The sequence below is a fragment of the Arachis stenosperma genome, chromosome 8 (genome assembly GCF_014773155.1).
Source record: "Arachis stenosperma cultivar V10309 chromosome 8, arast.V10309.gnm1.PFL2, whole genome shotgun sequence".
In the NCBI taxonomy this organism is placed as follows: domain Eukaryota; kingdom Viridiplantae; phylum Streptophyta; class Magnoliopsida; order Fabales; family Fabaceae; genus Arachis; species Arachis stenosperma.
Genome location: NC_080384.1, coordinates 44,567,100 through 44,639,188, shown reverse-complemented (window position 1 = coordinate 44,639,188; position 72,089 = coordinate 44,567,100). Strand labels below are relative to the sequence as shown.

General features: G+C 32.4%; 4 protein-coding genes across 7 annotated transcripts in view; 3 read left to right on the top strand and 1 right to left on the bottom strand.

Annotated features, from left to right (window-relative positions):
• Nucleotides 1–12,127: 12,127 nt before the first annotated feature.
• On the top strand, nt 12,128–39,390 carry LOC130944645 (DNA-directed RNA polymerase V subunit 1). 2 transcript variants are annotated; one of them, XM_057873069.1, is made up of 20 exons: nt 12,128–12,313; nt 12,499–12,557; nt 13,218–13,331; nt 13,916–14,042; nt 14,111–14,226; nt 14,866–14,922; nt 16,801–16,968; nt 17,589–17,747; nt 17,833–19,725; nt 19,824–19,999; nt 25,745–25,820; nt 28,158–28,282; nt 30,265–30,404; nt 32,044–32,318; nt 33,419–33,592; nt 33,676–33,816; nt 33,919–36,158; nt 36,609–36,723; nt 36,928–38,185; nt 38,981–39,390. In XM_057873069.1, exons 3-19 carry the CDS (start codon nt 13,242–13,244, stop codon nt 37,246–37,248), a joined length of 6,393 nt encoding a protein of 2,130 aa, XP_057729052.1. In that variant the 5' UTR covers nt 12,128–12,313; nt 12,499–12,557; nt 13,218–13,241; the 3' UTR covers nt 37,249–38,185; nt 38,981–39,390. The 2 variants fall into 2 exon arrangements, with proteins under 2 accessions (XP_057729052.1, XP_057729050.1); XM_057873067.1 differs by having other exon boundaries at nt 30,262–30,404.
• Nucleotides 39,391–43,331: 3,941 nt separating this feature from the next.
• LOC130943547 (SAC3 family protein C) lies at nt 43,332–48,218 on the top strand. 2 transcript variants are annotated; one of them, XM_057871468.1, is made up of 9 exons: nt 43,332–43,417; nt 43,519–43,867; nt 43,940–44,040; nt 44,889–45,110; nt 45,888–46,109; nt 46,217–46,302; nt 46,487–46,583; nt 47,149–47,241; nt 47,917–48,218. In XM_057871468.1, the coding sequence occupies exons 2-9, from the start codon at nt 43,618–43,620 to the stop codon at nt 48,079–48,081; spliced, it is 1,236 nt and encodes a 411-aa protein (XP_057727451.1). In that variant the 5' UTR covers nt 43,332–43,417; nt 43,519–43,617; the 3' UTR covers nt 48,082–48,218. The 2 variants fall into 2 exon arrangements, with proteins under 2 accessions (XP_057727451.1, XP_057727450.1); XM_057871467.1 differs by lacking the exon at nt 43,332–43,417 and having other exon boundaries at nt 43,441–43,867.
• Nucleotides 48,219–52,094: 3,876 nt separating this feature from the next.
• Nucleotides 52,095–57,264, bottom strand: LOC130943516 (transcription factor MYB33-like). 2 transcript variants are annotated; one of them, XM_057871423.1, is made up of 6 exons: nt 56,968–57,264; nt 56,729–56,863; nt 55,564–55,785; nt 55,042–55,412; nt 53,342–54,335; nt 52,095–52,915 (listed from the first exon to the last, which is right to left on the bottom strand). In XM_057871423.1, the coding sequence occupies exons 4-6, from the start codon at nt 55,393–55,395 to the stop codon at nt 52,608–52,610; spliced, it is 1,656 nt and encodes a 551-aa protein (XP_057727406.1). In that variant the 5' UTR covers nt 55,396–55,412; nt 55,564–55,785; nt 56,729–56,863; nt 56,968–57,264; the 3' UTR covers nt 52,095–52,607. The 2 variants fall into 2 exon arrangements, with proteins under 2 accessions (XP_057727406.1, XP_057727405.1); XM_057871422.1 differs by lacking the exon at nt 55,564–55,785.
• An 11,950-nt stretch (nt 57,265–69,214) lies between these two features.
• LOC130946679 (CO(2)-response secreted protease-like) overlaps nt 69,215–72,089 on the top strand; it is a 20,908-nt gene continuing 18,033 nt past the window's right edge. The window contains exons 1-3 of the mRNA XM_057875516.1: nt 69,215–69,233; nt 69,325–69,431; nt 69,621–69,718. Coding sequence (XP_057731499.1) covers nt 69,340–69,431; nt 69,621–69,718 — 190 coding nt within the window. The 5' untranslated portion in view covers nt 69,215–69,233; nt 69,325–69,339. The remainder of the gene's footprint in view (nt 69,234–69,324; nt 69,432–69,620; nt 69,719–72,089) is intronic.

Below are 72,089 nucleotides of genomic sequence, written 5' to 3'. Positions count from 1 at the left end.
TCTAAGCTGGAATGTATGTAATCTCATTAAAAATTTATGTATTTTTTGTATTATTGACAAGTATCCTAATTAATTGTGGTCAATACTTAACAAACATACTTAAGAAAATCTGAATACTAGTTTTAAGTTCAATTTCATTTCAGTGCCACAAAATTATTTATCAATATTAATAAAATTATATGTCATGAATAGTAATTTAAAAGTAAAAATAAAATTTATTACTCTAATATTTGATCTCAATTCAATTTTAAATTTAATATTATTTTTATTTAATCTGTTAAGACAGTTATATAAGTGATAAAATTTTATTGATTTTTTTTAAAATTTAGTTTTGATATACTATCATTGTAAAATAATGTTATACGTGTTTCCAACTACATAATACCACATCAGCCTATGTTCTATGTCCCAAATCTCAACCTTCTGTCGCTCTGACTTTTAGCTTTACCTTTTTCTTTGTGAACTAGCTTATTTACCCTCGTCCGTTCACGAAAACGCGGGAACCCTTACTCATTTAACACTACATTCGGGTTTTTGACACTATATGTGAGCTATACAGTAATACAGCACATTGCTTCCGGCCAATGATCTAACTTTAGCGCAATAACGTCTTTGATCCATGTCATAAAAATTTGACTAAATTTTTACGTTGGCTGTTGAAGGTCTTACATAACCCTCCTCCTTTATTTGGGCTCGGGACCGGCTACGTACTGCAGGTGTAGTATAAGCGGGGCTTCTTCGCATTTACTATTATCCTATGAAAAAAGTACCATCATTACCCCTTCTCTCTTCTCTCTCTTTTCCAGCGTTTTCGTCCTCATCGTCATCTCCTCTTCATTTTTCTTCAACAATGATGCTCGCAGGTGAAGACATGGAGTCATGAGCGTTGCTCGGAACATAGAAGTAAGGGAACCATCCTCCAATCAAAAGAACAAGTTGTATGAGTTGCAGAGCTGCCTTTGCCTTCCACTGTCGTACTCACACCTACTCCTTCTTCCACACCGACGATGAAGTGCCCTCCATAGAAAATGGCCTTCGTATGTTACAGTCAACGCTACTACCTCCGACGACACCCATCCCAAACCCGCGTACAAATTTGAGAAGAAATTTAAGAGAGGAGCGCTCTTGGTGTGGACTTCAGGAGAGTAACGACGGGGCTGGAAAGGGGTGTGGACCTCTGCCTCTTCTCCACCACCCTCTCTCTCTCTCTTTCTCTCTCTCTCTCTCTCTCTATGCTTTAGTTTTGTTTTTTTCTTCCCCTTTTTCTTTCAGAAAATTTAAATGTTTTTTTTTGTTGTTGACTGTGAAAGAGACTATTGTTGGTGGCGGTAAAAGAAATTGTTTTGGACATCATCCATGGAGGGCAAAGTGGCTGCAGTAGATGACACTATTGAGTGGTGGGATTTGTACAATGCTAACGATGGAAATTATGAGAAAAATAATTTTTTTTAAATTTGAACTTGTTATTTTTTTAGGGGTAAAATTCCGCAAAAGTTAACATTGTTTTGAAAAAGATGATATTAAAATCAAAATTAATCTTAGGGACGAAATCAATTGCAAAAACTCTTTGGAATGATTTCAGTTTTCTAGTTAAACCTTCGAAACCAAAATCGTACTTATCACAAAAAAATTGTTAAGTTAGTCATTATGTATCTATACATATTTATACATCTTTTACATGTTTCTCTAATATAATAATCAACCATTAAAATAAACAAGCATTTTAAAAATACTATGCGCAAAAAAAAAAACAGCTTCTAAATCAATTACTATATATTTATATATAAATACATGTACTATTTAACTCACTTTTAATATGTGTTTTATATTTCAACATATATTATATATGAGTTACTATTATCTGACTAAAGCATGTGGAGTTAGTTATGATAGGAAACAGTTAGCTAGAGTGTAATTGTTGTAGAAACTGATTAGGAAGTTTGTTATGAGCGTTTACTTACAAAATAGGTAAATTAGTTTGTGAATATAGGAGATATATATATATATAAGAGTTTGCTAGCTGTAATTAACTCTATTTTTCAGTTATGTGAATAAGAAATAACACGATCTATCTCTTTTATTTCCATTTCAAGAACTTGCATCTCTTTTACTCTACTTATCTTCTCTTCTTCATCTTCCTCATCTTTTCTCATCTAGTTTTTTTCTCTTTACATCTAAACTCATTTCATAGAGTTGATGAGAGTGGCTTTGCCTCAGCTATTGCTATTTCATCAATCACTGATTTGATGGATGATTTTTAATACAACGTTGTTTGATTGCAAACTTTTTATGTGAAAAAATCAAATCTTTTCTACTAGAATAATCAATTTTTTTTAACAAATAACAAACTCTAACTACCCCTATATTTTAGTATTTTTATGATAAATATAAAACTAGGTTGATTGGTAGCTAATTTTTGGTATCCATATAATATATAACATGAATAATAATTAGATAATTGTTAAGAATATTAAAGAAAATTTCTTAAAATGCATTTTGCACACAACAGAATTGAAATTGATTTGATTTTAAAATCAAATTCCTTATTTGAAAAGGATAAATAATAGGAATTAAATTGATTTGTAATTATAATTAAACTCAAATTCCTTCATTTTAGATATAATTTGGTTGACAATAAAATAATTTGGTGTATAAAAATATAAATAATTTTACCCTTTTAGAGAAGGAAGGATGTGGTATAACTTTGGTGGCGGTTAGTGATGATTCGATGAGGTTTAGCTGCAGCCCGATGGAAGTTTGATGGTGGTCAGTGGCAATTTGACGGGGTCTATGGCGATTGGTAATGGTGTGACGATTGTTATTAGTGGTGATAAAAAATTTTATGGTAAATAAACGATAAGAATGTAAAATAAAATTATTATATCAATTTTTAAACGAAATCAAGTTTTATTTTACATAATTAATTTCAAACTCAATAGAATATTTCCAATTTAATTTATTTCAGGTAAAAACACTTCAATTGCATAAATATTTTAATCCAAATGCATTGAAATAATAAGTTTGAAGGGTAAATTATTAAAATTGTACTAGATTTTTTAAAATACTAACAAAATAATCCACATTTTTTTATAATGATAAAAATATTCTAAAAATATTATAAAATTTGGCAAAAATAACAAAAAATAATATTATTTGTTTGAAAACTGAGAAACAACTTTTGTATTTAGTAAACTATTTATACATTTGATCTAAAATTTTGTAAAAATATTTAGATAACTATTTATAAAATATATGCAAAAAACCAGATAAAAATTTGATTTTAGATAAATTTTTTTAAAGTATTCTTGCAATTGGTAAAAAAATTTACTTACCATTAAATCACCAAATTTTAAGTATGATTTTTTTTCTCTAATAATGCTTGCAAAAATTCAATAAAATTCTATTTTTAAAGATTGGATATTTTTATACATTTTAAAATATTATAAATATATATATTTTTGTCGTTAATAAAAACTGAGGTCTTTTTATCAATGTTTTGATAATTAGAGTGTGAAATGAGTGATTTACTCTAAGTTGGAATGTATTTAATCTCATTAAAAATTTATGTCTTGTTTGTATTATTGACAAGTATCCTAATTAATTGTGGTCAATACTTAACAAACATACTTAAGAAAATTCGAATACTAGTTTTAAGTTCAATTTCATTTCAGTGCCACAAAATGACTTATCAGTATTAATAAAATCATATGTCATAAATAGTATTTTAAAACTAAAAAAAAATTATTACTCTAATATTTGATCTCAATTCAATTTTAAATTTAATATTATTTTTATTTTTTCTGTTAAGATAGTTATATAAGTGATAAAATTTTATTAATTTTTTATTAAAATTTAGTTTTGATGTACTATCAGTGTAAAATAATTTTATATGTGTATCCAACTACATAATACCACATCAGCCTATGTTCCATGTCCCAAATCTCAACCTTTCTATCGCTCTAACTTATAGCTTTACCTTTTTCTTTGTGAATTAGCTTATTTACTCTCGTCCGTTCACGACAACGTCGGAACCCTTTCTCATTTAATATTACACTCGGGTTTTTGACACTATACGTGAGCTATACAGCACATTGCTACCGGGCAATGATCTAACTTTAGCGCAATAACGTCTTTGATCCATGTCATAAAAATTTGACTAAGTTTTTATGTTGGCTGTCGAAGGTCTTACACAATCCTCCTCCTTTATTTGGGCTTGCGACCGGCTACATACCGCGGGTGTAGCATACGCGGAGTTTCTTCGCATTCACTATTATCCTATGAAAAAAGCTCCATCATTACCCCTTCTCTCTTCTCTCTCTTTTCCAGCATTTTCGTCTTCATCGTCATCTCCTCTTCATTTTTCTTCAGCAATGATGCTCGCAGGCGAAGATATGGGGTCACTAGCGTTGCTTGGAACTTAGAAGTAAGGGAACCATCCTCCAATCGAAAGAACAAGTTGTATGAGTTGCAGAGCTGCCTTTGCCTTCCACTGTCGTACTTACACTTACTCCTTCTTCCATACCGACGATGAAGAGCCCTCCATAGAAGATGGCCTTCGTATGTTACACTCAACGCTATTACCTCTGACGACACCCATCCCAAACCCGCGTTCAAATTTGAAAAGAAATTTAAGAGAGGAGCGCTCTTGGTATGGACTGCATGAGAGTAACGACGGGGCTGAAAATGGGCGTGGACCTCTGCCTCTTCTCCACCACCCTCAATCCCACAATCCTAATCTATCATCATCTCTCTCTCTCTCTATGTTTTTGTTTTGTTTTTTTCTTCTCCTTTTTCCTTCAAAAAATTTAAATGTTTTTTTTGTTGACTATGAAAGAGACTATTGTTGGTGTTGGTGAAAGAAATTGTGTTGGAGATCATCCATGGAGAGCGAAGTGGCGGTAGTAGACGACACTATTGAGTGGTGGAGTTTGTACAATGCAAACGATGGAAATTATGAGATAAGGGATTTTTTTAAATTTGAAATTGTTATTTTTTTAGGGGTAAAATTGCACAAAAGTTAACATTGTTTTGTGAAAGGATGATTTTAAAATAAAAATTAATCTTAGGGATGAAATCAAACGCAAAAAGTCTTTGGGATGATTTCAGTTTTCTAGTTAAATCTTAGAAACTAAAATCATACTTATCTCAAAAAGATTGTTAAGTTAGTCATTATATATCTGTATATATTTATACATCTTTTACATGTTTTTCTAATATAATAATCAACCATTAAAATAAACAAACCTCAATCTAAATCAATTACAATATATTTGTATATAAATACATATACTGTTTAATTTATTTTCAATATGTGTTTTATATTTCAACATATATTGTATATGAGTTACTATTATCTGACTAGAGCACGTAGAGTTAGTTATGATAGAAAACAATTAGCTAGAGTGTAATTGTTGTAGAAACTGATTAGAAAGTTTGTTATGAGCAGTTACTTACAAAATAGGTAAATTAGTTTGTGAATATAGGAGATATATATAAGAGTTTGCTAGCTATAATTTACTCCTTTTTTCAGTTATGTGAATAAGAAATAACACATTCTCTCTCTTTTATTTCCATTTCAAGAACTTGTATCTCTTTTATTCTACTTATCTTCTCTTTTTCATCTTCTTCATCTTTTCTCATCTAGTTTCTTTCTCATCACATTTAAACTCATTTCATAGAGCTGATGAGAGTGACTTTGCCTCAGCTATTGCTTTTTCATCAATCACTTATTTGATGGATGATTTTTAATACAACGCTGTTTGATTACAAACCTTTTATGTAAAAAAATCAAATCTTTTCTACTAGAATAATCAATTTTTTTTACGAATAACAAACTCTAACTACCCCTATATTTTAGTATTTTTATGATAAATATAAAACTAGATTGATTGGTAGCTAATTTTTGGTATCCATATAATATATAACATGAATAATAATTAGGCAATTGTTAAGAATATTAAATAAAATTTCTTAAAATGCATTTTGCACACAACAGAATTGAAATTGATTTGATTTTAAAATCAAATTCCTAATTAAAAAGGATAAATACATGGAATTAAATTGATTTTTTATTATAATTAAACTCAAATTCCTTCATTTTAGTTATAATTTGGTTGACATTAAAATGATTGGACGTGTAAAAATATAAATAATTTTACCCTTTTGGAGAAGGAAGGATGTGGTATAAGTTTGGTGGCGGTTAGTGATGGTTCGATGAGGTTTAGCAGCAGCCCGATGAAAGTTCGATGGTGGTCAGTGGCAATTTGACAGGAGTCGGTGGTAATTGGTAATGGTGTGACGATTGTTATTAGTAGTGATAAAAAATTTTATGGTGAATAAATGATAAGAATGTAAAATAAAATTATTATATCACTTTTTAAACAAAATCAAGTTTTATTTTACATAATTAATTTCAAGCCCAATAATATATTTCCAATTTAATTTATTTCAGGTAAAAACAATTCAATTGCATAAATATTTTAATCCAAATGCATTGAAATAATAAGTTTGAAGGGTAAATTATTAAAATTGTACTAGATTTTTTAAAATACTAACAAAAATAATCCACATTTTTTATAATGATAAAAATATTCTCAAAATATTATAAAATTTGGCAAAAATAACAAAAAATAATATTATTTGTTTGAAAAGTGAGAAACAAGTTTTGTATTTAGTAAACTATTTATGCATTTGATCTAAAATTTTGTAAAAATATTTAAACTATTTATAAAATATATACAAAAAACCAGATAGAAATTCGATCTTTAGAAATTTTTTTTAAAGTATTCTTGCTATTGGTAAAAAAAATTACTTAGCATTAAATCACCAAATTTTAAGTATGATTTTTTTTCCTGATAATGCTCGCAAAAATTCAATAAAATTCAATTTTTAAAGATTGGATATTTTTATACATTTTAAAATATTATAAACATATTTTTATCGTTAATAAAAATTGAAGTCTTTTTGTCAATGTTTTGATAATTAGAATGTGAAAATAGTGATTTACTCTAAGATGGAATGTATTTAATCTCATTAAAAATTTATGTCTTTTTTTGTATTATTGACAAGTATCCTAATTAATTGTGGTCAATACTTAACAAACATTTGAATACTAGTTTTTAAGTTAAATTTCATTTCAGTGCCACAAAATGATTTATCAGTATTAATAAAATTATATGTCATAAATAGTAATTTAAAACTAAAAATATAATTTATTACTCTAATATTTGATCTCAATTTAATTTTAAATTTAATATTATTTTTATTTAATCTGTTAAGATAGTTATATAAGTGATAAAATTTTATTGATTTTTTATTAAAATTTAGCTTTGAAGTACTATCAGTGTAAAATAATTTTATACGTGTATCCAACTACATAATACCACATCAGCCTATGTTTCATGTCCCAAATCTCAACCTTCTGTTGCTCCGACTTTTAACTTTACATTTTTCTTTATGAACTAACTTATTTACCCTCGTCCGTTTCACGACAACGCGGGAACCCTTACTCATTTAACATTACACTCGGGTTTTTGACACTATACGCGAGCTATACAGCACATTGCTACCGGGCAATGATCTAGCTTTAGTGCAATAACGTCTTTGATCCATGTTATAAAAATTTGACTAAGTTTTTATGTTGGCTGTCGAAGGTCTTAAACAATCTTCCTCCTTTATTTGGGCTTGGGACCGGCTACGTACCGTAGGTGTAGCATAGGGGGAGTTTCTTCGCATTCACTATTATCCTATGAAAAAAGCTCCATCATTACCCCTTCTGTCTTCTCTCTCTTTTCCAGCATTTTTGTCCTTATTGTCATCTCCTCTTCATTTTTCTTCAGCAATAATGCTCGTAGGTGAAGATATGGGGTCACTAGTGTTGCTCGGAACTTAGAAGGAAGGGAACCATTCTCCAATCGAAAGAACAAGTTGTATGAGTTGCAAAGCTTCCTTTGCCTTCCACCGTCGTACTCACACCTACTCCTTCTTTCACACTGACGATGAAGAGCCCTCCATACAAGATGGCCTTCGTATGTTACACTCAACGCTACTACCTCCGACGACATCCATCCCAAACCTACGTACAAATTTGAGAAGAAATTTAAGAGAGGAGCGCTCTTGGTGTGGACTTCATGAGAGTAATGACGGGGCTGGAAAGGGGTGTGGACCTCTGCCTCTTCTCCACCACCCTCAGTCCCACTATCCTAAACTATCGTCATCTCTCTCTTTATGTCTATGCTTTAGTTTTGTTTTTTTCTTCTCCTTTTTTCTTTCAAAATATTTAAATATTTTTTTGTTGTTGACTATGAAAGAGACTATTGTTGGTGGCGATGAAAGAAATTGTTTTGGAGATCATCCATGGAGAGTGAAGTGGCTGTAGTAGACGACACTATTGAGTGGTGAGGTTTGTACAATGTTAACGATGAAAATTATGAGAGAAGGAATTTTTCTTTTAAATTTGAAATTGTTATTTTTTTAGGGGTAAAATTGCGCAAAAGTTAACATTGTTTTGTGAAAGGATGATTCTAAAATTAAAATTAATCTTAGGGACGAAATCAAACGCAAAAACCGTGGGATGATTTCAATTTTCTAGTTAAACTTTAGAAACCAAAATCGTACTTATCACAAAAAATTGTTAAGTTAGTCATTATGTATCTGTATATATTTATACATCTTTTACATGTTTTTCTAATATAATAATCAACCATTAAAATAAACAAACCTTTTAAAAATACTATGCGCAAAAAAAAAAATCAGCCTCTAAAATCAATTACTATATATTTGTATAAAAATACATGTACTGTTTAATTCATTTTTAATATGTTTTATATTTCAACATATATTATATATGAGTTACTATTATCTGACTAAAGCGCGTGGAGTTAGTTATAGAAAACAGTTATCTAGAGTGTAATTGTTATAGAAACTGATTAGGAAGTTTGTTATGAGCGGTTACTTACAAAATAGGTAAATTAGTTTCTGAATATAGGAGATATATATAAGAGTTTGTTAGCTGTAATTAACTCCGTTTTTCAATTATGTGAATAAGAAATAACACATTCTCTCTCTTTTATTTCCATTTCAAGAACTTACATCTCTTTTACTCTACTCATCTTCTCTTCTTCATCTTCTTCATCTTTTCTCATCTAATTTCTTTTTCTTCACATCTAAACTCATTTTATAGAGCTGATGAGAATGGCTTTGCTTCAGCTATTGCTTTTTCATTAATCACTGATTTGATGGATGATTTTTAATACAACTCTCTTTGATTGCAAACCTTTTATGTGAAAAAATCCAAATCTTTTCTGTTAGGATAATCATTTTTTTTACGAATAACAAACTCTAACTATCCCTATATTTTAGTATTTTTATGATAAATATAAAACTAGGTTGATTGGTAGCTAATTTTTGGTATTCATATAATATGTAACATGAATAATAATTAGACAATTGTTAAGAATATTAAAGAAAATTTCTTAAAATGCATTTTGCACACGACAGAATTGAAATTGATTTGATTTTAAAATCAAATTCCTTATTTGAAAAGGACAAACAATAGGAATTAAATTGATTTGTAATTATAATGAAATTCAAATTCCTTCATTGTAGATATAGTTTGGTTGATATTAAAATGGTTTGTTGTGTAAAAATATAAATAATTTTACCTTTTGGAGAAGGAAAGATGTGGTATAAGTTTGGTGGCAATTAGTGATGGTTCGATGAGATTTAGCAGCAATCCGATAAAAATTCAATGGTGGTCAGTGGCGATTTGACGGTGGGCAATGGCGATTGGTAATGGTCTGACGATTATTGTTAGTGGTGATAAAAAATTTTTATGATAAATAAATGATAAAAATATAAAATAAAATTATTACATCAATTTTTAAATTAAATTAAGTTTTATTTTATGTAATTAATTTCAAACCCAATAGTATATTTTCAATTTAATTTATTTCAGGTAAAATCAATTCAATTGCAAAATATTTTGATCTAAATGCATTGAAATAATAAATTTGAAGGGTAAGCTATTAAAATTATACTCAATTTTTTAAAATGCTGATAAAAATAATCCACACTTTTGATAATGAGAAAAATACTCTCAAAATATTATAAAATGTAACAAAAGTAACAAAAAAAATTATTTATTTAAAAAGTGAGAAATAACTTTTGTATTTAATAAATTATTTATGCATTTGATCTAAAATTTTATAGAAATATTTAGATAATTATTATAAAGTATATACAAAAAATTAGATGAAAAATCGTTCTTTAGAAAATTTTTTAAAAATATTTTTGTTATTGATTAAAAAAATCTACTTAATGTTAAATCACCAAAATTTAGGGCAAATGACATATTTAAATAAAATCAATGAATTCCTTACCCAAATGTGCAAAATAGAAATATGTTACGTAGTTGTGCAAATTCTAATATTATATAAACCGTGGGAGCCAACCACGGTTTACAATTTAAACATAAACCGTGGCTGGCAGGGACGGTTTCTGGAAGAAACAAAATGAGCATAAACCGTGGCTACCAACCACGGATTACCAAGGGAAAATTTAAGGCATAAACCGTGGGTAGCTACCACGGTTTATATGGATATTGGCTTTGAACGTAAAACCCTGTAGGCTCCCACGGTTTACGTTTATAATACTATATATATACATAATCCGTACTCATCTTCAGCGGGGATTATGTATATATAGTATTATAAACGTAAACCGTGGGAGCCTACAGGGTTTTACGTTCAAAGCCAATATCCATATAAACCGTGGTAGCTACCCACGGTTTATGCCTTAAATTTTCCCTTGGTAATCCGTGGTTGGTAGCCACGGTTTATGCTCATTTTGTTTCTTCCAGAAACCGTTCCTGCCAGCCACGGTTTATGTTCAAATTGTAAACCGTGGTTGGCTCCCACGGTTTATAATATTAGAATTTGCACAACCACGTAACATATTTCTGTTTTGCACATTTGGGTAAGAGATTCATTGAATTTATTTAAATATGTCATTTGCCCCAAATTTTAATATAAATTTTTTTTCTAATAATGCTTGCAAAAAAATCAATAAATCTTAAATTTTAAATATTTTTTGAAAATATATATTTAACATTAGGTATTTTATGCGTTTTAAAATATTATGAAAATATTTTTGTCGTTAATAAAAATGAGGTCTTTTTGTCAACGTTTTGATAATTGGAGTGTGGAATTAATGATTTACTCTAAGTTTGAATGCATTTAATCCCATTAAAAATTTATATTTTTTTTGTATTATTAATAAGTATCCTAATTAATTGTGGTCAATACTTAACAAACATACTTAAAAAAATATGAATACTAGTTTTAAGTTCAATTTTATTTGAGTGCCACAAAATAATTTATTAGTATTAATAAAATCATATGTTATAAATAGTAATTTAAAACTAAAAATAAAATTTATTACTCTAATATTTGATGTCAATTTAATTTTAAATGTAATATTATTTTTATTTATTCTATTAAGATAGTTATATAAGTGATAAAATTTTATTAATTTTTTATTAGAATTTAATTTTGATGTACTATCAATACAAAATAATTTTACATGTGTATCCAATTACTTAATACCATATCAGTAAAAATAATTCCTTTTGCATTAACAGTGTAAAATAATCATAAAAAAATTAGATATAATTGTATTTTTTGTATTTAAAAATATTTTTTTATTAAAGTGTTATTTTTTGAAAAAGAGACCAATTTTATTTTATCAATCAATTCTAATATAAATTTTAATTTTATATCGATTTATTTTTTAAAAATATTAAAAGTAATAATTCAAAAACATTTTATTGGAGTTGTTCTAACTGTGGTAAAAAATTACTATAAGTCTATAACCACGGTTAAGTTCATTCACGCGAAACAATATTCGATTTCGCATGGCACAAAGGAGGAAACGAGAATGCAAGGCGTTTCTCTAATTCTCTTTGGGCTCTTACCCAGCAGAACGAAATGCCACTTTTACCCAGCATGAAACGGCAGCAGAGGACGTGGAGTTGAGAGTCAACAAGGACATTATCGTCATTTACTCATTTCGCTAAAGAAAATAAACGTCCCACCTTCGCCTAATCGGTGCCAACGCAAAACAAAACAAATTTTCCAATTTTTGTTGCCAACGGCAAACAAAACTGAATACATTTCTAATTCTTTTTCACTCTCACTCCTCACTTTCATACTCAGTCTCACTCACTCGCTCTCTCGCTCTCTCGCTCTTTTCTTCTTTCAAACCCTTTTTTCAGTTTCACGCGCTGCGAGAGGGAGAGAACCGAAGCTGAAATTCGGTACTTCGATATTTTTCCTTCTTTCTTCTCTTGAAGCTTGTGTTGGAGCTGCATTTTCGTTTCATGCAACAAAAAAGAAAAAAAAATTATATGTATATAAAACGATAATCGTTCGCATTTCAGTACCGGTTTTTTTGGTGACACCAGTTTTTTTGGCTTTTTTTTTTAATCTGTCGTTTCGTTAGGGTTTTGCGTTCAGAGTTCAGTGAGGCGCTAACAGCGCACACTCTTCTTTCCTTCTGAGGTGAGAGTTTTTAAAACCTGAATTCCTTTTTCTTTTTTTAATTTTGTGAACTTTATTTTTGGTAGAGTTTTGATTTGACTAGCTCCATTTTCTCTGAAGGTCCACATTCTGGGGGGACCTTTTAAGTCACCGTGATTTTCTTTTCCCCCTCTTGACTTTGTTTTTCTGGTTTATACAACGCCAACCAGCCTAAACATTTTCATTTTTCTTAGTTTTTTTTCTTCAACTGTTAATTTTGCAAGGTTTTGTGTTTTCCAGTGTATTTCATCCATCTCGTTAAAATGCAGAAAGAAGTGTTAACTTTTTTATTTATTCTTTTCAAAAACGTTTTTGGCAGCAAGGGTTTTAATCTAAAATTTTGTCAAACAGAGGGTTCTTTATGTACTAATTTAAGCAGTTGGGTTAGATAATGATAAACTTGCAATTGCATGTTTATTATTATTTTTTTATTTTTTTTTTATAGGAATTGAGACCCAGGATAAGTAGACTTGTGGATTTTATGTGTTTATATTTGTAAACCCAGTTAGTGTTCTGTGCCCAATTAATTAAGGTTTATCTTCAGAAAATAAGCACTGTTTGTGATTCTGGTTGTGAGTAATTAATGTTGTTGAGGACAGTGTGAAATTATTGATTGGCTTTTTTGTGTTTATCTGTATGCAGGGACTGTGGATATACCATAGAGCCATGGAAGCAGTAGAGGATGCTCCTCCTTCAAATGTTTCAGAGGGAGAGATTGCTGGGATCCGATTCGCAATGGCTTCACGCAAGGAGATTGTAAGAACATAATGGATGTGTTTATTTTTGAAGTAGATATATTTGACTAGTCTCAGAGCAGTGGAGCTCTTTGTGGTGTTCACCTGAATAAATGCATCATCTGTTTTCAGTGTTATGGGGATCAGCGGAGAAAAGAAAACGAAAAACTATTGATTGCATGCTTCGGATACAGGAAATCCGCCATAATTTCTTTGCATTTTCTGCTGGGTTCATTTGAGGACTTCTTTTTACATTTGTTTTGTTTTTGACGTTTTCTGAAATTTGTTACTGTCGTTTTAATGTGTTGTGGTCTGATTTCCATTTTCATTTTGGTTTTAAAAAAAAAATTATGGGCATGAACACAAGCCCATATGACATAGAACCTTCTGGTGTATACATGTAGGGTTGCATGCACTCTTCCCCCACCCCACCCATTGTGCTCTCATTGTTGAAAACTCTAAGCATGTTGCATAGAGAAGAAGAAGTTTTTGAGACTCTGCCTAAGAATTTGTTACTAAGCATTTTTAATTTTTAATTATTTCATTTCATGTTTGTATTTGACTTGTTTCTATTCGTTGGGTAATTTGCTGTTCTTGTTTCGATAGTGTACAGCATCCATTAGTGACTCTTCAATTAGTCATGCTAGTCAGTTGTCAAATCCATTCCTTGGGCTACCCCTTGAATTTGGCAGATGTGAATCTTGTGGTACTTCTGAAGCAGGAAAATGTGAAGGTATATATTCTGTTTGCTAATTTCCTGGGTTTTCATTTTTAATGAACTTAGCATTCATCTATGTTTAGGTCACTTTGGATATATTGAGCTACCAGTTCCAATATTCCATCCCAGTCATGTCATTGAATTGAAACGGATGCTGAGCTTGATCTGCTTAAACTGCTTAAAACTGAAGAAAACTAAGGTATTAACCAAATGGAGTAATATATTGCTATGCTTTTTTACTTTTCTATATCTTCCAATGGTTGGAGGGGTTTTATTGATTTGTTTGTTTTTGAAAATTAAAAATTACGTCCTATCCATGTATATTCTCCGTTCATGGCTGTAAGTAGCATTTTGAATGCGGGTAACTCTAATGAAGTGTCAGACGCATGTTTATAATTGCAATTAACGTCATCTATTAGTTCTTTTTTGTTACTTTTATTATTATTATTATTATTATTATTATTATTATTATTATTATCATCATCATCTGTTAGTAAAAAGTTCATGCATAAGTAGTAGATAATTGTTGTAGTAGTTTATCATTTGGTTCTAGCAGGTGGTTAAGTGTGACCATTTATTATTAGGGATTAGCTCTCACAAAGAGGCTATGATCTTGTGGCAGTCTTCAGTTTTTGCTGTACTTTAGTTTCACGTATTTAATAAGAATGGAATGGTATAATTTTAATCATTTGTTTTCAACTGTTGACTATATTTTGTATACAATAATATTTTTATATTTCCTTATACTGCTGTCATGCACCCTGTGATAGACACGAGGATACAATCTTCTTCTTATTCCATTTTATGTGCTTAATCTTACTGGCTCACAATCTTTCAGTTTCCAGGTTCAAGCAGTGTGTTGGCGCAGAGATTGTTATCATCTTCATGTTGTCCGGTAAGTAAGAAGTAATATATTTGTCTACTGATTCATTAATCATCTTAGTTTCTATTTGACTTGTTAAAAATAAGATTCTTTAAAACTCTGATAGGTCAAGAGTGTTTGAGTTGCATCTGAGCAGTGTAAAATTAATATATTGATATACATGTATTATTGATTTGAAAACGGTTCCAGTTGCTAGTGCTCCAACGTTTTGTCTAGTTGATTTGTCCCCAAGGCAAATTGTACTACCTTGGAGTGTATTTATTTATTTATATGGAAATTATTTAAAATATACACAAATATATGTGCTGACCAAAAAGCAAAAACGACTTTACTGCTTTTGATCATGTTAACCATAATAGTGAATCCCAAATAGCAAAGTGGAGTCAGCAGCCAACTCAATGCTACAGCAGAATAGGGGATATCAGGATGGCCTCCATTGGGGAAAATACATATAACATAATGCTGCTTCTATGGCATATATAAATGTAAAAAATAAGAAATCAGAGACAATTAAACTCATTCATTATCAATAACTAGATGTCCTAATCATTTGCTTTCATTTGGGGGTTTTAAAAGGGGCCTTTTTGGCCTTTTCAGCATTCTGATAAACTTCTTATCTTTGTTCCATATTTGAGTGGGAGTGGCCAATCGAAAAGATTACGAGGGCTTTTCCTTGGTGCCTTATTTAGGATACAAATAGGGATCATTTGTTGTCGTCCTAAAAAGGAGGCTGGGGTCTCGGTAATGTTGGCTATGGCATCAAGTTATCAAGAGTAAGCATGGCTTTGACAGGAATGGTCATGCTAATGCTGCTACCTGCGCTACTCATTCTAGGCCTTGGAAGTTCATTTCTCAAGGCTATAATACTTTTAAACTGTTGCTTTCTTTGGAAAGTTAGGTTGTGTTAGTGTGTTGTATGTGCCACAATTTGGAGTATTTGGTTGGAGCACAATACATGGACCTTGAATGACATTACTTATAGGCAAGTTTTATGGGGTAGGACTAGACGATTGGGAATTATTTGGTGTAAGGCTCATGATATTTATAAAGGACTCTTCTTAGACGTATTTAGAGATTGGAAAGCTATTCTCCATAGATAGAAATGCTAGATGAACAAGTAAAAGGAGGAGGAGGAGGGAGAAAATGAAACACAGAATAGCGGAGAAGGCAAAAGAAGAATTTTGTTGTTTTAAATAATTTGCTTTGTCTTTGATGGAAGAGAAGGTTATTTCCGTTGATGTGTGTTATGGGCGGGGGCAAATTCAGAATCAAATTCACATGTCTTTCTATACTGTCTTCTGGCTGTGTTTTTATGGAACAATTTGTTTGGTATCTCTGATGAATGCTTGGTGTGGCCTGCAACCTTACATCAATTTCTATTGACTAGATTTGTTGATTTTGGAGGTTGGAAAGAGGAAAAATCTTTATGGCACTATGTAGTCTACGCCACTATTTGGAGTATTTGGTTGTAGTGCAATGTTGTGCACCTTCAATGTCAAATTTTATGGCAAACATGTTCTATGGGATAGGAATAGAAGTTTGGCTTGTATTTGGTTTAAAGTTGATGATCTTTATAGAGGACTCTCTCGCACATGTTGAGATTCGAAAGCATGCTATATGGATAATCTTTTGGTTGTTTTCCTCCTGTATAAAAGAATTCTTATCCTCTATTTTGTATTATTATTCTGTTAGTCTTAATGTAATTCTTCGTTTATAATAATAATAAAAAGAAAATCTGGTTTAATTTTTTGTATAAAGAATTTAAGCTTGAGCTTGTTCTTTCTTATTGGATTTGGCTGAATTTGGTTTTGCATTTGTGTTTACTTTTTATACATAAGAATATGATGTTTCCATCAATAGTCATTCCAAATTTGTATTCTCCCCTTTTAGGATGTGAATGCTGCTCAAGTTTCTATTCGGGAGATCAAAACAGATGGGGCTTACGTCTTGGTGCTGAAGGTACCTAAGAATAAGATGCGTACTGGATTTTGGAGCTTTTTACATAAATATGGCTATCGCTATGAGATTGATAATACTCGAGCTTTGCTTCCTTGTGAGGTTTGGTTTCTACTACCTTCCGTTTTTATTACGCTGCTTAGATTGACTTGTTCCTTTACTTGTCTGTATTTTGTCATTGCCTGTTTTGAATTCCTTTTCTTAGGTGCATCATTTTATGCTGGTTCATATGTGCTTAATTTCATGTGCATATGTTCCTCCCCGCTCCTTATTTCTTGGTTTGCGACTATATTTGCTCTTGAATATTGTGATGCATGAGTATAGGTTTCCTTCAAAGCCCAAAGAGAAGTATTTTCATAGTTTTTATTCCTGGCTTTGGCATTTCATTGCTTTCTACATCCTTTTCCCGCCCTTCATTTTGAGGATAGTGATTAGTATTAGTTGTATCTTCTAAAGATGAACAAGTCCCCCTTTCAAAAATCTCCAAGCTTGTAGTAGCATATTTTTCTATAGTGACAATTGTAGCATCTGATTTCATTACAGAGCTGGAATGGGCATTTGTATGTTCCCTATGTATGGAATTTCTACTTAAATGTTATTTGGTTGACTCTTGGAGAGGTCTGTAATTGAGAGTCTAGGCTAATTGTGGTTTATATATTTTAGTTGAAATATCAGTGTGTTTTAGTTTATATTTGACTGATCAAGCTTTAATATCTAAATAGGTGATGGAAATGATTAAGAGGTTTTCTCCAGAGACCAAAAAGAAGCTTGCTGGTAAAGGATATTTTCCCCAGGATGGATATGTTTTGAAGTATCTTCCTGTACCACCAAACTGCTTGTCTGTGCCAGTAGTTTCTGATGGAGTCAGTGTCATGTCTTCGGTGAGCAAATGATAATGCAATTGGTGGTTGATGCTAATGTTCTTTTATATTTCATTGCTAAGTTACATTCTTTATCATTTTTTAGGATCCTTCTATTACTATTCTTAGAAAATTGCTCAGGAAGGTGGAAATCATCAGAGGGTCTAGATCTGGTGAACCAAACTTTGAGTCTCATTTGGTGGAAGCAAATGAGTTGCAGTCACTGTTTGATCAGTACCTTCAAGTTAGGGGTACTTCTAAGCCAGCACGTGATATTGAAACCCATTATGGTGTCAATAAAGAACTCAATGATTCTTCTACAAAAGCGTGGCTTGAAAAAATGAGGACCTTATTTATAAGGAAGGGTTCTGGCTTTTCTTCACGCAATGTGATAACTGGAGATGGTTATAAGAGGATAAATGAAATAGGGATTCCTCTTGAGGTAGCACAAAGGATAACATTTGAGGAGAGAGTTAGCATGCATAACATGAGGTACTTACAGAAGTTAGTTGATGAAAATTTGTGCCTAACCTACAAGGAAGGTATGTCTACATATTCACTAAGGGAGGGCTCAAAGGGGCACATATATCTCAAACCAGGCCAAATAGTGCATAGAAGGATTATGGATGGTGATATTGTCTTCATCAACAGACCACCTACAACACACAAACATTCATTACAAGCACTTGCTGTGTACATCCACAATGACCACACTGTTAAGATAAATCCTCTCATTTGTGGGCCCCTAGGAGCTGATTTTGATGGTGACTGTGTCCATCTATTTTATCCACAGTCTCTTGCTGCTAAAGCTGAGGTACTGGAGCTATTCTCTGTGGAGAAACAGCTTCTTAGTTCACACAGTGGTAATCTAAACCTCCAGTTGACCTCTGATTCGTTGCTATCACTGAAGACTTTGATGAAGAAATGCTTTTTGAATAGAGCGACAGCACATCAATTAGCAATGTTTCTTTCCGTACCTCTGCCACCACCTGCTTTACTCGAACGCAGATCTCGTAATTCATACTGGTCTGCCATGCAATTATTACAATGTGCGTTGCCCCCATCTTTTGATTGCACTGGCGGTAGATACTTAATCAGGCAGAGCGAGATCTTAGAATTTGATCTCAGTAGGGACATTTTGCCAACAACAATAAATGAAATAGCTGCTTCAATTTTCTTCGGAAAGGGCCCTAAGGAAGCACTCAGTTTCTTTGATTTGATACAGCCCCTTTTAATGGAAAGCATATTTGCTGAAGGCTTTAGCTTTGGCTTACAAGATTTTTCAGTATCCAGGGCAGCAAAGCGAGGAATAAATAGAAACATTGGGAAAGTTTCTTCATTGTTGGGTCAACTCAGGTCAATATACAATGAGCTGGTTGCACAGCAAGTGGAAAGACACATTCAAGATCTTGAACGACCAGTTATTAATTCTGCTCTAAAGTCGAGCAAACTTGGGGATTTGATTGACTCAAAGAGTAGGGGGGCTATTGACAAGGTGGTTCAACAAATTGGTTTCTTAGGCCAGCAGCTTTTTGAGAGAGGGAGATTCTATTCCAAGGGCTTAATTGAGGATATAGCTGTTCATTTTCGTTTAAAGTGTTGTTATGATGAGGATAGCTACCCTTCTGCTGAATATGGCTTACTCAAAGGGTGCTTTTTTCATGGTTTGGATCCATATGAAGAGTTGGTGCATTCAGTTTCTACAAGGGAAATAATTGTGCGTTCCTCAAGAGGATTATCTGAACCCGGAACACTGTTCAAGAACTTAATGGCCATCCTCCGTGACGTCATGATTTGCTATGATGGGACTGTTAGAAATGTTTGTAGCAATTCCATCATTCAGTTTGATTATGGGAAGCAAGCTGGAGATGTGACCCAACATTTATTCCCTGCTGGTGAGCCTGTAGGTGTCTTAGCCGCAACTTCTATGTCAAATCCTGCTTATAAGGCAGTCCTTGATGCCAGTCCTAGCAGCAATTCTTCATGGGAATTGATGAAGGTAATTATTTCTGTGTAGCAAATATTGTCCATCTATGTTTGATATCTTAAAAATGATTTCTTCCCCATGTAATTTATTGGTATGGGTTTGATCTTCAGGAGATACTGCTCTGCAAGGTCAATTTTAGGAATGAACCAAATGATCGTCGTGTAATTTTGTACTTGAATGATTGTGGCTGTGGGAAGACTTATTGCCGAGAAAATGCTGCTTATTCGGTAAAAAACCAATTGGGAAAAGTCAGTCTCAAGGATGCAGCAGTAGAGTTCATTATTGAGTAAGTTTCATCCTTTGGTTATTTGTTGCTAAATTTGCTTTATTCTGCATATATATGTCTTTGTTAAGGAAGTTTTATGTTGCTTGTAAGACATGCATTAAGCATGGGTTGCTTGAGTTGTCTTAGTCAATGCTTATTCTTCCAGTTTGTGCTTATCTGCTTCCAATATAGTTAATGTACCAGCAGATGCTAATATTATTTTTTGGGTTTTGGAGTGGTAACTGGTTTATTTGTTGCCTTCTCCTTGGAGTTGTCTAAGTTGTACACATGGAAGAGCTAGAAACTGATCTGTGATGCTAATATTATCTATATCTAAGGAGTAAGGACCAATTATGAGTTGTGGTCAAATTCTTAAATTTATGCTTATAATGGCTTTGATACCATCTATTTGATGTTTTACCTCTCTTTCTGCACTTTCTTTTTGTGCCTACAGCACAAAGATAGACAGAATTGGTTTTTTTGCTGAGAGAAACCAGATGAAAGAGTCTATCTTGGAGGCATGTTTGATATGGAGTTTGACATTATTGTTCATGTTCCTCTTGGATAGTTTTGGCCATAAAAATCATAACACAACTTTTTGAGAATTCAAATGTCTGCATACATTTTTTTTTTCTAATAAACAAATTGAAGTTATTTAAGTAACCTTATTTCTGTTCTTACAGTGATTCTTTTGACCATAATCAGTAGTTTATTTTGTGAGATTTTGCTTGTCCTCTGGATCTTATGGTGCTTGTGATGATCTTATTATTATCTATGGAACTGTTAAAAAGTTCTCTATATCTTTTCATTGACTTTATCTTGCCAATAAAATCTTGAAATCTGTTCTAAAGTGGAAGTACTGTAGTATGGGTCTTGAATTGTTTGTTTGTTTTTAGTTTGTTATTCCATCATTTTTAACTTGTTGCTTTTGAAAAGTTGCAGTTTGAAGTCTTTTAACAAGTGACTGCCGTTATATTATTTACTAGCTTTGGTGTCTTTTGGCCTATGGCTTCAACTATGTTGAAGTATGGGGTTGCATTCAAATAGGTGGGACACCAATTCTGAAAGTAGAGTAGAGTAACTTAGAATAATCCTTTATAAATCTGTCAGAGTATGCCTTCTGCTAGTTCTCTGTTGTCCTTCTATGTGGGTGATGACTCCTTTATTAGATTAAAGGAGGATATTTGAATTCTTGGGTTTTTTGCCTATTGCCTATTTTCTCTACATATTACCTTGGTTTCTTTAATTTTTTTATACTCAGGATGACCTGTCTTGGAACTTTATCGGGGAGGTTAATAAATTAGAGTCCTTTCTGTTTCTTCTTTTCGTCAACTCTTTTCTTCTTTCCAATACAACTGAGATGAGAAATTGGACTCTATTACATTTACCTCTCACTTTCCTACAACTTGTATTTCTTCTTTTCTTGAAAGATTTCTCCTGCATAAATACACTTCAGATTTGGACTTGGCTTAACATTCACAACCATGAAACTTAACATAATATGGGGATCAATGTCCATCCTTAGGGTTTTTAGAGTCTACCTTGGCCATAGGCAATGGGTGGTATTGTGGGACTCAACAAAATCAAATGACAAGCTCTATATGCATAAGCCTCTCACCAGTTTGTCCCCAGTATGTGTTTACTGTTAGGTTTAGACTCAAGGGCTCATGTTGTTTTGCATTGTTCTATGGTGTTTGATGTACGCTTTCTAAAATCTTTGCCTTGTCTATGTCATCAGTTTCTACTTTCTAAATTGGGATGCCTTTGATATTTTACCTATACGTTTCTTAATGGTGCCACCATTGCTAATGTTTGTGGGGATTGACATCCATTGGTGCATGGTTTATCCGTATACAGTTTATTAGTTTTTTGTACTTTATTGCACAGTATGCAAAATCTCTTGTACACAGTATGTAATAGAGTATGCTGACTAAAGGATCTAGAAGAGCCTACAGCCTAGTAGCCGCTAGAAACTAGAAACTGTTAGAGCAGTTATAAGAGCTTCCAACTAGGATAAATTTCCCCTAACAGTCCCTAACTAACTAATGTTTGTAAAGATCTTTCCACACCTTTGGTCTAGAGTGCTGAACACTAATTATATACGTATAAATACTGACTCATGACTCACCACTCTAATGCGAATGTACTCTAATTTTCTACATTTCTCAGTTTCTTCATCTTCTCTTTGTTCTCTCTCTCTCTCTCTCTCTCTCTCTCTCTCTCTCTCTCTCTCTCTCTCTCCTGAAACACTACCATGGTATCAAGAGCTTCAAACTGTGAAAGCAGTGATCCTCCGTCACCTCCACGGGAAAGCCGCCGATGCCCGAGTCTTTTCACCCTGTTGCATCCACTTCCAAATCTCTCACTTCGACTCGATGATGGGAATTACCTTTTCTGGTGGCGCCAAATGCTGTTGACAATTAAGAGTAATTGCCTCTTCAATCTCATCGACTGATGTGCTATTCAGCCTCCAAAGTTCGATTCGTTGAATACACTCTCAATAATCATGTGTCGAGGCGAGTATGAACTTTGGGATGAGAAAGATCAAATGCTCCTGACTTGGATAATTTCGACGATGATGGAGTCGGTTCTCACTCTGGTGGTCGTCTGTGATTTTTCTTGGCAATTGTCAGAGAACTTGGACTGCTACTTCGCATTGCAGACAAGATCGAGCGTCCAGCAGCTGAAAACCGAGCTGAGCACTGTTGCAATTTGCAAAGATGTCGCAACTTGTTGAACTAGTACCTTTTGCGGATTTGTTCACTCGTAAATGCTTGGAGCTCCATGGGAAGCCCTGTATCTAAACAGGAACACAGCTGCAATCCTTCCTGGACTTGGCTTGGAATATGACATGTTTGTCACATCCATCGACACAAGATTTGAACCGTGTTCTGTTCTACTGTTTAGAGGAGTGCGTGGTAATCGTCGTGGTGGTCGCTTTGATTGTTGAGATGGCAGGGGATGCAGTGGCAGATGAACTGGTTGGAGTTCCACTGTTTGTCAGCTCTGCAACAAGCCGAGCCACTCCAGCTTTAACTGTTGGTACAGGTTTGATTAAGACTTCCAACCTTCTCCCCTTCCACCTCCACCCTATGCAAACTTCATCTCAACCAATCTGCTCACACCAAACCATACTACTCATAACACCAATTATCCATCACATCTTAACCTTGCATTATACATTAACAATGCATTTGCATCAAATCTCAATCTCCAAGTCATTTTTCCACCAATACTCCTTCTAGGGCTCCTGATTACTCCTCTGCCATAAGAACACTTGAATCAGTTGCTGATTTGGCCTGGTATCTTCTTCCTCCTAACTGAATGGCTATTAGGTGCAAGTGGGTGTTCCAAGTAAAACAGAAACTAGATGGCAGGATCAACAAGCTTAGGGCACATCTTGTTGCCAAGGGCTTTCTACAAAAAGTAGGCCTTGATTACTTGGAAAACATTTTCCCCGGGGGGTGAAACCTGCCATAATTTGGCAGTGCACACTATTGCTGTAACAAGTGGCTGGACTCTAAGGCAGTTGGATGTAAATAATGCCTTCTTAAATGGCGTACTCACTGAAGAAATGTATATGAAACAGCCAGAGGGATTCTCAGATGGTTCAAGGCTGGTTTGTAAGGGCATGGTTTGAAACACTTTAAAGCCTTGTTCAATGATTTTGGGTCAGCAGTGAACCATGTGATCCCTCTTTATTCATCAAAACGCACCAAGCTCATCTTACTTATGCACTTGTGTAAGTTGATGTTATTATCATCCGTTCATCACTGTCCTCTCCCTCCCACATTCAAGAACTCATCGGCTGTCTCAGTGGCAAGTTTCAAGGATCTAGGGGATCTCCACTATTTTCTAGGAATTGAAGTTCAAAGAAGACCAGATGGCTCCTTGTTTCTCTCCCAGCAGAAATATATGCGGGATCTTCTCCAGAAGTGTAAAATGGACAAGGGCAAAGCTCTTGACACTCCAATAATTTCTGGACTAAAATTGTCACATAGTAGTGGCAGTGACATGGACAATCCTACACTCTACTGATTAGTTGTGGGAGCTCTCCTGAAGCAGTAACAAGGGCCGAAATCTCATATATTGTCAATAAAGCCTGCCAATTTATGTCCTCTGTTCAACAGAGTCAATGTAAGGCAATTAAAAGAATTCTTTGTTACCTAGTTGGCACCCAAGAGTTTGGAATTCTGCTCAGACCAGCAACTAACCCTCTGAGTTTGAATCTGCGACGGTACTGTGATGCTGACTGGGCTGCTGATTTGGATGATTGAAGATCCACCTCGGGGCTTGTGTCTACCTGTGACCTAATTTCATTTTCTGGTGTTCAAAGAACAGCCCACTGTTGCTTGATCAAGCCCAGAGGCAGAATATAGGTGCATGGTTGATTTCACTGCTGAGCTTATATGGATCCAAACTCTGCTCACTGCACTAAAAGTACCTACCTCAGCACCCATCGTGTACTGTGACAATGTCATTGCCATCATGCTAGCCAAAAAGCTGGTTCTACATAATAGAACTAAACACATGGAGCTGAATCTCGTCTTTGTGAGAAAGAGTTACGGAAGGAAAATTACTTGTTGCTCACATGTTTAACACTGAGCAACCAGCTGATGTGCTGACCACTTATTTGAGAGAAAAGCTTTTTGTAACAGATTTTCAAAGTTATGAAGAGCCCAGTTTCAAGGGACATAAGAGAGTAAGCTGAGTAAAGGACCTAGAAGAGCCTAGAATCTAGAAACTGTTAAAGCAGTTATAAGAGCTGCTAGATAGGATAGATTCCCCCTAACAGTCCCTAACTAACTAAAGTTGGTAAAGAGCTTTCTACCCCTTTGGTCTAGAGTGCTGAACACTCTACTTATCTATGTATATATATTGAGTCACCACTCTAATGTTATTTTTAACCCTTCTTTCTAGTAGCAGGCAAAGCTTCCTTTGTCCTCGGTTGTCACTGTCTGCCACTTCCTCTCTCGTAAATCACTAATTCCTTAAATTTTTCCTTGAATTTTCAGTCATTTCTCATATTACATCATTTCTATTTTCCATGTCTGCCAATTCTCTGCATCTTTTCGGAGTTGTTCTCTTTCTTGGACCGAGCAGCTCTTCAGATTGTGAAAGAACCACAATAGTATAGTATGGAAGGGGATGAGCAAAATGAAAAATGGACTTAATTTCGGCTGAATTATTCAGGTGTTCTTGTCCAATTTGAAGAGTTCAAAGTGATCTGTATATTGTAGAAGTTTGTGACTGTGTTATTCTGGTTTTAGAAAAAGGGGAAATGTACCTTGCCCTCATGAATTTTGTGCCATCGACAGCAATGTGTTGTTGTTGTTGTTGACAGCAATGTGTGGGATGCTATTGTTGCTGTACCTGCTACACATTCTAGCCCTTGGAAGTTCATTTTTGAGGGTTACACTGCTTCCAGAACCTTGCTCTCCTTTATAGTAGGTGATCAGTCTCATTTTAACTTTTGGAAAGACCGTTGGATATGAGATACCTCTCTTCAACCTAGCCCGCCCTTGTCTTCATAATCTATTTTTCTTGCATCATCTCCTATTTGGTCCTTTTTGTGGTTTATGTTTTCGTCTTTCAAAATAGTGTATATTAAATCGTTTTGTGCAGCTTTCTAATCTCCGTTATATGACTCCTCATTTGTTGGGTGTAAAAGATAATTTTTGAATTAATTGAGCAAACTGATATTTGTAATCTGTATTGTTAAAAAAGCTGTTAATATATTTTAGGAACATGTTTTCTCATATGCAGATATCAGCAACAGCGGCGTCACAGGGAAAGCTCAGAAATTGGTGCAGGCCTTATTGGTCATATTCATTTGAATGAGGTAGTTAGAATGTTACATGTCTTTCATTTCGAATTTGAGCCTACTTATATGTTGCTACCAACCTGACGCCGGACTTATCTTTGGTTGGTGGCAACTATACTGTAAAATTTTATGGTGCTGTCTATACTACAATGTGCAAACATGACCAGAGCGTTCTTTCTAGGGGGTTTCTTCTTTTGCTTTCTTTATCAGATATGTAGTGGGGTTGCCAAGCACTTATTCTGCAGCATGAGCTTTTCATAAACTTGTATAAAACCATAATTAGCTGAATCTGGTCAAATTAGTGCCTCTTTTATCTAGATGCACTTGTTTTTGAAAAGTTGTTCACTCTATTTAAATATAATATTCTGTGAATTTTTTTTAATATATTTTTTAAATGTTACAATAATAGAGTTAGCTGAGTAAAGAGAGGTAGAATGAGTTAAGAGATCAAGAAGAGTCTAGAAGCTACTAGATGCTACTAGCTGTTAGAGTAGTTAAGATATAACTGTTAGAACTTTTACAATGGCAGCCAGGATAACAGTCTGTAACTAACTAAAGCTTGTAAATACCTTTTTGCCCTTTTAGTCTAGAGTGCTGAATACTCTTCCTATCTATGTATAAATACTCTAATGAGAACTCAACACTGACTTTCTACATTTCTCTCCTTCTGCTTCTCTCTTTGTTCTCTCTTCCTCTCCCCTTCTCTCTACACTGTAACACGATCATATATGTTTACTCATATTTGAATTTGAATGCATATACTGCAACTTTTGTTTCCTTCCACTGCATGCATACATATACTTGCGTGTAACTATAAATTCTACAATTTTAGATCAGCTAATTTATACAATTTTTACACAAGTAATACCTTTATCCAGTAGCTTAAGGAAGGAATGGTAACAAAACTAATGATCTTCTCTACTAGTAGGGCTGCCATAAGCTTGTCAAATCAGAACAAATGTCTACTAAACTAAATTGAAAGATCACTAATGTGAAACAGGGTTTGATAGCTTGCTAGTGAAAGAGTTTTTTTTTTTTTCCCCCCATTAAGTTTATTCGTGATTCATTCAGTCTGTTACCAAGTCCTGCTGGTCTTAATGATTAGTCTGTTTTTAATTCTGAATTGCTGGGTTTTGGCAATGATTATTTCATGTCTGTTAACTTTTTCTTTTTGGTTTGAATGTTAGTTTTATTATTGCTCCATTATTACAGTATAATGGTGGATGAGTGGACATATATATTATTCAGAACAAATAATGTTGGTGGAAAATTGGAGGATCTGTACAGCTGAGGAGATATTGAAAGAATTTTTTTCCCTTCATATGAGAACACTACAAAACCAATTATAAAATTGGATGCATGGAAGATTGTTTGTTAGAGAGACTTGTGTAGACTGAAGATAAGGTTTTTGGTCGAACCCCTAGATAAGAACTTGTTTTTTGATTGAGCCCAGTGGTCTTTGACCTTTGTTGCCAATCCTATTGAATGGAATAAGCTTGGTTGTTGTTAACTAGGCCTCATTATTATTAGGTTTAAATACTTTGTTAGTCTTTATAGTTTTACCAAATTTTTATTAGGTTTGTGTTTGTATCGTTTAAAAGTTCGTAATTGGCCCTCTATTAGATAAAATTTTTAATCAAGTCGTCCTTACTAGTAATTATCTTTTAGGAAAAGACGCATTAATCTTGGATTATTTTCTTCTAGAATATTTCACAATCCATCTTACATATTTCATACTTTTTAGCAAAAAACAGTTAGCAAGGATAAATTGAAAACTTTATCTAATATAGGAATTCAATTATAAGCTTTTAAATTATAAGGACTTACTATAGGAATTCACAGAGTAAATACCCATAACTGCCTTATTATTATTATTATTATTATTATTATTATTATTATTATTATTTGGCTTGTATGAATTTTGGATCCTTGTAAAATATATGCCTTTTGGTTTTGGTCCATATAAATTTCTTATTTTTTTTATTTCATTTCTCTTGTTGAATAATTGTCCTAGTAAAATTTTAAACCCTTAGTTTTGTCCATTTAATGCTGACATGGTAGGATAATGCTAAGGCCTCAAGGTTGGATGCAGAGATGGTTTATCTTCCCAAGCTAGTACTTAGTATTTAACCTGTCCTATTAGCATTTAATTGGCCATGTCAATGTTTACTAAGGGCAACCAAGACCAAACATTTTAACTTTTACAAGGACCAAAAGAAAAGGAAAAAAAGAAAGAAAAATAATGGGACTAAAATTTAAAAACATGTATTTTACAAGGACCAAAGACTCATTTAAGTCTTACTACTGTTATTATTATTATTATTGATAAAAAATAACTATTAACTTTTTGAACAGATAATGTTAAAGAAGCTGAAGATCAATTCGGAGGAAATTTTTCAAAGATGCCAAGATAGAGTTATGTCCTTTTACAAGAAGAAGAAAGTCAGTAGTATTTTCAAGAGGATTGCACTGGATGTCAGGTGAATCTGCAGTTCTCTCATAATGCATTTGGATGACATGCTACACTTTTCATGTTTGTCTGATTTACTTAGTTGTTGACTATAAGTTCTCTACTTTGTCTATTTAATTGAAAACCAAAAAGAAATGAAAGTGTCCACTAGACGGAGGATCAGAACTACTTTTTGTTTTTAAAAAGCATTTTAGCTTGAATAAGAGACCAAATTTCCAGTTCAAGTTTAATTAAATTTTATTCTTCCTCTAATCTGAACCATGCTAAGCCTTAATTAGCAGAATGGCAATCCCCACAAATGACCATATGGTTTTTTGGCAATCCTAACCCATGATAAGTTAATAGGCAATGTGCTGAACCATTTTATTTGTTGTACTAAAAAGAGATGTTTACTGATGAAATATATTTGTTCAGTACATCCTGTCACTTTTCCACTCAATAGGCTTTATTGAGGAGCCTGAGAATAATTACACTACCACGTTGGATATTGACATTTTATACATCAAACTACTATCTATATGAATTGGCAACAGTGGCTAAGAGACAAATAGATACAGACATCATGAATGTATGTTACTAACCTACACACTACTAGTGTTTGGAAACAAAGGGTAAATGTTGAAATATACATTCAGAGACAATTAGGGACTAACGGGGGGCATCAACTGTAATCAGTTCTGCTGAATTGGCATAGGAAGTGAAGTGACGATATTTGTATGTGAGGGGGCTGATAAGAGGGCAAGTATCCATTTTGGGAGTAGACGTAGGAGAGTGAGAGCTGCTATAGTGCACTAATTTGGGATTTTGTCAGTTTTGCAATACCTATATTGTTATCTTTTTCCTCCTACACTGATATCAGTCTTGGGAGTGTTATTAATACACTTCATTATTTTGCTTATAATTTGTGGGTTCTGACATTATTTCTAACACTTCCCATCAAGTTGGAGCATATAAATCTAATGCTCCAAGCTTGTATCAAACATGTTGAATACAAGTTCCTTGACTCCTTGTTGGAATTTGTGAAGGTATCTACTATTTCAATCTTGAAACTTGCATTTTCAGTGGTAGTTACCTTAGAAAGGTCTTTTTCTTAAAGTGATAATTAATTAGATTAGAAGCAATACAACTTACCGCATGATTATCAAAATGTAGCCTAAAAAAAAAAACAAAAAATAATTAAAAAAATGCAAACTTCAAGTTGATCCAGTTACATGCTCTCATCTGGCTGTATCTATTGCACTATAATCTGCTTTTGTAGTTGACTGAGCAACCACATTTTGCAATGCATTCAATAGAGGGAAACAATTGTTTGGGTATTTCTACAATTCGAGTCCTTCAATATGATTTGTAGGTGAAACATCTGTTGTCCCTCAAAGTGAGTGAAAAAATGATGATTCCAGATACTATTAAATTAAGCACTGCTTATTCAATTCAGATTTTTAGTATTGAACTACATATTGAAATTGACAAGTGTTAAGTGCTTTCTTGTGCACTGCAATGCTACTTTGAGCAAGATGCCTAAGCCAATGCACAGAGCTTACTTGTGGAAAATGCTTGTTGCTAGAGATTCAAAAGTTACCCTCCTGCCAAATATCCCAAATGCTATGAATTGGAGAGTTTTTGCCGTGGTTTTGTCTATCGAAGTCAAGAATTAGAGTGTATTCCTACTGTTTTAAGCTATCAGCACATTCAATGGAATCATTGCATCATAATGTACTAAAAAAATCAACTCTATTTTCTGTTGCTTATGTCAATTCGATAATGGTTTCTATTTGACTCTAGATTTTTGCCTCATAAAAGTCTTGATGGGGATTCAAATATCTGTTTCCTTACCCGCTTCCCCAAGAAATAACCCCAACTATTAAAGAGATAATATATTCTATACTCTCTAATTTCGTGCTTTTTTCTTCTAATCATTGCTCGACATTGAAACGTCAAGTTATTGAAAATTCTTGGGACTTAAGAATATAACGTCTCTGTTATTTTTAGCAGTGAGTGTTGCTCTTGCTCGCATTCTTCAGCACCGTGTGTAATGTTCCTTTGGCAAGATGATGATATGAATGAGTTAAATGTAACTGCAAACATTCTGTCTGACACAGTCTATCCGGCTCTGCTTGAAACAATAATCAAAGGTATTTTCATCTGGTTTTAGTTTAAAGAAGTCCTATGTTTCTTTTATCTTTTATTATTTATTTCTTGGAATAATTTGTTTTAGTTAGGAAACATGAAAAATATGAGAACGATTTTTGACTATTTTAGGATTTTGTTCTTGATTTCATCTGATATTATACACTAACCAAATGCACCTATTGTTTTTTATTTTTGGTCACTTGTATTAACTGTGAATTCCACCCTATCTCAGTGACAACCCTGACCCAATGTGCATGCTCCATGAAAAAAAGCCTTGTTGCTATCAAATATTTGATGACTTTTAGAAGTCTCTGGCCTTTTCCCTTGGCACTGAATTTACCACTTGTTAGCACAAGTTCAGCCTTTGCAGATGGTGTAAACAAGTTGCATCAAGCTTTCATGCTCGCTAATGAAAGTTCATGTCTATTTCATGTGCCTAAGAACAAAGGCAACAATTGTAGCAAACATTGCCATGCCCCCAAATCGTATCTTCAATCAAATGGCCAGAGAGCAGCCTATATATAAAAGCCTCATATGAAACACCATGTGAGGTATTCGAGTTGCACCCAAACAACTTATTAAGGAGCTGTGGAACGTGCTTGCTCCTCCTCCTGCTGCTTCTGGATTGCTCCAAATTTGGCCTTAAGATTCTCAAACTTTTGTTAGTATTTATCTTTTCCATTCCAGTATGCACAATTGAAGCTCCACCCAGAACAAGTTCAAAGCTCTGATACCAGTGATAGAACTAGTAGCAGTTCCATAGAGAAAGGGAGAATAGTTTGGATTGAACTGGGAATCGTTGATAATGTCTAAAGAACCCTAAATTGATACGATTGGGAAGCTGTCTTACTTTACCTGTTAGCTACTAATCCAAACTGATTCCTAACTCTCCCATAACGAGAATAAATATGTAAAAGGAGGAAGGAGGATGTGCTAACATGGAAATTTTAATTCATGCTTTGGTTCCATAAAATGCTCTAACACTACTTTTTTCATTAATTGTTTGCCTAGTACTAGTATTACCATTTTTTTATGTTTAGCAGTTCTATCATCCAGCTAGAATTCCCCATTCTCTAGGTTGGCAATCATATCCATTATTTTGGAATCTTGGAAAAGAAAATAATTTGAGTTTTTACCTTATCTTTTGTGCAGAATTTGTTTCCAGCTTTTCTTGACAGATCTCTTATAATAAAAACTACCGCTTAAGCTAAAAAAAAAAATCTTTTGTAGGGAATTTGTAAGACTGAGATTAAATGTTGGATAGTCAAAAGCCAACAAGAAAATGGGCTTAATGTTGTTGAGTACAGGATGTTGCTTTCAATGAGTGGAGGCACTAAAGAAGGATTAGGACTTATTGCGTTGTATAGAGAAATCATGATAGTGGTTATTGTGTTTTGGGGGGGAAGAATTGGAAGAATCTCATCTTGGGTTGTTTAGTCATATCTCGAGGAGATATGTAAAACTTCCAGCATAGCAAGTATATTAGATGGAGGGTAGTCCAATAGCTAAAGGTAGAAGGGGGATCTAGAAAAACCATAGGTGACCCTCGAATAGGAAGTGTATATATTTACTGTCATGTGTTTCATTATTACTTGCACTCTCTAATCAATTTTCTTCTGACTTTCTCTCACCGGAAAAAAGGTGATCCTCGAATTCGCTCAGCGAATATAATCTGGGTTAATTCGGACACAAACACATGGGTTCGAAACCCCTGTAAATCTCCAAATGGTGAATTGGCGCTAGATATTTCTCTTGAGAAGGCAGCTGTTAAACAAAGTGGTGATGCTTGGAGGATTGTAATCGACTCCTGCCTTCCTGTTATTCACTTGATTGATACAAGGCGTTCGATACCTTATGCAATCAAGCAAATTCAGGAACTATTTGGGATCTCATGTACTTTTGATCAAGCAATTCAGGTAAAATTCTGATGTTTGTGTTGAATAATAATATAATATACTGTTTACAGATCTTCCCTCTGCTCTGCTTCTTTTTGTATAATGAATTTAGAATACATTTAAGGTGGCACTGATAGGACCATTTGCTTTCAGTTTCTATTATATATTAAAATTCCAGGGCTGCACTGAAAGTAGCTTCTGCATTGAGTTTCAAATTGGCATTATATACTCAACTATATATGCAAGGCAGATATTGTATGGGTGACTCCTACTAAAGAGAAATGAAAAGAAAGAAAATAAAAGATATTGTATGAAGTGAACATGTGTTTCATCATTTAGTTTCTTGTTTTCTGATTTATTTTCTGAAGTTTATATATTATTCCTAGTGTACTTCATGAGATTTGCAGCATTGTCATTGTAAGTTAGAGGTGGCTGCTTATACTATCATTTCCTACTTATTTTATGATTGCCTGAAACAGTTCTCTAATGCTAAGGATTACCGGATTAGTGCTTATTTTTAAATTCACTCTGAAGATAACATAAACCTTATCACTATTTTTTTTATATGCTGGTTCCATGAGATATGTTGGTCACTTTGCTTTTGGTTGTGTTTATTTTTTTTAAATAACAGTACATGAAATTATTTAGTTAATGATATTGAGTGTCTAAATGCTAACTGATGGTTGCTGCTTGCTTGAGTTTACTCTATTATGCTTATATTTAAAATAATGATTTCTATGCTTAGTTGGGGATTGAGGTTTAAGTTAATAAACCAACAGAAAGTAAAGTAGATACTATAGAATTATATGTAGTTATTTACAAGCTTGATTTTTAATTGGGGCCATATTTTGGGTATTAATTCAAGAACTTACTATTGTGCTTATTTCCTGTCAGCTCTGCAAGAGCTCTTGTTACCAACTTATTTTTCTATTCTCATTGCTGAGGAAGTCATTTTTTCCTGCAAGAATCTTTCTGTTCTTTATGGCTGTACTACTGATGGTAGAATGATGTCAAATTGTTTGATCATAATCTACTCTTTGGTAGCCCTGTCTACTTTTCAGTAGCCCCTACATTTGTGCTCTACCTTTGCCCTTTCTTTTAACTCTTCTAGCTGTTTGCAGCGTCTTGCATCATCTGTGAAAATGGTGGCAAAAGGTGTTCTCCGTGAGCATCTTGTTCTTTTAGCTAGCAGTATGACATGTGGTGGAAATTTGGTTGGGTTCAATACGGGTGGGTATAAAGCTCTTGCTCGACAATTAAACATTCAAGTACCTTTTACTGATGCAACACTCTTTGTAAGTCTCTACCTTAATAAGCTTTGAAGTCTTAAGACTTATCATGTCATCAATTATCTTACATTGCACATATGATTATGCAGACACCTAGAAAATGTTTTGAGCGAGCAGCAGAGAAATGCCATACGGACTCTTTATCAAGCATAGTTGCCTCCTGTTCTTGGGGTAAACATGTTGCAGTTGGTACAGGATCAAGATTTGATATTCTATGGAATGCGAATGAAGTATGATCAAACTCTGATTTAATGGACTTAATAAACCACCTTATTGGTTGGAGTTCTATGATTCTTTATATATATATTCAATACTGAATTTTTCTTTTGCAGATAAATTCAAAGGAGATTCGAGGGATGGATGTTTACAATTTTCTTCACATGGTCAAAAGCGTTAACGGCGAAGAGGAAAATAATGCTTGTTTGGGTGAAGATATTGATGATTTGCTAGACGAAGACGATGTAGACTTCGCTGTGTCCCCACAGCATAACTCTGGTTTTGAAGCTGTTTTTGAAGAGAATTGTGAACTATTGAATGGTTCAACAGCCAATGGTTGGGATACAGATCAAAATGAAGCAAAGTCAAATGATTGGTCAGCCTGGGGAGGAGGGAACATAGCTGAAACGAAAGGTGGTGCATCCAAGGATTGGGATGCAAGCATAGGTGAATCCAAAGAAAAATCAAATGATTGGTCAGCATGGGGAGGAGGGAATATAGCTGAAACAAAAGACGGTGCATCCAAGGCTTGGGATTCAAGCATAGGTGAAGCTAAAGAAAAAGCAAATGATTGGTCAGCCTGTGGAGGAGGGAATAAAGCTGAAACAAAAGACGGTGCCTCCAAGGCTTGGGGTGCAAGCACAGGTGAAGCCAAAGAAAAATCAAATGATTGGTCAGCATGGGCTGGAAACAAATCTGTAATACATGATGGTGGATCTGAAAGAGCACCAAAAGATTCTTGGAGGCCACAGAAGTTGATGTCTGATGTTAATCAAGAAGACTATACTAAGCCAAGTTCTTGGGATGCAAATACAGATCGGGAAATAACACCATCAAATAATTGGTCAGCATGGGGTGGAAGCAAATCTGGTACACAGGATGGTGGGTTTGAAAAAGCTCCAGAGGGTTCCTGGAATCAGAAGTTGAAATCTGTCCAGAAAGACTTTCCCAATTCCAGTGCTTGGAATGCAAAACAGGATGAGAAACAGTCAAATGACTGGTCATCTAGGAGAAGTCAGGATGGTGGTTTTGAAAGGGCCCAAGAGGATACTTGGAATGCCAACACAGAACCGGCAAGAACAAAATCACATGACTGGTCAAATAGGGGCCATAATAAATCTCAATTTCAAGATGATTCTCAGAAGTCTGGTGCTTGGGGTGCAAAACCAGATCAGACAAGATCAAGTGACCGGTCGAATTGGCGGCAAAATAAATCTCAAGTTCAAGATGATTCTCAGACTTCTAGTGCCTGGGGTTCAAGGCCAAATCAGACAAAAACCAGTTGGGGTCAAGATAAATCTCAAGCTCAAGATGATTCTCAGACTTCTAGTGCCTGGGGTTCAAGACCAAATCAGACAAAAACCAGTTGGGGTCAAGATAAATCTCAAGCTCAAGATGATTCTCCTAACTCCAGTGCTTGGCGTGTAAAACCAGATGAGACAATGACAAGTGATTGGTCCTGTTTGGGTCAAAACAAATCTCAAGCTCAAAATGATAACCAGAAGTTGAGTGCTTGGGGTGCGAAACCAGATCAGACAAAAGGAAGTGATTGGTCCAATTGGGGTCAAAATAAATCTCAAGCTCAGGAGGATTCTTGGAAGTCTGAGAAGTCCGGTGCTTGGGACATGAATGCAGATCAGCCAAAAGCAAGTTCAAATGATTGGCAGGCAAGGGCTGGAAATAAATCTCAAATGCAAGATGGTGGATCTGAGGGAGCCCAAGAGAATTCTTGGGGAACTCGTAAGTGGAAAGCTGAAGATAAGGTCAGAGCAGCTGTTATTCAAAATGATACATCTAGGTCTGGTGGTTGGGATACAAAGGCAAATCCTTCAAAACCAAGGTCAAATGAATGGTCATCATGGGGAAGTAATAACAACAAAGGTGAACCAAAGGTCGGAGATGATGGTATACCGGTGGAGTCCAATGCTTGGGCCCATAAATCTGAGAATGTGAATGTGAACCAGAGTAAGGAAATTGAATCAAATTGGGATGCTAAGAAGCCTGTTGACAATAGCTCTTGGGGAAGACCCAAGTCCCAGGAAGACCGACCATGGAATACCCAGAATGAGTCCAATCAAGCTGCAAGTTCACAGGGGTGGGAATCACAAATTGCTTCAGCCAATGCCGACAGTGACAAAAGTTTTCAATGGGGAAAACGAGGCAGGGAATCATTCAAGAAAAATCGTTTCGAAGGTTCTCAAGGTTGGGGTTCAAATGCTGGTGACAGGCAGAACAAGAGTCGCCCTCCTAGAACACCTGGATCAAGGTTGGATATATACACTTCTGAGGAACAAGAGGTTTTGAAGGATATTGAACCCATTATGCAGTCAATCAGACGGATCATGCAACAAGAAGGGTATGTTCTCTCTATGACAAATTAATGCAAATAATCATGCATTGAGTTTACAAGCCAAGGTATGATTGTAAGTGGCCATATTTTGAGGTTGATGTTTGTTCCTGGCATACTTTAGTTTGAGTTGTCTTCATGTGATCTTAAGGTCGGGTTCAAACTATGTAATCACTTACTGATGCAAATATCTCCTAACCTGCATAATGTGAGATGCTTTTGTACGGGGTTGTCTTATGCCTAGTTTATTTTATGGCCATTGTTTTTAAAGTATGTTGATTGCAAGGCGCATACTATGGAAGTGGTATCACTACCACTATTTTGCTTTTAGAAATCCGCTACTAGCTATGTGCCTATGACAACCAACTCATCATTCTTCATTATACATAAGCTTACATTATTAGTTTCCATTTTATTACCTTTATATCTTATTTTCTTATAATAAATTTGTATTTGAAGGTACAATGATGGGGATCCATTAGCAGCAGATGATCAAACATTTATACTTGAGAATGTGTTTGAACACCATCCAGATAAAGAAAATAAAATGGGTGCTGGAATTGAACATGTCATGGTAACCAAATTCTTCCTTTGTTGCCATTTTAGCTTTCAGTTGCATTTATAATTGAATTGTAGTTGTACTAGCTAAATGACGATTTCTTTTCCAAATCTTCTATCGGTGTTAAGCATGTGCTACTTATCTATGTATACGTTTGTGTATAAATTGATTATTGCGTGCTCTATGCTTTCGTATTTCTGAGATATTTTGTTTTTACAGATTGACAAACACAGCGTTTATCAGGAAAGCAAATGCTTTTACGTGGTTTTGAAGGATGGAGAAAAAAGGGACTTTTCCTATCGTAAATGTTTAGGTAACTTTTTAAAGAAGAAGTATCCGGATGTTGCTGAATCGTTCGTCGGCAAGTACTTCCGGAAGCCTCGTCCAAGGGGGGATCAGGCCTCAACTCCAGGATTGTCAGAACAAACCACAACTGCAGGGCTGTCGGAACAGGCCGCAGCTCCAGGGTTGCTAGGACCAGCTCCAACTCCAGGGTCATCGGAACAGGCCCCCAATCCTGGTTTGGCGGAAACAAACTAGTAGAAGACCAGAACTGTCCATATTGTTTGTTGTACAGAGGGCAGGCCACTGAATAGTTGTTGATAACATCAGATCACAATTCCTGTAGGAAATGGTGTTTTCTAAGTTGTTGACTGTCATGACACTTGAGATGTGAACTATCGTAGTACACATACTCTGATGTTAATATTTTTAGTCGTTGAATGCTAACCGCAGCTGATGTCTGATGAACGTGGCGAAACTATATCCTGCCAACCAATTTTCTTATCCTCAATCTGAGGTCGCTGGTGACCAGGATTGCAATATTCATATAACTGATTCTGGCATTAGTTTTTGGATGTTATTTGTTAATGGTGTTTTCCTTATTTCTGCCACGCCTGTGAAGTTGATAATCATGTCTCAACGATTGAATGTTATTTGTGCATGTCTCAATAATTTTTCCTTATTTTCTCTATGCACGCTAAGGCTGTGTGTGTTCCTATACATGTTCTTCAAGATATGGATAGGGTGATACATGTCTTGTGTTTGTTTGCCGAGATACAAAATTATGAAGGGCATGGTTATACACAATCGTCTATTAAAAACATGTATTTTATTTTTTTAAAAATGTTGAGACACAAATTTTTAACATGAGATTAATTTTATTTTACAATCTTATCCCTTAATATTTCAAGAATTCCAACCATGTACTTTTCGTCTTTCACCTAATTTCTCCTCCAGCCTTTCTTCATTCTCTCCTCTCTTGCAGGTAGCTTTCTTTGCCTTTTACCACCACCGACTTCGGGCATCGATGGCACCACCCTCCAACACCTCTCTAGTTTGTCTTCTCGAAGGGAGAATGTCTCCTCTGTCTCGCCGTCCCTAATGTGCCTCTGTTATTGGGGAACAACCATTGGTCCGGTGCAAGGAACCACCACAGATCTATGGTGACAAAGAAGAGGACTCGATGCCACTAGAGGTAGATCTGTACTGCATGCATTTGCTTCGTCTTCTTTCCACAATGCATTTGCCTCTCCTCCCCTTTGTGCCTCTTTGATGTCTCGTCCTTCCCTCAACATGTAGTCTCATGTCTCATCCTTGTGCTCTAATGTGGTCTTCGTTGCCTTCCTCTGCTTTGTGATTTACTTTACATCTGTTTGAAATTTTAGTTTTATTAAAAAATTTGAATCTGTATTTGTTTCATTTGAGATGAGATTGATAATTTTTTGTTCATTTTATGCATATTGAATTTAATTTGATTTGAAGATGGTGGTAGTTTTTGATAACTCAGAGAAAAGTGAGAAAGGTAGAAATGGCGGTGGTGGTGCTAAAATAGTGAGGTAAAAAATAAAATTGACATTTTAATAAAGTTATCAATTGTGTACAGTATGTAAAATTAATCGTTCTTATGTCATATACTTGTGTGTATTATTCTCTTTGTCTTTATTATGTTACAGACTTACAGTAACTAAACACAGCAATCTTGAGAGCACTAAATGTATAGTAAGGGTATTAGGTAGCGAAGCCTTCTCTCTCCCGAGAAGGAAACCAAGCAAAAAGCCTCCTTGAGGGCCGCCACCGCCGCCTCAATCCGGGCTGCGGTGTCCCTCCTCTGCTCCCTCCCCTTAAACCTCCTTCCTTTCTTCTCTTCCTCTTTTCTTCCCCACCGTCCATACCTTCCCACCACCCTTTCTTCCTCTCACCCGTCTTCCTCCTCTCATCCTTGCTCTCTTTCTCCGATTATTGTCTCTGATGTTCCTATTTTCTGATTCAGATGTAGATCTACTTTCTACGATTCTCACTGTGGACCGTGTTTCGGACCTGAGCTCAGCTCTATCTACTATGTTCTTGTTTTAATAACTCATTTGTGGTATTTTTTTTCCTTTTTTTTGTGGTGGTGTTTCTTGATTTTTCTTACAGATCTATTCAGATCTAAGAGGAAAATATCCTGAGAAGATGTTGCTGTTTATAGAAAAAATTTTAGATCTAGAAATTATCTAGACCTATATAGAAAAAAAGAAGATATCTTTTAATGTTTTGCAGCACGAATGTGTAGGGTAGATATAGAAATAAAAGAGACTCAATTTTGTCTTTGATTCTACCTTTTTAGATTTCTAATAATTGAATATTGTACTCTATCAGATTATAATTTAATACAGAAGATATTTATCTTCTTTGTATCCATGTATAAATGGTTTTCTTATGTCATAAAAAAAAAAAAAACACGGCTCAAGTAATGATATACGTCTGTCGACTATTGGATAGGATGTTTGTCTAATTTCAGAAATAGATTCTTTCAATTTTTTTAATATTTTAAAAGATAAAATGTGATCTCTCATTATTAATTTTATAAATAAAATTAAAAATAAAAATAAAAAAATAAAAAAATTAAATTAAATAATTCATATTATCCAATTTTCTCTGCACTAAAAAAAATTCGCTCCCCTTAATTTCAAAGGATGTGTTTAGCAAACTTAGCTGGCCTTTTTCATTTGTTTTATCTTTTTCATTGTCAAAGTCTTGCATTACAGGGCGTCCATAAAAAAAATAGACAAATGTTTAATGATCAAGTATTTTTAGTATTTAAGTGTAACTGTATCTGTAAAAAAAATAAAACATACTATATACGTACGCGTTATGTTTCTTCATTTGTAACTTTCTTTTGTATTTTTTATTCTTTTTATTTTTTGTCTTCTCATTGTTTTTTTTTATGCTTTTTCTTCCTCCTTCCTTTTTTTTCATCTTCTCATCTTCCATTCTCTTTTTTAATTTTAGGAACAAAAGTTTTTGTAACAAACATTTACATAAAAAATAATTTTTTTAAGAAAAACATAATTTTGTGGATTGAAATTAGAAAAATAGCATCATTTTATTTCATCTTTTTTCTCATAAATACAAAATTTTTAAGAAAAATATAAAAATTTATAAATAAAAAGATAAAAATTCTCTTAATATAATTGAATCCATATCTCAAATTAAATTTTAATAATTAACGAATACAAATATAATTTAATTGAATCCATATTTCAAATTAAATTTTGATAATTGAAAAATACAAATATAATTTAAAATCTATTTTTTTATATCTAACATTTACTCAAGTGTTTAAAAAAGTTAGACGGTATGAAAAGAAGTTTTTTTTTTTTTTTCTCTACTAATAATGCAAGTATAAAAAATGTTACGATACCTCTTTGTTTACTAAAAAAAAGGTTACTATATGTGTTAAAAATAATGCACCAAACAAAAAGAACTTGTACTTCTTACACAATTTGAGGGATCAAACTAAGAATATAAGAAGAATGAAGAAGTTTCGGAGATAATACTCAATTTGGTCCCTGAACTTACATGCGAGTCTCAATTTAGTTCCTGAAATTTCAATTGCCTCTATTTAGTCCCCGAAATTTATAAACGTGCCTCATATTAGTCCCTGGGACCATTTTTAGTATAAAAACGTTAATAAAATGCTGTTGTAAACTATCACATGTCACCTTAAAACTTGTAAAATGATGCAGTTTTGGTTTTGACATTTAAATAGCTCAAAAACGACATCGTATTACTTATTTTGTTAGGTAAAATTTTAATAAACACCATTTAGGATATTGTTTTTTGGTTATTTGAGTACTAAAACCAAAACGACATCATTTTACAAAGTTTAGTGTGGCATCCGGCTGTCACGATAGTGTTCCGTTAATGTTTGTACGTTGAAAATTGTTTCAAGGACTAACATGAGTTATGTTCACAAAGTTTGGGAATTAAATAGAGGCAATTGAAACTTTAGAGACTAAATTGAGACTCGCGTGTAAGTTCAGGACCAAATTGAGTATTATCTCGAAGTTTTGAATATAATGTAATTTGCTGCTTTTTTTTACTTTTAAGTAATCATCTTAAGTACTTCATCTTTTTACATTTTTTTATAAACTTTGTTTATCTTATGCCAACTTAGTATACACATGTACCTCTTCTCAACTCTACCTCTTAGTTTATCTTGTTTAAATTGCACATATACATAAAACACTACGTTTGGAACTGTTCTGAGTATTCTGTATACCTAAAAAATTAATATTTTTTGCTGTTCACAATTTCTAAGACCTAATAATCTTTCTTAATAACTACATGTTTCCAAAAGATATATTTAAGCAAGATTCAACTCACTTTCTCGTGTATTTTTTAGCGATTTTAAAAATAACTTCTCATGATTGTAATGTCAACGAAAATGCAGAGACAAGGGATTGTGGTGGAATTGATGAGGATAAGGCAGCTCAAGCCACAATGAACAAGAAATGTCAGTGGAGAGTGCGGTGACGGGAAAATCATCAATGCAGCAAGTGCCATTGGTGATGTCAATACAAGATGAAATTGTCAGGCTGATTGGCCAAACCCACAAAAGGTTAGGCAAATTGAGATTTTGAACCAGCCAAACCCATTGGTTTCGGCTCTTGCCTAAAAAATAAAGACCGTTTGCCTTTCAACATTTTCATTTTTTATACGATTTTTTGTTAAAAAATCTGTTAAATAGTAATAAAAATAAATTTTGTGAGAATTTTATTTATAAATTCTGTTTTATTATCATTGTTTTTTGTACTGTAATTACTTTTTTTGGTCTGTGACATCATTTTTAGTAATGATCTTTTTTCACTTAATCACCATTAGTGAAGGAAGTTCTTAAAAATAGTGAGTAAAGTAAATGTTTAAAAATTAACTCAATATTGTCCGTTAACAGAATTAGCGGCGGGACAAAATTGAGACGATTTTAAATCGTTAAAGACTTAAATATGACGAAAATGTTGAGGACAAAAACAATAAATAGAAATAAATTTTAATTTTATCTTTTAATAATATCAATTTTTTACTGTACATAGTATTAAATTATTTTTTAATCACATTTATGTAAATTACCGTTGATCACATTACTTTCATTCTAAATAAATAATTTTTTTATAATTTTACTCTTAAAATAATGTAATTTTTTTATAAATAAATAAATTTTACACTTTCATTCTAAATAATGTAATTTTACTTTCATTACTTAGTCACATTACTTATAATTTTTTTTATAATTTTACACTTTCATTCTAAATAAATTAATTTTTTTATAATTTTATACTTAAAGTAATGTAATTTTTTTATAAATAAATAACTTTTACACTTTTATTCTAAATAATATAATTTTACTTTTATTACTTAATCACTTTCATTCTAAATAAATTAATTTTTTATTATTTTACACTTAAAGTAATGTAATTTCTTTATAAATAAATAAATTTTATACTTTCATTTTAAATAATGTAATTTTACTTTTATTACTTAATCACATTATTTATCCTTTTTTTTTTGTAATTTTACACTTTCATTCTAATCACATTACAATATTTATTTAGAATGAAAGTGTAAAATTATTAAAAAAATAAATTTATTTAGAATAAAAGTAATGTGATTAAGTGTAATTTACTTAGATGTGATTAAAAAATAATTGAATATTATGTATAGTAAAAAATTGATATTATTGAAAGATAAAATTAAAATTTATTTTTATGTATCGTTTTTGTCCCCAACGTTTTCGTCCTATTTAAGTCCTTAACGTTTCAAAATCGTCTCAATTTTATCCCGCCGTCAATTCTGTTAACGAATTTCTAACGGCAGGACAACATTGAGTCAATTTTGAAACGTTAAGGACTTAAATAGGACGATTGAAACGTTAGGGACAACTTTGGGACTTACCCCAAATGTTGGGAACAAAAACGATATTTTACTAAAAAAATAAACTTACTAATAGTTTGTGGAAGTTTAAAATCTCCATAAATTATAAATAAAACTCTCGACAAAATTAATTTATGTTACTATTTAATAAATTTTTTAACAAAAAGATTGTATTATCCTAACTTAAAAAGGTTGAAAGGCGAAGTATTTTTTTTCAGATAAAAAATATCTTGTTCTTCATAAAAATAGATAAAGATGAGCCTTTATATTTTTTTTTTTCAAAAGAGATGTGAGAACTTCAAGAATATATAATAACATAAATAAAAAAAAGAAATAAATAAATAAATAAAACAAAAAATAAGAGAGAAAAAAAGTGAAAGAGGTATTTATAATATATCTTATATCTTCTTTTACAAACCTCATCATAATTAGATGATATTTTATGAAATGACATGCATGAAGTATTACTTTTTCATTTTTTCTTCTTAGCTCTTCAGATTCCACTTTGTAGCCAGTTAGTGCCGTCTCTGCTCATTTTTCATTGTCTAGTAGTGTTGTGTTGATATTTAATTAATTATTGTGTTATTCGAATCTCATGATTTTTTACTACTTCAGTTGTAAAGCAAAGACTCTTGAAACCTGTCAAGTACTGAATCAGCAAAGTGCTGACTGCTCTCCTGTTAATAACAAATAAGAAACAAGATTCCAACCATCATGGAAGCTCGTCGATCAAGGAACCAACACCACAATCTTTCTTCTTCTTCTTCCTCTTCTACCTCCTACACGCAGAAAAAGCCTTCCAATGTGACACGTCATCAATCCAAATTTTCATCTTCTGCTCGCTCTCATTCCAACGCTGCTAGGGTTCCCTTCAATAACGCGCAGGAAGACGCTGCTGATGCTGATCCTCAATCCTTTTCCGATTTTAACCCTTTAGTCGGAACCTGTCCGTACATGTGCCCAGGTAAATTAAAAAAAAAAAAGAAAAAATATATATGTAGTTGAATATTTTAACAGGTTTTGTCTCCATTTGCAGAACGAGAGAGGATCCAGCGTGAAAACCTCCGTGATTTGGCAGTCTTTGAGAGGCTACATGGAAATCCTGCAAAATCATCTCCATCCCTTGCCGTGAAAAAGGTAATGAAGTTTCTCTCATGGTATCTGGTTTTAAATTATTAAATATACACTTGTATGTATTTTTAGAAGGATGTACTCTTCTGTATCAAGCTCAATTCGCTTTTTTTTTTCATCTTTTTATTGGCTGTTCTTTTAAGGGTTAAGCTAAAAAAAATTGATGATGCCAAGCACCAATTCAAGAGTCAAGATTATGTGTCTGACTGTGTGTCTGTTAAGAGTAATATATGGGTGTTAAATAGAGTTCCCAGAACTGTGGGAACTGTGAAACAATAGGTACGGCACCCAAAGAAGATGAAGAAATATTTTCTTCTATACTGATTGATTTTAAGTATACCAAGTCTGACCAAAATAACAGAAATGGAATGCTAAATAAGGTTTCGGTTCTTGACCTTACCTAATTCCTTTAATCCTTTCCTTTGATCAATTCCCATCACTACAAATCTGCACATACTTGGGATACTGTAAAGGGGCTGGAATCACAGGAACCTTAGATGGATTGAAGCAAATCTTTGACTGGAACATGAAAAAGTTGTCAATTAGGGAGTCTGCTGGGAGTCTTAACTGATAAACAACATTGCCAATCTTGTTTGAAATCTGATAGTGACTAAAGTATTTAGGAGAAAGCTTATGCAGTTGGCTTTTCATTTCACACTGAGTGTTGTTTGTATGATTGTAATTTTTAGAATACACAGGGATTATATTTTTCCTCTTATTTCCTTTTATAGTTCTTTAAAGTCATATTCTCTGTATATGTCATTATAATTTATAAGTGACTTTTAAAAGGCTTGTCTTGTCTGATATTCAATATCTGTTGGTTTTGCAGCTTTTCTTATTTTATTTTGCTTCAGTTTTGCAGAACTATATCGGCCAAATATATCCAACCATCTGATGTGCGGCCTCTAAATGTATTGGAAGATACTTTAAATTATCTTATGAGCTTGCTGGAATCTAAAGAGCATCCTTTTGAAGTGGTTCACGACTTTATCTCTGATAGGACAAGGTCCATACGGCAAGATCTTACCATGCAAAATATCGTTAACAAGAAAGCAATTTATATGTATGAGCAAATGGTATAGTTTTCTCCTTTGGATTTCTATGATGTGTATACTTTTTATATTTCATCATTTATTGAGTTTAGCTTTTCACAAATGACACTACTTTATGTTACTTAGGTTACACATCATAGGTGATTTTGCAACTTCAGGTTTTGTTAAACTTGGAAGGTCCATGTTTATCAGATTCAGAAATTGCATTTTAACTTTTAACACATTCACTGAATGGCTAAGGAACTTGATTTTCAATACATATGTTTAATTCTGAATGTCAAAATTAAACCCTAAACTTGGATACTGAAAATCAGAAAAGGGAAGACTATTTGCAGTATGTGTTCATATACTTGATAGAAAATAAAGTAGACTTGTTTTGAGAAATCAGTTCAGGATAGTACAGAGGATTTACATACTATGAAGCACAAAACCATGCCGACTAAGACCTATAACAATCTGGGGAAGGAAAAGTTTATCTATTCAATGATTTAGTTCTGTGTGAATTTTTCTCAGGGACATTTCTTTATCTTTCTATACGTTGATTTTTACTAGTGTTTCAGTGTTTGTGTACAATATTTGTTATGGCATTTTTTAATTTTGCACGAGTTGTTTCCTCCTTTTCATGCTGTGTCAGTCTAAAGAGATTCACGCTATTTACACAGGAACAAGATGGATTATGATGTCATTCCCTTTATTAAATGAGATGCATTTATCTTCTTCTGAAGTGATTATATTTCTTGCTGCCAGGTTTCATTTTGTAAAATTCAAATAATGAGCTGAACAACATGTTTAATCATGCAGGTGAAATTTCATGTTATATCACACCACAAGCTTCGGCATTCTATGAGTGATCCAAACATTGCATCAATGCATCATCTCAACTTGGAACAGCTCACAAAGACATTGGCATCCTTGTTCAATCTGTATGAAGCAAATCGAAATTCAACTTATGTGCATGAGAATGAAGCTGAGTTCTGTTCATTACATGTGCTTCTACATCTTGACTCTTCTAGCAAACCAACGGTTAATCTTTACATCATTGGTGTGATAGATTTTTTTTTTCCTACTGTCCATTCTTACTTACATCCTTGTAGGGTCCTAAGTTATTGTTGCTGTTTTTTGATCCACAGGTTGAACCACTTTCTTTGTGGTTTTGCTGTGTACCAGCCCTAGTACTGAAGTCAAAAGAAATGCAATTTGCCAGGAGAATCTTAAGGTAATATTTATCCTAATAATTGACTTTCTTGTGATACTTTAATAAGTAAATGAATGTTCTTTTGCTATCCAAAAAACAGAAAAAGGAAAATGGATGTTTTTGTTGGTTTTTCTCGAGGCCATATCATGTATTTAATGATGAGGGAACGCATGCCCATTACGAATGTTCTCTTTCTTCTTGACAGGTCTTTCCGCCTTGGTAATTATAAGGAATTTTTTTGGACCACGGCATCTCAGGCATCATATCTTCAGTACTGCGTTATGGAGCCTTATATCAATGAAGTAATCGCTTTAACTAATAACTGCATTTATATTCTGTCACATATTTGACTGATGGTTGCTTACTTTCCTTGTGCATGTTTTTCTATGTTTTATTGTCTTAAAACATATTTTGTCATTGTAATAGACTAATAGCCCTCTTGATTTTTGTATGACTTCATGAACTATTCAAAAGCTTCCAAACCTGATCAAACCCAAGTGAATTTGATGCACTCTGTCTTACCTTTACTTAAATGAAATCCATGTTGTATCTATTGCTAATATGTCCCATTTATTTCCTCTCTAAACCTTCAACTAGAGTTTATGTTATCAAATAATAATAATAATAAATAGAAGTGCACAAGGCATGGAGACATGTTGGTGACCATTCTTGCATCTTGTTTGTTCGTCTCTTCCTATCCAGTGCATGTATAATGTTGAATAAACAGTTCTTTTTCATGTCTATTTTCTTACATTTCTTTCTTGTTACATGAATTTTGTTATATGTGAAGATATCAATTCTTTTCATAATATATGTTTTTATATTTAGTGATACGGGATTTGAGTGTATCGATACATTTTTTTAAAGGTTCGTGCACTAGCTATATCGTGCATAAATTTTGGGGGCTACAAGCTTCATCCATATCCTCTGTTCAACCTTTCAAAACTCTTGATGATAGAGGTATGAATCTTAATTTGCTCCTATCCATAAGTTGCACCTTGTTTTTCTTGTGTACATAAACTGTCGGTAAGAAGTAATAATTGTGCTATGTAATAGTGTGTGTAAATTTCCAAGTAGCGTAAAGGTCAGTTGGTCATTAGAGCATCTCCTATATTCGGTTTCAGTTCAATTTCATGTTGGATCCACAAAATGTCACATTAGCATTTGTGGGACCATATGTTATAAATAGTGATTTTAAACTAAATAAAAGATTTGTCACTTCAATGTTTGGTTTCAATTCAGTTTAAACTTTATATAAGGTGGCAAAATATAATTGGTTCTCCACCAAGGTGAAATTGTCTCTATACTGAGACCGGACTTATTTAATCAATCATCTCCAATGCAAAGTGAAATTCGGAAATGGTATTCTTCCTGTATATGTGAGATTTGAAACTTTAAAAGCGTTCAATTGAAGTTGCTCTTATACTTACTCCAAGAAACAAATAGTTGGTATCCAGAAATTTAGGCAAACTCGCTTAAAGCAGGCTATATCTATAGGCAAGAGATTCGTAAGATTGTGTAGACAGTGTAGTCACTCCGTAATATATTCGATGTTGTTGAATGAGATGTTTTTATCATGTCAATTGATCTGTAGACACATTCTAAGCTATGTTATATTCTGCAATCTGATGACAGGAATCAGATTTGGAATCCTTTTGTAATTCATGTGGTCTCAAGACTTGCACAGATGAATCTGGAAATAAGTTACTTCCCACAAAGCAAACTACCTTTAGTCATCCCAAAGGGGGGTTCCAGCACTATAGTTTCTTGGGCTTGCAGGAATATGAAAGTAAGTTTTAGGAGATAAGACTGAGGGTCATAAAAGATGGTGGTTGTTATATTTATTTCTCTTATGTATCAAGATAGATACCCTCTTGCATGAGAGCACAAGTTTACTACTCGTATGGCTTAAATAAGTTTTCTTGTAATTTACACAATTTGGTTTTGGTTCCTATAATTTCTGTTCCTTTCTTTTCGTTTCCGGTTCTTAAAAATTTTGAAATTTTGGTTCCTGCCATTAGTTAATTTGGTTAAAAACTGTAGCAAACGACAAGACATCTCACATTAGTTTAAACCAAGTAACTCTTGACCAAAAAAAAAAAAAAGAAAACCAAGTAAATTAACATGGATTAAATAAAAAAATGACTTTACAGGACTGTGACCAAAAATAGCCTATTTTACAAGGACCAAAATGTAGTTTAGATAAAGTATATTTTGTCTTTAATATTTTTAAAAAATTTTAAAAGTATTTTTAACATTTAATTTGTTTTATTTTTTAATTTAAAAAAATCAATTATGCCAGACTACTAAAAAATATAATATACATTTAAAAAAAATGAACATAATGACTAAATGCACTCAAACTCAGTTATTTATAAATTCGAGCACTTTCGAGTTTCAGTGTGTAAATTTGGGGCAATAGACAGGAGTATCATTACCATTACCGATAAATTGTATTTATAAAAGGTTAAACAAGTTTTTTATTTTTTTATTTGTGGATATTTTTGTTTTTGAGAACTGAAAAATACATTAAATGTCTAACTTCTTTAAAATTGTGACTCCCGTTGTGCTAACCTAACCGTTATGGATGCACACGTAGAGGGGAGCTTTTTAAAACAAGACAAATAGGTTCCCAAACGTTGAAACGACGCCATTTGATTAGGGATACTCCACACAAACTCTAATCCTGAGCGTATATGTAATACTTATAACACCCATATCACACTCAGAGAATTGTACAAAATCTTAAGAAAAGTAGCGATCAAACTCCTTTTACTCTGTTTCTCCCTCCAAAAAAATCACTACGTAGAAGAGCAATCTTGCAATGCAAGTCGCTGTTGGAGAGGATGAAGAAGGTTGCATTGTACTCTTGGTTGTTGTTTTCGTCATCGAAGGTAAGATCATCTTGCCTACCATAAGCAACTACTAGACAACCATCCTGACAAACTAGTACCAATTTAGTAAAATAGGATGAAAAGACTCATCAAAATTAGAACTAAACTGATGACAAAGTGGATTGGTGACAATGAACAGAAGAGGTTTAAGATAAGCTGCAAAGCAACTAAAGTAGATATAAATCTCATTAAACATAGTTGCTCATGCAACAAATGGCAATTGACAGGTACCTACCTAAAATTCTTTTATTAAGTATATTCCCTTATAAATGACTTCATCAGTTTTTTTGTTAGAATTGTCTTATTTTCCTTTTGTTTCAGGCATGCCATACATGTACTTGTTGTTATTAGAAAGAGACATGATGAGCCACAAGATTATGTGCATCTCTAATTATATATGAAGTCAATCCATAAGACATATGCATATTTGAATTAAACTTGTGCCAAGTGAAGAATTTTGTCCAAGATCTATTCATCATCAAAAGATCAGTTGAAAGATCAAAGGTATATAAATAGACAAAAGGATCTAACTGAATCATTCATGCAAGGTGACAAATTAAAGAAATCATTATGTAACCTGTAACAAGTGTGGTAAAAAAGACTACAACTACATAACATCCAAAGGAGCTCCTTCCAACTCTAATAAAAAGGGCGAAGAAGAAGGATGGCGGTACCTCCAATTGCGGATGGTGTTTTCATTGCCACAATCAGTTCCCCTAATAGATGTAAGTTGATTTTAGAGACCCAATTGAAATATCATGCTAGACTATAGGATTTTATGTGTCCAAATAGAAAATGCTAAAGGTTGAATGTGTCTGGATGATAAATACTCAAGGAACTTTTTTTTTTTTTTTGGTTTCCCACGGTATCCTCTAACCCGATAGGTCAAAGACTAATCCGTCGCAGTACTGAGCTCCATTTAAGGGTTTGTCGCTGGCCAATAGGTTGCTGCATGCACAAGGCGGGATTCGAACCCCCGACACTTGCTTAAGCGGACTAGTGAGCTAACCACTAGACCAGCCCAACTTGGTTAATACTCAAAGAACTTATTTGTCTAAATGTCATATACATTAGAAACTAATTTGTTATACTTCTAGCCCAAGATGCTTCTATCAACCAATTAACCAGCTCAACAATCCAGCAACAACTCCTTACCATAATGCATTATTTCTAAATGTGACTGTTGTCTAATTTTTTTTGAATAAATTGTTGTATCATGAATTATTATGTTTTTGTAATTTGTACATGTAAATCAAGTCCAGAATGTGGCTGCCCCAACTCTTTCAAATCTTGCACTAGGTCCAACACAACAAGGACTACAATTCTAATTGTAGGGGTGTTCGCGGTGTGGTTTGGATCAGTTTTGAGTCAAAAATTCATTCGATCCGAACACTAATTTTACTTGCAGTGCGATTTGGATTGGATGATCTTTAAAAAAAATCTGATCCGATCCGATCCAATTTCAAGCGGGTTGGATTGGATTGGATTTGCGGTTTTGTAAATTAAAAAAATTAAATACGTATAACAAGTCTCAGCAATATTTTAAGAAGCCAACGATAATGTAATAATAAAAATAAAATTATAAGTTAGTTAAAATAAATAAATAAATAACATTTTGAACATAAAATATTTATTAAATAATAATAATACATGAATAATATAAAAATGTATAACAAATTGAACATGTCATAAGTATAATTGTAAATATAATAATAAAATAATAATATTATAGCACATTGTGCAGTTTGGATTGGATTGGATCGGTTATGAAAAGTAGATTTGAAATCCGATCCAATCCAACGGTTTACAAAAAATAGAATCCAATCAAATTCGAATTAGTGCGGTTTTAATCGGTTTTCGATTTAGATTGAATTGGATGAGCAGTTTAATTTGGATCGGTTTGAATTTGAACACCTCTATCTAATAGCACCACCAGGACCAACAATAACTCCATCCAAGCCAATAGCCCACACATCAACCACTCTATTTAGGCCTCCAAAAAGAGCTCCATTCATGGCCCAACACAAAACTAATTCAAAACAATCAAAGTTCATACCAAAGTCCAAAGTCTTCAGGTCACCAGCTCCATTTGCCCAAGGTCCAGTCCCATCTAACACACAACCTACAGTATAGAATTAGTTTGCTCCACCAACAACATTAACAAGTGCATCAGCATTTAAGGAAACATTAGTAACTACAAGCATTGCTACATCCAAATTGATCAAGTTCATTCCCAACCCACCATCCAACAATATAAAGAAGTAAAGAATTGTGCCTTTATGTTGTTTTGGTGCTAAAGTTGTATTTTATAATAGTTTATGGCAAATTCCAGATACACTTTCTTTTTATATTACTTGTTTTGTGTTGCTTGTTCTTTTGTCAAAGGTTAACTATCAAAAACGTCTCCAAATTATTTAAACGCTGATAAAAATAATTTTATTATCAACAAAAATGTCTTCAAATAATTTTAAAACGCGACAAAAATGTCTAACAGTAAATATATATTTTCAAAAAATGCCTTAGAGATTGAATTTTGATGTGATTTTTTTGCAAACATAATTAAAAAATGAGATATTATTATTCTTAAAATTTGGTGATTTTTTTCTAAGTATATATTTTTTTGTGATTTTTTAAAAGTATTATTAGTTGTTAACAAAGAAATTACAAAATATATATATATACTTAACGAAAAATCACCAAATTTTAAGGATAATAATATCTCATTTTTTAATCATGTTTGTAAAATTTTTTATCAAAATTCAGTCTCTAATATATCTTTTGAGAAATACATCTTTAAGGTTAGAGACAAATTATTTCACCATCATTCTCAATTAGCCACAAATTTATCTTTCTCTTCCTCTAACATCCCTGTCACCCTCTTATTTATATTACTTTAGTAGTTAAACTTTTATGGTTGGTACTTGGAAGACAAGTTTTTAAGAGTTAGAACTTGTATTGATTTTTAAAATTACACTTGCTCTTAAATTGGTCCCTAAAATTTTAATTTATTAATTTAGGTCCGTAACTCACGTTAGTAGCTCGACTATTTTCCATTGACATGAAAGAAATTCGTTTATGGTGTAGAGTTAGATTTGTCAGGGGATATATATGTTGCTTAGCAAAGTAATATGGCAGTAAGTAGAATTCACACAAGGAATGAAGGTTAAACCGAACTAAGAATTATTGTTCTATTATATGACGAGTGGTCCCGACATAAATGCCACAGATAATAATCCCGGGTGAATAGTATTCAATATTATCACAATTTTTTAGCAGTAAAATTGACAAAGCCACAGGAAAACATGATTCTCTAACCATGTATTTTGGTACTATAAATCACACATAGTAAATCACACATAGAAAACATGCTTAAAAAGGTAACAAGAATGAAATACGCAATTTTTCTTTCAAATTAGACATCTCAGGATTTTCTTAACCACGATCAGAACCTTGACAGAAAGCAGGCATGACGCTCCTTGCGCAAGAACCAAACCCACATACCTGACTCAACAGAGAAGTTCCAGACCTTGTATGCTTGGAGTCAGTGGCTAAATCATCTTCGCGAAGGGCAGGCATATCATCAGCCATGCTGCCTTGCCTCATGTCACGCCCCGAACCCTGCTGAAGCCAATCCGAAGCAAGCAAAACATCTGGCCGGGTAATTTTGATTGCAGACATGCCTTGATTTTCACTGTTCGGGGACCAAACCTGATCAACATTCTCTGTTTTCACAATGTTGTCTGCAGAAAATTCAAATGAACTTTCAGTCTCAGAGATCAACAAAATTGATTTTAGGCAAAAACCATAAAAGAATTAAGGGGAACACTTGTCTTTTCAGAAAAATTGATAAAAGTGAATTTTCCCGATAGTAGGGATGAATAAAAATTTTAAAGTTCAGTTTAGGCAGACATACTATGCTTTCTGGATGCATAGGGAGTTTCGATAAGTTGTTTTCCATGGAAAGATTCATCAGTTATTTCGGAACCAATATTTTAGGAATATATTGGCACTTAAAAAACCAAAACTACAAAATAAAACAGGAAAATTCTAAAACAGCAAGTTTCAGATTATATTGAAGTAGAATGTACACATCTCTAAAAACAAATAACACGCATGGATCTGTTTCCAATAATTATCCTTCATAGCACAAACATAAAGGTACTAACCATTAAAGGAACGAACTGTTGGGTGTTCATCCAATGAATTTGCACTGGCACTAGCAACAGTGCACTCATTCAATATTGAAGTTGCACCGAATGGTGATATAGTGTCAGTGTAGTCTTCCCAGTCTGTCTCATACTTGTTCAGAGTGGAGCTGAGCGCTCTGTCACAAGGAGTTGCGGTAGATGAATTTGAACTCTTGTCAGAATAATGGTTCTTTGAATTGCTCAGAGTCCTAGCCTGATAAAGTAAAGCATCCAGCAGGCCACTATTTTGTGGGGAAGAACAATCTGACTCCAGTGCACTAACTGGCAAAGGAGATTGAATGAAATCATCAACTGATTCAAGTAAAGGAGGTGGTGGAGATGTACTCCAGCTACCTACATCAGTTTCTGGATATTGGAGTGAAGGGAGCTCAAACTTCACAGCCTCATAAGCCGGCTTAGAAGTAGAGGAATTGCCATTCGAAAGTGAATGACTGTAACAAATGGAGCTGTGTGGAGAGGGTCCGAGATCAAAGGGAGATTGCATGCCAAATGATTGTGCAATCTTGTCAGGCGTGTTATCCTGAATTTGATCAAATGGATAAAACCAATTTGTGTTCATACCACCAGATCCAATAAAAGGTGTTGTTGACTCACGGAGACGCTTGTGGTTTGGTGATGTTATTTGTTCAAACTTACAATACTTGGAAGAGTCAAAACCTTTCAGCATACCGGTGTAAGCAGAAATATCAGGAAGCTCAGGCGGATATGGTAGGATTCCCTGACTACCATTCCAACTGTCAAATATTGCACTGTGTATCTCATAATTTTTGTGAACAAAATCATGATGCATATTATTGCCACCATCAATACCACCAGAGCTTCGGCCATGTTGATTCTCTTGCACTGCTTGCACGCACAGTTCAGGAGGATAAAGTGGCAAGCCAGCACGTTGACGCCTCTTGATACGGGTGTTCCAGTAGTTCTTTATTTCATTATCTGTGCGACCAGGCAACTACAAGCAAAAGAAATAAAACAATGAAATATATAAATAAAATAAGTATGTAATTTGGAAAATAGTAATTTTTAAAAGACAAAATTATAGAAGTGACTGATTGGTCCAACATCCCTATTAGTTATGATCAGCTGCATGAATAACTTAAACCCCTTAGATCATAAACATATATATCTCCATGAGTATCGTTACAATTAACTCCATCTCAAAACATATGTACCAAATTCTATAGACCATCATCGCTATAATTGCTATAGACAAAAAATTTCATACTAGTCTATTATCAACTTAATATGCTTTATAATCATAATTGTTGTTGCCCCAGTTTAGCAGTCACCTTTTTGTCCTACTCACGAGACACATGTTCAGAACTTGCAACACTGTGAAACAGAACCTGCTAACTAGTAGACATGACTGGTTACAGTGACGGTTGAGTTGTCTAATTTGTAAAATCATAACTAAGCTAATTTGCAGTTGAAGATATCAGCCTCAAAATTCCAAGTCCAATATAGAATCACCCCATTTTCAATCAACAAAAACAACGTGGATATCAACTGTGGTATTTCTTTGCTACAATATACAAAGTAGACATAACAACCCTGACATCATTACTGGGGAACAGAATCCAGAGATTTCACGAAAATAAAAAACAAAATTAAAAATAATTATGATATGTACGACTGACAAAAATATACAATACGCTTACATGTGCTGCCATGCGTGCCCATTTGTTTCCCATTTTCGCGTGAAGTTCAGCAATCAACCTCTCCTCTTCTGCTGTAAATGCTCCTTTCTTTAAATTTGGTCTCAGATGATTAGCCCAACGCAATCGACAACTTTTTCCACAACGTAATAGACCTGAGTACTTCTGAACAGCATTCCAGTTTCCCTCTCCATGCTTATTAACATAATCGACCAACATAGCATCTTCAGAAGTTGTCCACGGCCCTTTCTTCAGAACAACACCAGCATGTCCTCCCTTACTCTCATCATTCAACTGTAACCCTGTCTGATCATTGGCAAGCACTTCATCTTCATTCTCATTATTCAGTCTTCTCATTGTAGATTATATAGTTTCTAAAAAACAATTCACAAACAGAGAAGAAAGCCTTTAAAATAAAGAAAACTAGGTTATACAAAGAAAGGTTCAAATTTTCTTTTGAAGCCACATAATTTTGTTTTATTCTATTATCAGATTTCACATTGGCATAAGGGATAGAGCAACAACCTTCATTAACATAATACAAAAACCTTGATAGCAAGTTTTTCAGACAATAAAGAAGGAAACAAGAAATGACGTATTTCATAAAACTATTTTTCTCTTGATTTGCCAGGATATCCACTGCCTGCGGCAAAGTTTAATTTCATCGCTGCTCAGACCTCCAATTAACGGTTACCCAGCTGGCCAAGAAATGCTCTCCATTCACATGACTGAGGGATCAAACGCACACTGTTTGGTTAAGGACCTAGTGAGTTAATCAATAGACCACATCCTCATGGTTTTTTCATAAAAACATAACTACCACAACGCTTAGATGGAAATAATTGTATATAAGCACCACCATCGCAACTCAGCTCTATCCTCCCATAGATGACAGAGCGCAAGTAAGGGATGCAATGAACACAACCATTCAATACCATCTTTCTACCTCAGAAAAAATTTCTAACTCTATCAATTAATGATACTCTCTAGCACGGACTTAGCAGACCCAAAAAAAGAAAGAAAGAATAATATCACACTACAATATCACATTAATCATAAACTTACCCAATCTGGAATTATATATATTGGGACTTGAGAGTATCACAACTCACAACATTACTGTCAGCTTAAAACGTAAAAACAAAATCACCATCCCCTTAAAAACCACGAAGGTCAACCATACTAGTAACACAGTTCATTTCTCCTACCAACCCACAATAACTAACACTCAGTGCTGTCAGGGTAATTTTATATTAATATTAACCATTTGATAAAAGAAACATGCGGTTTTACATAGAGCCTATTGGGACATATATTTACAAGAATAGGGTCCAAGCCGCAGCCCTAGTCTACTTAACAATCATACAAATTCTTGGGGTTTGCGGCATGTTTTTACCTTCTTGAGAATCTTAGTATAAAATTCTCCAGAAAATGTCAAAGCATTCCCCGTAACAATGGTTTAAACAATTGTAAAAAAGGCCCGAAATTTGGGATTTAAAAAAAGCGTTTGCATAAGATGCCCAGAATATTTTTGATTCACTCACAGACAATATATCTAAAAAATAATCAAATTAACTATCAGTTTCACAATGAAAATAATAAAAATATTCACCGAATAAATTTCAATTTAATAATAACAGGAGCATGAAAACAAGAAGGGGGAGAAACAAAGAACACTAGAAGACGATACCTGAAGAGGACACGACACGGCGACGCTAGGATCCAAAAGCGATTATTGTTTTGCGTGCCGCGAAATCCGAAGGAACACGAATCGGAAGTTCAATTGAGCTACAAAACTGAAGGGCAACAGTGCAAAACTGTGTCCCTGAAAATATGCACAAACAAAAATAAATAAAGATATGAATAATGAGCTTCAAGCTATTGCAAAAAGAAAGTAGCTAAAGAAAGCGGAAATTTCACGAGAAGAACCTGAAAAGATGAAGAGTCGTATCGGTTTCTGATCCTAATTTGGGAGAAGACGATAAAATTGAGATTCTGCGGTAAAAATTGATGGCCGGAATTGGGAGACGCAGGGTTCTGATTTCTAAAGGAGCTGAAGGAAGATGAAAGAGAAGAACACGGTGGAAAATTCACACTAACACCACCATAAACAACAACATCAACAACAACACTAGTTTCTGTAGATACAGATGGGAAAGAGATTCAGAGAGAGAGAGAGAGAGTGCGTTGTGTGTGTGTGTGTGTTTTGTGTTGGAAAGAAGAATGATGGCGAGTGAAGGAACGAAGTAGGACAGAGAAAGACACACAGAAACGGGTAAAAACGTAAAGTACATCTTTTTTTTTCAATATTTTCCATAGCATGGGTGAATTTCATTTAATTTTACCCTCGAGGTTAAACTAGGAATTTTTTTAAATAAATATTTTATTTATCGAAATAAACAATTTGTAGCATTTTTACTGAAATGTGTTGTGAGTCGTCACGTATTTTCTTTACCCTGTAAACGAGATAAGACACGAGACGACTTGGTCATATCACGTTTGTCCACGTATTGTGTAAAGTCTGTATCTCGTTTACCATATAAACAAGATACGTGTAATCTTATATTGTTTATACGGCAAACGAGATACGAGTATATATATATATATATATATATATATATATATATATATATATATATATATATATATATTGATTAAGAGCTTTTCACTTTCATTTCTTGGAATTTTTCCTACTTTTACCATTTTCAAATCATATTTTTGAATTACTTAACGAATATGGCACGCGCTGTTAATCACGACGGAGACATTAACAGAATGAACGTGACTTGGCACATTACAGAGGCAGCCAACTTTAATGTTGGTGTTGTTTTTCGTTTTATGCTTATATTAAAGTATAGATGTATTACCATACTTAGGGTATTTTTATAGAAGTAGTATGCAGTATATGTTAAGCAAATAAATATGTGGTTAGAAATGGTTTAAATACTAGGGTATGATATTAGACATATTTTAAAATGAATTTGTTAGTTAAATATTTGTTTAGGTTTGTTTTTCTTTAATCTAAGTTATTATTAAGCATATGTTTATCAATTTAGTTATTAATTTAGGTTATTAACAATTTCTAATAAACTTAATTAAGTAGCAAAATGTTTATATTTGTATTTACTAAATATTTAAGTAAATGGTTTTTTCATAAATTTCTTGTTACTTAACTAAGTTATCAAGTTGATAGTATATTTGTTGGTTATTCAAGTAAATATTTTCACTTAATCTAATTTACGAAGGAGATGTGAAATGAAATTTGTTATTCATTATTTAACTAAATAATTTTATTTAAATTAAATAAAATAGACATTTATTAGTTTAGTTATTAATTATCTTACGAAATATTTTCATCTGCATTATGTTATATAGACGTTTAAATTAATTATTTTACTAAACATTTTCATTATTTAAGTAAATTTTTTATGTAAATAAATTTATAATTTAATTGTTTGTAGTTATTTATTAAAATAGTTTACTTATAAATCAAATTAATCCGTTATGTATACGTTTGTCGGTAGAATATTTTACATTGAAATTCTTATAGTTATAGGTTTACCCATTTCTAATTCGGTTTTTTTGTTGTTTACCAGAGGCCTCGCCTACTTCTTCCCAGGAGAGTGAGTCATACACTCCCACCACCGGACGCATTGTCCCGTACCTGAGGGAGGCTGGGTTCGGTGACGTGTTGCCACTCATAGATTTTGTGTTCGACAACTCTCTTATCACGATATTTGTTGAACGCTGGCGTCTAGAGACCCACATCTTCCACCTGCCGTGGGGTGAGTGCACAATCACCCTACAGGAATACAAGATGTCGCATGCCACATCAGGTTGCGCGCTAATGGAGATCCCATGGGTGGTTGCTTTAGTGACTTTCATACATGGTACGGAACCAGGGCTTGGGAGTCGGTTGAGAAGCTATTCGGTGTCAGACCTCCTGTAGTCCAATAGCAGGAAACATAGAGGAAGGAGTCTTTTTCCCTAAAGTTGACATGGCTCCGGGAGCGTGTCCGACAGATACCGCCTGATACTGATGATCCAGTCACCCTCCGATAGTATGCAAGGTGCTACATACTGTTGACGATCGGGGGTCACCTGATGACTGATAAGTCCAATAATAAGGTTCATCTCTGGTGGCTCCCACTACTGGACGACTTTCAGAGGTGTTGATCTCTGTCTTGGAGATCTGCGGTGCTAGTATGGACGTACCATTTCCTATGCTCTACGGCACACCGCTCCAACACATACATCGAAGGTTACACTCCTCTACTGGTGTCTTGGATATACTATAGGTTCCCTAAGTGGTATCCACCTGAGCAACAGATTTTCATGTTATCAGCAACGCACATGGTACTTTAATCGATCCAACTCCACTACTCGGTTTCAGCACTTCTGCGAATGCTGTAATTCTTCACATCCTGCATTACTGCATCTCTGCTTTTGAATCTGTGGCCAACTTTGAACTCTACACCATCGTCCAAGTTGTAACGTCTTCACCCATGTTGGAAAATGGATTCTTCTCTTATATCGCGTCCAGATCCAACATACCGTAGTGACTGGGTACAGATGATAAAGCCAGAATTGGGTGCGGGACATGCAGAAGATACCGATGTGATGCCTCAACTGGGGTCTCTGGTACAAACTCCTTCTCATCATCATCCTCAGAGGAACTGCTCTCGTTGTTATTCGCAACATACTCCTCATCAGAGTCCTCACCATCAACGTCTATGTCTTCCACTAAACTAGCAACATGCAGCAGTTTGGGTGCGAGAGGTGGGTCATCCCGGACGAAGTCTGACGAGCCAGATTCGCTGCCACCGACATCACCAACTTCTGCAGAAAGCTCCATCACTCGTTCCGCTCTAATTCTCCCGTGGATGTCAAACATCGGGCGCACATGCTCATCGCCATGGAGTTAAAACAAACGAAACCGAAAAACTCCATTTTCCATTGGTGCTAGCAACCTATATCCCATCTTCTAATCTCTTTTCTCCTGCTACCACCAATGCTACTCAATATCAGACTCTTCAACTCGGACAAAGAACTTACTCATCGGGTATGCAACAGAATGGGATTCTCACACTCAAGTATCACCCCATTATCACTATTTCTCATATAGCAATTCGGATACATACTTACAACCAAGTATCCACTGCTACTAGACATTTTGACTTATTTTCTAAAGAAATAGGTAGAAAAGTAGTATAAAATATTTATGAAGAATACAAAGGGTTGCACATCCTTTTATAGCTGCTGGAAATTTGTCTTTACGTATCTCATTTATAGTATAAATGTCATAATTATTCACTTATCTCGTTTATAGTATAAACGAGATAAAATTACATGTATCTCATTTTTACTGTAAACGATATATACACTTTATTTCTATGTGACTTTATCTCGTTTCCAGTGTAAACGAAATACGTGTAATCTTATCTCGTTTACAGGGAGAGATGCGACGCATTTTGGTAAAAACACTACAAATTATTTATTTTGGTAAATAAAATATTTATTTTATTTATTTAAAAAATTGGTTAAACTATGGGATAATAATGAAATTTGTCTCTAAAAGATCATTCGTTCACGACTCATTTTCCAAATTAGTCTCCAAAATATTTTTTAATCAAATTCATCCTTCAAAGATTTTAAATTAATCGAGTTAGTCCTTCTGTTATTTTCTTTGTTAACGACGCCAAAATTTATTAATGTGAAAAGCTAAGTGATATTACAACACACATAGAAGTTTTAATTGATTATTAGCATGATAAATTTATAAAATTATATCAAATCAAAACCTAACTGAGGAAAAAATTGAAACATTGGAATTCTTCAGTTTGGAGTTGATTTGATTTGATTTAATTTCATAAACTTATTATATTAGCCACCAATTAGGACTACTAGGTGTGTGTTGTGGTGTCACTTAACGTGTCACATTAACAAATTTTGATGCCATTAGCAACAAAAGTGATGGAAGTGTTGGAAAAACTCAACAAAGGTTCAAACAAGAACTTGTCTAACAGTGGAAGCACCAAAAATATTTTTCCCTCTATCTGTGCGATTAAATAGGCAATACCAAAGACACTCCAAGCAACAAATATAATGGCAAAAATTAAATAATCAGACACCAGAATTTTAACGTGGGAAAATTCCCCAAAAAGAGGGTAAAAAAATCCACATGACCTAGTTCAGTAAAAACTTTCACTATCAAAATAATGGGTACACAAGCAGTCTTCTTAGTGACATTAGGGCATCTTAACAATCAACAAAATACATCATTAGAATTGATGGAATCAACATAAACCCTCCATAAAGTGGGTATCTCAAATCAGACAAAAGAGAATGCAATACAAAGTTATATCCTAATGTTCATCTCTACACCAAGAATAACATACTAAAATTTCATAAGAAATTGAGCAAGTTTATCGGTTCAATCGGATAAAAAATGACTTGCCTTTTCCCCCAAATTTTTTTCTTCTCCTTCGACGCTGAAACCCTCTGCTTCGTTTCTCTCTCTTTTTCAAAATGAGTCTCAAACTCTCTCTCACTCACTGACCGTGGCTTAGCCACTTTCTTTTTTTTAATATGTGGGCTCCACTTAGTTGGGGACCTGCCAATAAATCTCCCCCTCACCAACTCAAGTGGGGATTGGCTACTCCACCAAGCTCGTCTTCTCTTTACAGGAATCAAACTTCACTACAGGTAAACTGTTAGTCATCATATCTGAACCATTATCATCAGTATGGATCTTTTCAAGTGCATATGAATTCATCTCAAGCGTTTGACGTATCCAATGGTACCTCACCTTTATATGCTTCGATCGAAAATGAAACATCGGATTCTTGCTGAGATGGATAGCACTCTGGCTGTCACAAAATAACACAAACTTCTCTTGATTGATGCCTAACTCTTATAGAAATTTCTTCATCCACAAGTGTTCTTTAGAAGTTTCAACGACAGTAATGTATTCAGTCTCTGTAGTAGACAAAGCAACACATTTCTTTAGGATGATCATCATCTTCAGTCTCAGACAACTCCGTTACGTCAATTATATCAAGAACCAAAGGTTCATGCTCAAAATAAATGTGAATCATGTTGTTATCCTCGTGACGGTGGCTGATCATATCCCTAAGGTCCTGGTCCACTTGGAATATCCTGAGGCCGAATTCCAAACCTTCATTAGGGTCTAAAAACCAACATGCATCGTCATTGTCATATTCCAATTTTCTATAATAACTTGTTACCACAAACACGTCAAGATAATCTTCATCCACTCCAACCTATTCATCATACAAGTCAAATGCGTAGATAATACTTTCATCAGGTTGTGTCTCAATCTTTCCTCCATAATGAAAAACAAGTTTCAATCAATTAGGCATCTGAATTTTATAGCACAATGCAAATAGAGAGAACATTACTTTTATGATTAAACAACCATGTTGCAAAACAGAAGAAATCAACACTATAGTTACAATATTTAAAAATAAATGAACTATAAGAATACATGCATTTACCTCCTAATGACTATAATTTAATCTACATTATGATCATAGTGGTTAGAAGGTTCAGATTAAAAATCTTAAACCCTAACATGTTGTCACTAACAAAAATGATTCAAGGTATCTTGACTATAAGACACATAATGCCAGTATTCTAAGCCACTCATTTATACTTAAGTACTAGGAACCCTCATTAGAATACAACAACGGAAGAGAAGCATCAACATAAACCCTTATTACCTTTCGTCGTCGGCAGTTTGTGAAGGCAATGCTTTATTGAAAACTTTTTCACTGACCACAGAAAGTGGATTCAATGGATGATTGTCGACAAGACAATGTGAGTGGAAAGCGCAGGAGAATGAATGAACAAGGAAGAAGGGAAGGTTTCTTTGAGGTCTTTTGGTGGGAAACGTTATTAGGGGAAACTATTGCAAATAGTTTATTCGAAGAGAAGAAGATGTTGATATAATATCGTTTTGATATGTTTAAGGTGTCCCTCCCTCAACGACATCATTTCGTCCAATGCCAACTTACATCATCAATGTTTAGATGATTCTTTTACAAAGGACTAATTGGGATGTACGTTTTCGAGTTTAGGGTTAGTCATTTATTAAAATGGAAGACTAAATTGGGTAACAATTTAAATTTCAGATATTATTTTTGGTATTTACTCAATTTTTTTTCATATATCACAATTTTATCATGATAGCATTGTTTTTTTTTTTAAATGCTGACTTAGAATACGTTAAATTCTAAATACTAAATTTTAAATACTAGAGATAAAACATCAAATCCTAAATCTTAAATAATATTTTAAAAACAAATGAAATGCATTTAAAGGAGTATCTCTTTAATTATTTTTTATTTGTGTAGACTTATTATTTTCTTTTTTTTCCCTCTTTATAACTTAAAAATCCAAAAATTCTACAATGATTTGTTTTCAGGAAAACCCAATATGACTTAACGATCTAGAAAAAAGTCCATAACGAAAAATTTTAAAAGTCCAAAGAAAAAAATAAAAAAATAAAGCTTTAAAAACAATCGAAAAATACAAATAAAAAAACGTAACTCTTACACCACCCACGAACTAAAGGTTATGGTACTTGACTCAGTCACTTTTCATCTTTATAAAATAAATTTTTATAACTGATTTTTTAATCTATTATTACTTTAATTAAGGACGCTCGTTATTTTCTAACACAATTTTTTAAAATGAAAAAACTATAATTTATAACATTTTTATTTTTTATATTAGTTTCACAATGGTATTTTTTTTTAAGACTGCTGGATGTTTATCTCAAATATAAAACTATTTAATTTAGAGCATAATCCAATTTTTAAAAGATACAAAAATTAGACCTTTTGATTCTCGATTTTTAAGGTACAAAAATTAAACTTCTTATTTAATATTAAATTTTTTTAAAAATTTTTCATACGAAAGAATCGGATGATTCAATTACACATGTTCATATAAAAAAAAAAAACACTTACAGTGCCTATTAAATTGTATACAACCCTTATCCTTAATAAAAAATTTGAGCCTAATCTATATTGATAGAAACTCTGTATAGATATATTCACCTATATATCATAGAACATAAATAACAGAAAATTCAGTGTTGATTAGATTAACGGTAGAAGTGCAATAAGTTGAAAGCAACGATGTCTGAGAAATAAAATCGCAGTTATAAACTTATAATATAAGAGTTTTAAAATGTGTGTGATGAATTCTGTGAAGAGGAATATAAGTTAAAAAAAAATAAAGTGAAAATAAAAGACATTAAACAATGTTAATAAATTATAGTTCAAATAATATAATCTTCTTATCCTCATCTAGAAATTTTGAGTTTGAGTCACACTTCTACCTTTAAGAAAAATAACACTAAACAATGAAATAAATAAACATATTAAGTGGCTTGGACAAATTGTGGCATAAAGTATGAAACGAACCCAAGTATTGAAGTGCAACCTGTTACTTGATAAGAAGGCTCCCACTCTCCTTAACTTACTATGCAGCACCTTAATTTACTATGCAACTTATGTAGATAAGTATAGCTCTCATGCCTGCACAATTTGTGTGACTCAATTATGCAGATTAGTTAGTTAGAATAGTCTAATTAGTTACATTTCACTAGTATATAAGAGACTGTATCTCCATTTGTATAGTTTTGAGATCTTTCACTGTAGTTGAGTAATTTCCAATTCCATTTCTTCTCCCAAATCTCTTTCTCTGTTTTGTGCTCAGTGCTTCACCAACCACACTTCAACACAACCGTTGTATGTAGATGTTTTATAATAAAATAGAGTATCATGTATTTTGAGTTGCTGTATATGAGTCATTTTATAGTGTCTCATAGGTATTGGGTTTTAAAATTTAATTGGTGTGACTTGATTATAAATTGTGGTTTGTGATCTATAGTTCATAGCAATATCAAAATAAATGAATTATGAATTAAAGAATTTTTTTTGTTTAGGTCGAGAATGTACCAATAATCTAAAAATAAAATAAAATAAATAAATAACGAATTTTTTTTTTTGTAAACACTAAAAAACATCAATAGAAAATATCTTTTAATAATTTAAAAAATTGAGGATTCTTTTTCACTTATATATAATCCAAAAGTTTGCAATAAAAAATCCGTTGATAATAGTTTGTTGACAATTAGTTACTAGGACAAAATTTAACACTAAAATCCGCTGCTAATAATAATAATAAAATGTGGTAGTAATAGTATACCAAAAGGATTATCCCTTCTACTGTATTAGCCTTCGTATAGGGAGTTCACACACAAGACAAGGCTACAATCCCACTTCTATCTCACTACTCTGTTATGTGAAAGCTTAGCTTTTTCTTTTTTATTTCTCATAGAATCTTCAGACCAACAAGTTAATAATTAATTAGTTGCGAATCAGATCTTTTTCTTAAAATTTATTGTTAGTCAATTAATTATTAGATACATCAGAAAAAATTCAAACCCTTAACATTAGAAAAATTCTATAATGCTAAATGAAAAATTTCAGCACTTAAAGAAGCTAATGTGGTTATAGTGATAGATAAACACATATTTTTTATAGAGTACAGACTTTGATAATAAAACTTGCAATGTTGTCTGTTTGTTTTTTTATATTATACGAGTAATGATAAATTTAATAAGGTGATTTTTTTCCTCTTTTATTAGAAATAATTAAATTATTGTATTAAATTATTTTCATAATCTAATAAACAAAATAAATACCTTAATTTTAAAATACCAATCATAAAACAGAATTTATAATAACTTAAGTAAATTGTTATGTATTTTTTTTACCGATTGTTATGCACTTTAAATTACATACTTTTAAATTTTTAATCGATATTTTTTGTAAAAAATATTTGATTTCAAATTAAAATGTTGATTCATTTTTTCAACCACCTAAAATTTTTAAAATAAAAAAATTAAATAAATAATAAAAAATTATATTGTACAACAAATTTGTTTGTGAATTTTTGCATTACCTTTTATTATATTTTCTTAAATCGTAAAAAATAAATTAATTAAAGTTAACTCATTTTTACAATTATAAACAAAGAAACGCAAACACAAAAGAGATTTAATGTGTTATTCAACTTAAACAACAAATAATATAAAAGAGAATTTAGTAATTTAACTATTATTATTATTATTATTATTTGAGGCAATATTAACAGCATTATAAATTTTATTGTCAAAGTCCGTATTCTATAAAAAAACACGTGTTTATCTATCACTATAACCACGTTAACTTCTTTTAAGTGTTGAAATTTTTTATGTTCAACGTCATAAAATTTTCCTTAACATTAAGTAGTTGAGTGAGCAGAATGACATGACGAATACAAATTGGTCAAAAGTGTTTCAAATTCCACATCAACCAAAATTAGATGGGTATATACTATATAGTCTTGTATTGATTTTAGTAATATAATATTCTTGGAACTTATACACTACTTTGCAGTCTTAATAATAGAATAAGCTCGAGAGCGAAGACATTAATGGGAATGAGAGAAAGAGAAACGAAAAGAAACAAAGAAGAGCAAAATGCACATGGATATGGAACACTATATATGAGTCTTCTTTCTCTTTTTGTTCCCCTCGAAAAGAGACTTAACTTACTTGCATTTCAAGCATTTGATTTGCTTTATTTCATTCACACCCTTCTCATTAAAGACAACAATGAGAATGAAAGAGAGCGCATCTATACAGGTAACTGGATTCTCGCTTTTCCTTCCTTTTCTTTATATATGTCTCCCCAAATTTTCAACTATATCTTCTCTTTCGAATTATTATTTATAAAATAAATGTAAAAAATAATTATTATATTTTTGCTACAAAATAATACATAATTTGATAAAATATATGTGTAAAATTTATTTACATTTTAAGTCATTAATGGTACATCAAAATTAAATACTATCTAATTTACTTACTGCATCTAACTTATTCACTTGTATATATTACATATGTATCATCCTTAATCCTTCATAGAGATTGAAGCCTAAACGCTTATAGAATAAAAACAATTAATTCCAAAACAGCACTTTTTTTTATTATTTTAGATTTTTAGTGGGTAGTGGTGCAACATGTGATTCGAAATATAAATAATAATAACATTGGAAACTGCCTTCATTTAAAATGTTTATTAATACATATATACTATTCTATTTAGAATACATCTCTAAATTAGTCCTAAAAATTTTGGATTGAACAATATTGTGTCCGCCAATTGTAATTAAAATTAAAATTTATAATCGTTTAAATAAATAAAACAAAATAGTTTTTTTGGATTTAAAATAACAAAATCTTCCCACACTAGTTGAAAACAAAATTGTACTGCTTTACATACATAAAACGAATTTTGAAAAAATAACTTTTTTAAATTTCAAATCTTAAAAATGATTTTATCACAAGATTTAAAAAAACTAAAAATTTTAAATGTAATAAAAAAATTAAAAATAAAATTATCCGATAAAAAAATTTATTAGAAAGTAATTTAAGGTTGAGGTTGAGGTTGCATAATGGTCATTTCTTTCTTTTAGGGGTGAGCACGGGTAGTGGGTACCCGATTACCTGTCTGAACTCAAACTGAATCAATTAAATTGATTCTTGAACCAATGGGTAATTGAGTCCAAGTCAAACCAAACCAATAGCCTTTATTAATGATTGGTTCAGATATCAATTTTGGAGATACGGAATTCGATCCAACCCGTGAACTCGATCATATATTAATTAAATAAAAAAATAAAAAAATATATATGACTTTTAGTGAGATTATTCACTATTAATATGTTTAGATTTTAATGAATTTAGTTTTTAATGTATTTGGTGTTTAACATGTTTAGATTATTTATATTAATGTTACATGTTTATTGTACTTATTAAATTTTTAGGATAAAAATTTAGTTTTTTTATGAATTTCAAAGTCATCGGATACCCAATTACCCGAACCGAACTAATCCGTTCTTAATCAGTTTGGTTTGGTTCGGGTACATACACAAAAAAAATACAAATTTAAATTAAACTGAATTAATTATATTTTAATCGATTTAATTCTAATTTCACCTTAAACACAAACTAAACTGACCTATATTCACCTCTATTTTCTTTTTCTTTATTTTTTTTTCTTACAAAAAAAGGAGATTGAAGAAGGGACACGTATTTGCATCCAACTCAAGCATTTTATCATCGGTAGGGTCACACTGTTGAAGGTTATATATGTTGTGTACCTAACTTTACATACTAAAAAGTATCAAAGATATAATGTGGTGTAAAAATATCTATCTATCTACAAAATTTACTTACTAAATTAATTAATATATATTTGTATATAAATAAATATATTATTTAAATTATTTTTAACATATATTTTATATAAATAATTAATTTAATAATTAATTTTTTATGTATATATTTAAGAAGTTGTTTTTCATAATACTATTTTTATTGACTTATTTAGAGTAAATCACAAATTTTTAACTCAAAATCGGTTGGATTATAACATAATTATGAATCTTCGAAAAATTATTTTGTCAACAAATTAATATTTATGATGGCTTACTCCACTTATTAAACAAGAAATAATTATGACACTAATCAATCAAGTATAGTAAAACCGGTTATGGGAACTGGCTAATTGGGAGAGATGGTGAAGTTAAAAAAGAAATAATAATACTAAATTCAATAAATGAAATATGAACTTAATTTTAATATATTAATAGAATAAAATATTTTATACCGTTATTCAATCATATTTTATATATATATATAATTATTTATATAATTAATATAAAATATAATTATTTTTACTGATATAATAATATATAATTGAATACACGTATAAATTATTTTATACTAATTAGTAGTGAAATATAATAGTAGTGATATACATATATAGTATAAGTGGATGAAGAGAATGATTAAAGATGGTCTTAGATCACATGCTTCATGTATAAACCTCCTCATACTAAGCATAATTATAATAATAATAATGTCTCACTCACTTAGCTTACTCTATAAATGGATGATGATTGCATGAGTAGCCTCTTCAGTTATCACTTCATCTCATCATCTTCTTTCAATAACAATTATGGAGTTGCTTCTTCAATTCTCTACTTATCTATGCATAGCTTCTCTTCTTCTTATTATCAGCAGTGAAGCAAACACAGATCAAATTCCTAAGGTTTTCTTTATTAATTATTATACACATATCTTTATTTCATTTTGTAGTTGCATGATCACAATTACAAAAGCTTCTCTGTTTTTTTTGGCAGCATTATGTTGTTTATATGGGAAGTTCATCACCAAATTATAGAAATGGGGATGATTACCAAATTTCTGAATCATCACATTTGGAGCTATTGTCTTCGGTTATTCCAAGGTTATATTATTAATTTTGTATCAAATATAAGGTCTAGGTTTTTATGATATCCTTAAGAAATTATAAGTACTAATTAATATTCATTAATTTTGTGTTACTCGAAATTAAGCAACCATGCATTTTATTAACTTAACTTTAATTAAGTTTAAATTTTACACTATTAAATTGATGGTTTTGATTTTTTGATAGAGAAGAGAAGAAGAGGGTATCTCTAATCCACCATTTCAGGCATGCCATGAGTGGGTTCTCTGCCATGCTTACAGAAAGAGAAGCCTCTGCACTTTCTGGTATTTGATTTCCTCCTCTGCCTCTGTTTTCTTTTTTAATTATTATTTTTTTTATTTTGATTATCCTGTTCCTTTGACTTTTTTACTGTTTTATTGTGAGGGAATTAATTAAGGCATTGATAATTTACTTTATATCCATTATTATTATTGGAGCTAAGTGGTTCTATATAAAATCAAGACTTTAAATTGGCTAGAATATAAGCTATGGTGTCTTATTAGAACAATTATTGGTATTCAAAACTATATATTATAAAAAGAAATGTTTAACTATTCTATTGGTCTTTATAGTTTCGCGAAATTTTTAATTAGGTTCTTATATTTTTTTTTAATTGAGTCTTTGTATCAATTTTTTTTTAAATTAAATCATTCTTGATAGTAATTGACTTAATTATATAAAGATTAAACTAAAAAAAATTGGTACAAAAACTCAAATAAAAAAAACTATAAAAATTCTATTAAAAAATAAATTAGTACAAAGACTTAATAAAAAAATATAAAAATTTAATTAAAAATTTCGTGAAACTAAAAAAATTATCATAATAATTAAACCACGTGTCCCATAAATATCTAATGCTGCTACGTCATATTAGTATTTACTGTAATAATTTAATATAGGGACTCAAACTAAAATGTACAAATTTCAAGGATCAAAAAGAAAAAAAAAGTTATAAAACCCAAAATCGATATTCTTAGATGAAAAACTTATAAACTTATTTAGATATATTACGATATGAAAAATTCATATGTTACTAGTAAAATTATGGAAGAATAATTTGATTCACAATTTAAAATTAAGAGATTAATTTTATAAATTTTTAAAAAAGATAAAATATTATTTTAGTATTTAATATTTGGTTTAAATCCTAATTTAATTTTTAATATTTCAAACTTCTTATTTCAATTCTAAAATATTTCAAATTGTCATATTTCAATATAAAAAAATTTTAAACGAATTTAATATTATCCGACTATTAAATTTAATACAAATAATTTAAATATTAAAGAGCTAATAACGTTTGATTTCAGTTTATAAATAAAATTACACCATTAACAATGAGTCAATAACCATTATAAAAAAAAAAAATTATTCTAGAGCGTTGACGAATGATTGTTAAAGATTTAAAATTTTATAAAAAAACAAATAGAGAAAAAAAATATGTTACAAAAGATTTTGGTCATATTTCTTAAATACACGAAAAAATAACTTAACTAATAATATTGTAATGTCTATGTATCATTTATTTTATTACTTAATTTAACAGTAGAATAATATTAAATTCTTTTAAAAAATTTTAAGACAAAAATAAAATATACGCTTAAAATATTATGAACCAAAATAGAATTTAATTTAAATATTTGAGATAAAAATAATATTTTACCTATTTAAAAAGCTTATTAATTTTCTTTTTACTGCCAAAATACATTCTTCGTCATCCATAAATTAAGTGATGACATGTGATTATATCATTCTTTAAAGTTTCAATACGATCTTATTACAGCTGTGATTAGCAATAGCTAGGAAAGAGTTAAGATTACTAAATAACTTTAAAAAAAAATCTGAAAGGATGTACTTTCACAAAAGATGATTGATTCCCTCATTCTACTACCCTATCGATGCAATGGGAACTGCATATCGTTTTGTGATTTGTGATATTATTATTTTAATACATATTTATATTAGTTTTTAATGATAAAAAATTTTATAATTAAAAAATTGTATTTGATAAAATAAGTTTAATCTAATTTGATTATTTTTAAAGTTTGTAAATTGTATTAATAATTAATTATTTAATATCACTTAAAATTTAAAAATTATAATTTAGAATAAACATTGTTTAATTTAAACTCAATAAAATGTAAAACTAACTATGAGATCAAAATATCAATTAAAAATATAAAATGTTATAATTTCAATTTGCCAATTTATTTGGTTTTTTAAAAATAATAAAATAATTAAACTTGAAGAAATGAATAACTAAACAAAAATCTCTTTTAAAAGAAAATAAATAATTAAAAGTTTATTTTTACAACAAGATTCTAACGTTTTATTAAATCCAATTAAATGGATCTAATTCAAATCATAAAATTTTTAATTTTAACACTCGTATTCAGATTTTTATTTATTGGTTTAAATTAAATAGTACTTATGTTTAAATTATAATTTATCATATCTTAAAGAATTAGTTATTAATGTAATTTCTTAATTTTATAAAATTAATTAATTAAAGTAAACTACTTTTGTTAAATTTATTTCTGCTAATACATAAAATATTTCTTACATGTATAACAAAAACTAAATTTAAAATTTTTAAGTTATAAAGGCTTAACTAAAAATTGAATAAAATTATTATAAAATTTTTAAAATAATTAA

What these genes read in the sequence shown, in the direction of transcription:
- LOC130944645 (XM_057873067.1), top strand. Translation starts at nt 13,242, where the DNA reads ATGGAAGCAGTAGAGGATGCTCCTCCTTCAAATGTTTCAGAGGGAGAG. An exon ending in TAAAACTGAAGAAAACTAAG is followed by an intron (nt 14,227 to 14,865) that starts GTATTAACCAAA and finishes ACAATCTTTCAG; the next exon opens with TTTCCAGGTTCAAGCAGTGT. An exon ending in AGGATTGCACTGGATGTCAG is followed by an intron (nt 28,283 to 30,261) that starts GTGAATCTGCAG and finishes TGTTATTTTTAG; the next exon opens with CAGTGAGTGTTGCTCTTGCT.
- LOC130943547 (XM_057871468.1), top strand. Translation starts at nt 43,618, where the DNA reads ATGGAAGCTCGTCGATCAAGGAACCAACACCACAATCTTTCTTCTTCT. An exon ending in CATCCCTTGCCGTGAAAAAG is followed by an intron (nt 44,041 to 44,888) that starts GTAATGAAGTTT and finishes ATTTTGCTTCAG; the next exon opens with TTTTGCAGAACTATATCGGC. An exon ending in ACTCTTCTAGCAAACCAACG is followed by an intron (nt 46,110 to 46,216) that starts GTTAATCTTTAC and finishes TTTGATCCACAG; the next exon opens with GTTGAACCACTTTCTTTGTG.
- LOC130943516 (XM_057871423.1), bottom strand. Translation starts at nt 55,395, where the DNA reads ATGAGAAGACTGAATAATGAGAATGAAGATGAAGTGCTTGCCAATGAT. An exon ending in GGGCACGCATGGCAGCACAT is followed by an intron (nt 54,336 to 55,041) that starts GTAAGCGTATTG and finishes TTTTGCTTGTAG; the next exon opens with TTGCCTGGTCGCACAGATAA. An exon ending in AACAGTTCGTTCCTTTAATG is followed by an intron (nt 52,916 to 53,341) that starts GTTAGTACCTTT and finishes AATTTTCTGCAG; the next exon opens with ACAACATTGTGAAAACAGAG.